This window comes from Melospiza melodia, chromosome 12 (assembly GCF_035770615.1).
Source record: "Melospiza melodia melodia isolate bMelMel2 chromosome 12, bMelMel2.pri, whole genome shotgun sequence".
In the NCBI taxonomy this organism is placed as follows: domain Eukaryota; kingdom Metazoa; phylum Chordata; class Aves; order Passeriformes; family Passerellidae; genus Melospiza; species Melospiza melodia.
In genome coordinates this window covers 1,274,471-1,345,543 of record NC_086205.1, presented here as the reverse complement: position 1 = coordinate 1,345,543, position 71,073 = coordinate 1,274,471, and the positions used below count along the sequence as shown (strand labels likewise).

At 49.7% G+C, this 71,073-nt stretch overlaps 2 protein-coding genes across 3 annotated transcripts; one reads left to right on the top strand and one right to left on the bottom strand.

Annotated features, from left to right (window-relative positions):
• Positions 1 to 19,183: 19,183 nt before the first annotated feature.
• On the top strand, positions 19,184 to 20,682 carry LOC134423493 (zinc finger protein 572-like). The gene is made up of 2 exons (XM_063166461.1): positions 19,184 to 19,290; positions 19,477 to 20,682. Exon 2 carries the CDS (start codon positions 19,799 to 19,801, stop codon positions 20,489 to 20,491), a length of 693 nt encoding a protein of 230 aa, XP_063022531.1. The 5' UTR covers positions 19,184 to 19,290; positions 19,477 to 19,798; the 3' UTR covers positions 20,492 to 20,682.
• Positions 20,683 to 32,850: 12,168 nt separating this feature from the next.
• On the bottom strand, positions 32,851 to 49,190 carry LOC134423486 (HAUS augmin-like complex subunit 5). 2 transcript variants are annotated; one of them, XM_063166452.1, is made up of 17 exons: positions 49,098 to 49,190; positions 48,142 to 48,204; positions 47,578 to 47,610; positions 47,388 to 47,412; positions 45,484 to 45,604; positions 44,278 to 44,414; positions 43,330 to 43,395; positions 43,139 to 43,200; positions 43,011 to 43,068; positions 42,860 to 42,930; positions 41,188 to 41,251; positions 40,418 to 40,542; positions 38,136 to 38,607; positions 35,239 to 35,319; positions 34,096 to 34,272; positions 33,197 to 33,423; positions 32,851 to 33,087 (listed from the first exon to the last, which is right to left on the bottom strand). In XM_063166452.1, exons 1-17 carry the CDS (start codon positions 49,181 to 49,183, stop codon positions 32,913 to 32,915), a joined length of 2,043 nt encoding a protein of 680 aa, XP_063022522.1. In that variant the 5' UTR covers positions 49,184 to 49,190; the 3' UTR covers positions 32,851 to 32,912. The 2 variants fall into 2 exon arrangements, with proteins under 2 accessions (XP_063022522.1, XP_063022523.1); XM_063166453.1 differs by lacking the exons at positions 38,136 to 38,607; positions 40,418 to 40,542.
• Between the last annotated feature and the right edge of the window lie 21,883 nt (positions 49,191 to 71,073).

Below are 71,073 nucleotides of genomic sequence, written 5' to 3'. Positions count from 1 at the left end.
CCCCTGCATGTGCTGAAGCAAAGACTGCCCCTGCGAATGTATCTACAGAAACATGAACATTTTTGAGCCTCCCAAAAGATGGATATTTCGTGACATCAGCTTGCCACAACTGAAGACTTTGCAGCCCCCGCGGATTGATGGCTCCGGTAGAAGAAGGTGGCTGCACAAGCTGACAGTCTGGACAAGCACTAATGATTTCCCTCGCCTGACTCTTTGTGAGACGAAAGGACTTTATTAGCCCTTGTGCATTCTGATGGAAGAACGCATGACTTAATCTTGCCTGCTCAAAAATGTCCAGCAGTGTTTGCGAAATGGGCATCGTCAACCTGTCTGCCCGAGCATTCCCTTCCGCTAAAAATCCCGGAAGTGTTGTGTGCGCTCTAATGTGTGTGATAAAATACTTTCTCTCCCTGCTCTCTAGCAGTATTTTCAAGCTTGTCAGATATGAGTATAAAACCTCATTACTGACTTCTTTCAAGAGCGAACCTTCCAATCTCTTGACCACACCCGCAACATATGCGGAGTCTGTCACCAGATTGAGAGGTTGTTCGAACAACTGAAATGCTCGGACAACGGCTGCCAACTCCACAATTTGTGGAGAGCCCTGAACCATCCTCACGTCAGATTCCCAATCCCCTGTCGTTGAGTCTCTCCACGTGATCACTGACTTGTGTGTCTTCTCTGAGCCATCCGTGAACACTGTGATCCCGTCCAAAGGTTCTTCGCTTATTCTTGGTTTCGCTCTATAGTATATTTGCGATTGCAGTATTCTATGTCTCGGAAAGTGGACTGTGCAAGTTCCTGGGAATGCCAACAACGCGATTAGCAGGTCTTTCGATTGTTGCATTGCCCAATCGAAATAGTCTCGCTTCAAAGGTAATCTGATGACTGAGAATTCTCTTCCTGCCATTGTCAGCAACCTTGTTCTCGCCTTTTTGATGATTTGTGCTGCCATCTCTAAATCTGTAAGAATTGTTTTTGCGGGCCTGTGTGGTAGGAAAATCCACTCTATGATTATCAAAGAGTCCTTCTGCCATTCGTCCCATTGGAAGATCAGACCATGGAACTGTGTTTTCTTCCCCAGCACTGCCAACTGAAAAGGCAACGTTGGAACAAATCGATGTGCCTGCCTTTTCTGTATCGTGTCTGCGACTTTCTCCAACTCCTTTTTTGCTTCAGGCGTGAGCGTCCTGGGAGACCGAATGTCTGTGTCTCCTCTCAAAAGATCGAGCAATGCTGGGATGTCGCTGTTCATGATTCCCAAAACTGGCCTCATCCAGTTGATTTCTCCTAAAAGCTGTTGCAGATCATGTAAATTGCTGACCTTGGTGCTGATCTCCATTTTTCGAGGTTTTATTGTTCTTTCTGAAATTTTCCACCCTAGATATTTCCAAGATGCAACCTCTTGAATCTTCGAGATGCTGATTTCCAGACCTGCCTTTTGCACCTCTGCAATCACACAGTCACGAGCTTCTTGCAGCTCCTGTCGTGTTGATGCTGCAATGAGCAAATCATCCATGTAATGAATGATCTTCACTTTCGGAAATTTCTTCCGCGCTGGTGCCAAAGCTCGTGCCATGTACCATTGACAGATCGTCGGAGAATTTTTCAGTCCTTGTGGAAGAACGACCCAATGGTACCGCTGCAGAGGTGTTTCCCTGTTGATACTTGGAACTGAAAAGGCAAATCTCGGAGCATCATCTGGATGGAGTGGAATACTGAAAAAACAATCCTTGAGGTCAATGACCACAAGCTGCCAATCTCTGGGAATCATTGAGACAGATGGAAGTCCCAACTGAAGCGGTCCCATGTCTTCTATGACTTCGTTGATCTTCCTGAGATCGTGTAACAATCTCCATTTGCCCGACAGTTTTTTCTTGATGACAAACACCGGAGAATTCCAAGGGCTGTCTGTTGGCCTGATGTGTCCCTTCTGCAATTGTTCTTGGACCAGGTCTTTCAAAGCACTCAATTTTTTCCGCTCAAGGGGCCACTGATCCACCCAAACTGGATCATCTGTTTTCCATGTCAGCTTCAGTGTGGCGAGTGCTGCAGTGACCCCTATTAAAAATCCACTTAGATCTTCGCACCCCATTGTGCCAAAAGGTCCCGACCCCAGACTGTGATCGGCTTTTGGATGACAAAAGGACGAATGATCGCCGTCTTGTCTCCTGGTCCCGTGACAACGACAGAATTCTCACTTTGCAGACACAGAGATGCTCCCCCTATGCCTGAGAGAGAACCCATTGGTGCGACCAAGCTCCAACTGCGTGGCCAAAAGATGTACGATATTACCGTTACATCCACCCCTGTGTCGAGCATACCTCTGATCGCTATTGTCCTGTCCCCACATGTCAATTGGCACGTGAGCGTGGGTCGGTCTCGACCTATGTGTTTCACCCATGTTGTATGTACTTCAACATGTTCTTTCATAGGGAAACCTTCTTCGTCGAAGATTGACATGACCTCTCCAACTGCGTGTGGCGGTAACGCGAAAGCTCTCGCAACCACAGTGTTTTCTGGTACAGTCAATGGTGGACGAAGCGCTCTTGCCAAGACTGTTAATTCTGTATTTTTGTCCGCTGAGACGACTGTTGGATATACAATGAGTCCAAGAATACTGCACTTATCTTGTCCGATTATCAGGAAATCTTGCTTCTTATAGGAGTCCCCGCGGATACCCGTTGGTATCTCCGCATGACTATCATCTAGGAAGCATACTAGTCTTGAAGCTGCCAGTGCACACTGTGCCCCTGGTGGGAGAAGGTCTGGGTCACTGTGGAACCGACTAAGGGTTTTGCTGAGGACATCTGCTTGTCGCTTGCTGACGATTGCCCTGTCTGCTCTTGTGACACTGCCAGTACTTGTGTCTGAGCGCGCTGGCTTACGGGCGCGCTCCGCTTCTCATTTCCCGGATGCGGTAGCAGGTTTCCGTCCACGTCTGTCTGGGAATAACATTCTTTCGCTGAATGTCTCCCTCTTCCGCACCACGCACAAACTGGCCTTTCCACCTTCTGTGCTGGCGCTGGCATATGTGCCTGTGGACAATTTCTTTTCATGTGGCCAAACTCCCCACATTTGTGGCACTGTCCTCTTGGGGGGTTGTTCCTTTTCTGCATCGTCGCAAGAACTTTGTTGATGTTCTCGTCCTGCTGTTGCAGTATTTTTTCGAGCATCTTTTCCAGTGTCTTGTTCTCTGTTTGCCTTTCTGAATGTCCCTTTAACTGTTCTTCCCATTCCTCTCTTAATTCACTCTTCACGATTGATGCGACATGCTGAGGTGTCCCCACCTTGCTGCATGCCTCCACCACCTCTGCCAAGGATGGCCGTCCTGGCATGGTGCTAATCACCCGTTGACAATCCGGGTTGGCATTGCCGAAAGCTAAGCTCTCCAAGAGAGGCCCCTTCGCTTCTTCCATCGCCAGCTGTCGATCCACGGCTTGTGTGAGTCGATCGATGAACGACATGAATGGCTCTGTGGGACCTTGCCTGATGCAAGAGAACGGGACTTCTGGAGCTCCTGTTGGTGTGATCTGCAAGATTGCCCTTCGCGCTGCTTCCTTGATGTCACTTAGCACTCTTCGTGGAAGCCGCACTGCTTGTTCCCCTGGGTTATCATCCGGAGGATCTCCTGCTAACTGCCCTTCTGTGAGATTCGCGTTTGGCCCACCTTGATATCTGTTCCGCAATTCAGCAAGATATTTTCTCCATCTTTTCTCCCAGACAAGACTTTGTGTGTCAGTGAGAATCATTGCCACAATACTTCGAATGTCATATGGTGTGAGGTCGTATGTAGTGAAAGTCCCTCTTAACAGTTGTTTGAAGTATTGTGAATTCAGCCCAAAAGTTTGAGCCACCTTCCCCAAGTCTTTGAGTATCTCGTGACCCATCCTTTCCCACCTTGGATTCTGTCCCTGGGCATCATATGTCACTGGCATTGTCAAATCTCCTGATCCTGGAAATAAATGTTTTTCCTTTGCTAATGCTTTTCTAATTTGCTTCCAATCCATCGTCTTCACTGGCTCTTGAAATTCCTCTTCTTGAGGTTCCACTGGGATTTGCATGAATAATGGTGTCGTGGATGTCATTGGTGATTCATCGTGCCTCATTCCTCGCCTTGAGGTTTTTGGCCTCGCTCCTAAATCCGAGAAGGAAACTAGAGGATCCTGTTTCGAGGATTTCTTTTTCGCTGCATCAACTGAATGCAAGAAGCTTTTTGCTGCTTCTGCTGCTGACAGCATCCATGTCGGAGCACCTTCTGATGCTGTGATCCATATGACATCCTCTCCTTGTAGTTGTTCTTCATCTGAGCTTTCATCATCTTCATGAAATCCCGAAGTCGATGGATAGTCCCTTTGTTGCGTTAATATTGTTTTCTTTAAAGTGCTTTACTTTTTATATAATGTTGGAAAATATTGCTGCATTGTTGCAGTCTCGCCACGAGATGGCGCTGTGGCTCCGCCGAACCGGTCCGGCATGTCGTGCATTTCTGTCCTCCTGCCACTAGGTGGTGCTGTCACCGGCCTCCCCAGCTCGGATGACGGAATGAGCTCGACTGCTCTTCCTTTTCCGGTCGGCTGCCGTGTCGGCGATCTCATCTGAGACCATGTTTGCTTGGCTTTTAATTCAGCCGAAGATGGGGCTTGAACACCAGAACGTCTCCCTTGAAGGGAAGGGACTGGAACTCCGAGGGTTTCATCCGATGGTACCAAGTCTGGAGAGGGTGTGGTGCCGGGGGACGTAGAGTCCCGAGCACGGCCCCTCCTCGCCCGAGACGTCACAGGGGATCGGGCCCGCCCCCGCCCGCGCTCTACTCTCTGCGCATGCGTGCTCTCCGAGCCGCTCCCTGTCTCTCCCGAGCTGACGTCACTCTGCCCTCCTTGTTCCACCTCCGAGGTTTCCTCCCCTTGGTCTGTCCCTGATTCTGTCTCCTCCCCCTCTGACGCTGTGTCCACTCCTCCCGCCGGTGTGTGCAGCCCGCCTCTCGCCGGCCCCCGAGCGCATTCCGCGATACGAGCTGACCTCCGCACCAGGTCTGACGTCACAACCGCGCGCCTCCCGCGTCTCACTATGGTGGCCCTTTGGGGCTGCGCAATTTCCCCCTTTTCACCGTCCGTGTTTACCGCCCCCGCGCTGGTATGTGACACCCCCCCCCGGTTCTTGCGAGTTTTGCCCGCCGCGCCCGTGTCCGCTATTCTGCCGGCCGGGGCGGCCGCCACCCCCGGCGCTGCGCTGACAAAAGCCGCACCGGAACACGTGTCTCCCTGTATCTCTTCACCCGCGCTCCCCGCCTGCTCCGCCGCTGCCGCGCCGTGCCCCCTGTGAGGAAGCGCCCCCCCCGATCCCTTCTCTGCCCCCTGCACCCCCCCTTCCGATCCTGACTCCCCTGTACTCTCCGGAGTTTCAGGACGCTTTAGGAGCTTTCTGGGGTTTCTGGGTTTTGGGACTGGGGGTTTTAATATTATTTCCTGCTCTCTTTTCTCGAGAGCCCTTTCCCCCTGGCTTCTTGAGGCCAGAGCTAATTTTTTCCTGGAGCTTTGCTCCCCTCCTCCTTCTGAGGGTGCCGCAACTTTTCGTTGCTCTTCCAGTCTTTTAGACTGTACCGATATGCCTTCCAGCATTACTCTTGCCAGCGAGAGCAGCTTTAACGCTGTCTCGTCTTTTTTTGTCGCTAAGAAATATAAGTGCCTATTGATTTCCTGCCAAAACCCCACTTCGAATAGCAGGCATGTTTCGGCAAGTGGGTAATTAATCCTTGCCCACAACAATAGCTGTTTTAATTCTTTCTTTGGGATCCCTTCTGTGTGTGCTTGAGCCACGCCTTGTAAGGCGGACAAAATTTCCCTTTGCTCTTGGGAGAGTGTAGCCCCCATGTTCTTATTTTTTGACCTTCTCACTGAATCTGTCATCAGAGCGGTCCGAAGGCTCCCGGTCTCTGTCCAGCAGGTCACAGGAGAAAGATCCAGAGGCGCCTTCCGGTTCCGATCCGTGCTGCTCTGCTACGAACTGTCTTCGGTAGAAACTGAGAGATGTAATTCTCAGTGACTGCTGTTTTTTTGCAGACTCTTCTGGCCGTTTTTTTTTTCTCTTCTTTTTTCCTCAGGCTTCTCTCCTCAGGAGCTATCAGTGTTCTCCTGGGAACTCGTCCTTGATTGAGGCTGCCCTCTTGGCTTTTCAGCTCTTGAGCTTCAGCTCTTCAGGGCTGATCCCCCCCCTAAAGGGTTGGTGGGGAGTAGCCCACGCAGCGAACGCCACTTGTCGGTTTCTCGGCTGTTTAGGTGGCCTGGAAAGGCCCAGGGTGGCCTTGGACAGCCCGGCTCTTCAAAGGACAAGGAGAGACTTCTGATCTTTTCTCGGTCTAGGTGTTTATTAATTGTTTATCTAAAAGATTTTCTTTCAGCCCAACAGAGGTCTGCACAGCAAGCCAGCCATGAGCACACTGAGAGCCCCCAGGGCGGTCACTTATCTTTATACCCGAAATTACGTATACAATATTTATAATTTTTCCCCAATACCTTCTACCCTTATTAACCGGTGCTCTTCTAGTAATGACCAATCCCAAAGTGCCACCATCACCACAGAAGATGGAGGCCAAGAAGAAGAAGAAGAAGGACAGGACACGCCCCAATTCCTCCATCTTACTTCTTTAGACCTCCCTGTACAGAAATGCTAAACCCTGTGTTTTACACTCTAATTAACTTATCCCTTCACCATTCACCCCAGTGAAATGCCCCCATCCTCATACAGATGTGGTCTCCTGTGTGGGATCAAAGTCCAGCCACCAGACACTTCTGGCAACATTCCAGGACTCCCGAGCCCCCCAAGGGTGTTCTCGGCCACTCTGCACCTCTGTCCTGAGGTGCTGAGATCCCACATCAGCCCTGGTGTGACCCCACCCAAACATCTTCGGGTCAGAGGGAAAGAGACACCCCCAAACCCCCAGAGGTGCTGAACCTGGGATTTGGTTTGGGGCTGAGGATTTAGGAAGGGGCTGGAACTGAGGCTGTGTTGGAGTTGGGGCTGAGATTTGGATTAGAGCTGAGATTGGGGTTAAGGCTAGACATGGGATTGGCTTTAGGGCTCAGATTGGGATTGTGTCTGGGGCTAGACGAGTCTGGGACAGGGCTGAGAATAAATACAGAACTGTGAGTGTGTCTAAACATGGAGTGAGATTGAGACCAGGATCAGGGTCAGGTTTGGGACTGAGCTCACCCACAGCGGGACAGGGGGGATGTCACGGTGGAATGGTTTGGGGAAAATTCTGGTTTGGGGGAAAAAACGGTGGGAATGCCTTGTGTTGGGGATTCCTCTTGCCCAAATCCATTTCTGAAAGTTACCTGATGTCCAAAAATCAAGAATGAATAAAAAAAAGACACCAGGAATTTCCCACTTCCAGTCTCATCCCTCTCAGGTTCTGGTGGTCCCCCATCTCAGGGCTGGTGGGGATCCCATGGGTCCTGGGTAATGAGCCTTAATTGGTTTTATCCTAGGCAAGCTATTACAGCTCCAGAGCTCAGCTCCAAGGGGACCGAGTGCCAGAGGCCAGCTCACTCAGACCAAGGCCACGGGTCAGCCCTTAGCAAGCAGGGGGATATTCAGCTCTTATAGTGATTAGCCAGCTCTTATGATTTCAGCTTTGCTTGCTAGTTAGCTTGCACTTGGCTTGAGGCTCCAGCAGATGGCAGAGAGAGGAGAAGGAGAAGACGCCGGATGTTCCATGAGTATGGCTTTATTGGAGGGGTTCGTGAAGGGTCTCAGCTCTTCTTCTTCCGAGTTAGTAGGGGTACAGTATGCTACTTTTATACCCTTGGCCCAGTTCCAATCTTGACCAAAGGCAAAAGGTTAGAGGGACCATAAGTGACCAATAGTAGGGTTAATAAGATATTGCCTTACATGGTTATAGGGATAGGTTATAGGGCAGATGTCCCTGGAGTCAGGAAGCTTCTGTACTGCTGTATCACCATTTCTATTATTCAGATTCTCCACGGGGCCCTGGCTAAACTTGTAGGCTTCACTACACTGGGGATCCCCCCCTTCCAGGGTACTGCTTATGGATTCTGGGAGGTTTTGGTGTCCCAGGGTTCCCCTCTCCAGCCTCCCCTCAATCCAGCAGGTTGGGGTTCCCCCTTCTTTCCACTACTCTGCACTGGTTTAGGGCAAATTTGGTTGAAAACCTCCACAAGGAGTTACCTCTAGAAAGCAGATTCCAGTAGCCCAACCCCCAGCCAGTTTGAGAAAATATTTCCTTGGGGAAAAGTTCAAAAACCCTGTTTATTTTACAGGCAAAACATTCACCAGCAAAGCAAATGAACAGTATTAAGCAATTAGACCTCGTGCCACTCCAAAAGAGATGAAAAACTCAGAAAGTCCTTCTGTGGGCGGTAGCTCAGCTCACTCAGTCTCTTATCAGTCTCTTATCATTCCCTCCAGTGCTGGAAATGCCGTGGCCCAGGCTTGGCCATGTGGGCCACAGGTGCAAGGTGCCGGTGGTGTTCTGGGTGTTCAGTCCAGAGCAGATTTAAACAGCTCCAAAGAAAAAGAAAAATCACAGTCCAGGGAACTTCTCTGCCTCAGCAAGCTAAAAACTAACTAAAAGCAAAGGAGAGCTCCATCCCGCTGTCTGTCTGTCCATCCTGTCTGTCCAGGAGCCGAAATGTGGAGGAGTGAGTGCAGTGTATGAAAACAAACTGCAGATTCTTCCTCCTCCCCTTTGCTTTCAGAACCAGCCTTACAGGTGCAGAACTCATTGCTGGGCTAAACAGGCCGATGGAGGTATGACCATCATTAAGTCACCCCAGGACATGCCCCTGCCAGGGTCAGGGGGTCCCGTCCCCGCCTCATCTCCAGGCTGCCGGGGGTCCCCCAGGTCTGTTATCGCCCCTTCCCCTCTCCCCACCCCAGGGGTCCCCTGTTCCACAGCCCCGGCTCTCACGGGGATCCCCAAAACCAATGTCCCGCCCCGTCGGTATGGGGCCATCCCCACGTGGACTCCCGTGGACCCTCTGAGGGGTGATTGCGGCTCCTCTCCCCCCAAAATAGCTCCTCTTAGGGAGCCTGGAGATATCCGGGGCTCGAGTCCGGGATCTGCCGGCTCCGAACACTCCAAAAAATCCTCCCAGAGACCCCTAACTGGAGTTATTTGGGAATGTAGCTACTTGAGCTGAGCTTCTTGCAGGACGTACAGGAGCCTTGTGTTCCTCACCATGGGGTTAATGAACCTTGTCAGTCTCGCTGGTAACATTTGCTCCCTTTCCTCCAGTGATTTTAACAAACTTTTCAAGGAAGGAAAACAAAATATTTTCTCTATACTCTGGACCCACAACAGCCATTTTCCTCATCAGTTCTCCCATGAGTTCCTCAGGAGGAAGGAGGGACTGTATCAAAGTTTCCAAGAATTCTTCCAGAAAGAAACACAAACTTCTCAGTGGAGGGAACCATGAAGCAATCAAAGGCACTTGGAGTTGGAGAACAGTGCCCTGAACTCACTGTGCCAAAATAATGTTGCAATATGGTTAAGAAAATTGTTGGAGAGATGCCTCTGCCCCAATTAAGGTGCAAACGAGACCAAATCCAAAGTGGATTTTATTGAACAATAAATGTGAGGTAGAGAGAAAGATGGAAAGAAAGAGAAAAGGGGGGATAGCAAGGGAGTGACAGGGACAGAGATGTCCCCTGGAGCAGGGTAAGTGTGACATTGTCCCCTGTGTGTGTGGCCTTCCCAGGGTGGGGGTTTTACACCTGAGCCAGTTTGGGTAAGGGGGGTGGTATTCACCCCCTGAGCAGGGATTACCCCACTGTTTCAGGTTGCAATGTAAGATGTAACCAAATGCATGTTTTCAATCCCCATCTTCATCAACTGCTATGAACAGGCAAGGCAGTGTTCTTTATTGCTTCCATGATTCACCCCTGATAATGTTGCCTGATTGATAAATGACACAAAACTTGGATAAGTTTTGTGGGTGCTTTATTAAGGGCCCGGGGAACTGGGGGACTCACGTCCCAAAGTCCGAGCCCCCAAATTCACGTATGCGTGCTTCCCTCTTATACATGAGATTCACAACAAAGTCTCCAAGAAACAGTTTCCCGTTCCCCTTGCCTAGCCTCCAAGAAACAGTCCTCCGTTCCCCTTGCCTGGTCACAGACCCCTTGTGATACATTCCTTGGTTCACAAACAAGATCATTAATCCTCTGCTTATCTTATTCTAAGAGCATTGTATGCTGCCTCCAGACAGGTTAGCATTCTTACTTTCCTGCACTAGTTTAATTATTTATTAAATCCCTAAGACTACCTGCTAGGTAACACACAAAACCCAACACACACTTTCAACGGCTACAAAACTACTTTTTAAGAAACCAGTTCACACACAACTCACTATAATTAAATATTTTGCTAAATTTCATTTCTTTTCCAACATTTCCTCCCTTTTGAGCATCTTTCAGTCCTGCTGCAAGGATGCTCAATCAACAGTATTGACAGTAACATCTTCATAACGAGGTGGGGAGTGTTCTTCATTCTGCTGCCCACGGGTCATCGCCTTCAGCAACCGGAGAGATCGCCTCTTTTCCTTTTCGATCACACATAAGAGGCATCTATATACAATCTATATAGTCACTAAAAATACTAAAAACATTAGTACATACTGTATAGCAGACGTAATTCAGCCAGACAGGTGAAGCCCCAAAGAATCAAATACTGCTCTTATCTAATTATGCTGTGCTTCTCTTTCAATTTCCTTGGGTTTTGTTTCTACTTCTGCCAGTTGAGAAATATCTTTCTCAACGTCAAGTATAACATTTGGAATGTGTACACAGCAATGATCTATTCTCTTACTCAGGTAACCACAAACTCCATGTTCCTTTAACAGTAGCAAATTCAATGCCATTCTGTTTTGTAGGGTCATTCTTGATGTAGCTTGAAATTGCAAATTTAGATCTTTAAATCTTTTCTTAGTAGCTGCTGCCAACCTTTCTGTCTGTCTTAACAAATTGTTGAGCATTTCTCTGTTTCGATATGTTGCTACCGGAGGGAATAATGACTCTAATATCTATCTAAATTGCACTCCTGAGCCAGGTTCATGCCACTGCTCCTCTAGGGATTCTTCTCCCTTTCTGAGTCCTTTCCTTTGGATCAATCTATTCTGTTTCCAGTATGGACACAATGTGGGAACCCTTTGGGTGATTTGTGTTACTGATCCATCTAGAGGTAAATGTGTGGTCTACTGTCTGTGTCCCAACACCCAGACTAGATTTCCAGGGCTATGCACAGTAGTATATCTGCAATCTATAGGTCCATCTATGGACTCTCTGCTAACTGTGTGATCATACCCTCCTACACTCGCATCCCTACTTTAATGCCATTTTCACCGGTACCAATCTAATTCGGTCTTCTGGTGTATCACATGTAAAAAAACTTCAGTACAATTCTAATCTTCTTTCTGTAGTCTGAACTCTCGGGAAGATGTAGACGTGATAAGGGCCCTATAATGTGACTGATTCTTTACTCTTGACTATTGGATGCACTATTGTACTTCTCTAAGGTAAATATAGTGTTCCAAAACACTAGGTCTCCATAATGTCTTCTAACTATTCCAGGTGTCAAAATTCTGTGTGACATTCTGACAACTCATCTCATTTTGTTGGGATTTCGTTCTTATTCGTACTGTATTGCATGGCTCATCTATTGGGGTTGCAATTAAACACTTCCTGGTATTTTGAATCTAACCATAATGATTGGATTTCTTTTCACATTCCTCTCTAGTCATAGCCTGAGTGGTCATACACAAATCCTTCCATACATCTACTGGTTTGGGAACTGACTGGCAGGACCATGAAACATTCTTGAATGTTTCAGGCATTTTGGTTACTGGTATTATTCTCCAGGGAATTGGTTCACTTGCAGCCTGTGGTAACGGCAGGCAAGCTGTTATTTTAGTCACATTCTGCATGATCTCAAAATCTCTGATTAATCTTACCACTAAATTTTCTTGCTCAGTATTTCGTTCTATTGTATCATTAACTTCCCGTCTATTCCTACCGTGTCTCTGTAAGGATAACATCATTCTGTCATGCCTCTACCATGCATTTCTTATTCTAGGATTAGTGACACTCGACCACTCACAACCTTTGCCTTCCTTCTCCCACTAATTGGTCCCGTCCTCTATTCTGTCTCAGCTCAGTTCTCTATTTTGCTTCTACCATTTGACCCAAAGGTTCCTTTGATATCTTGATCTTACTAGGAAGGAACAATTTATTCTGAGAGGTGGCCCACCCCACATGTCCACTGCCATTGATACTGGATTAACCTTTATGTTTTTAGCACGATCTCTTGTCCATGGCAAAACCTTCATACTCACTCTTTTGTAATCAAAACTATCTCGTATTTTGACTGAACATGTATATTCTCCTGTATCGTTTGTGGTTACCTTGGTAAGATTCAGTACCGTGTTTCTTTGTTGTTTATCCTGATCTTAACCGACTCTTATCTTGCCTCGGCTTCTTTCAGCTCCCCGTTGCTATATTGCAATAACTTCACCGGCCTCAACTTTCTGGCTGTCAAAGATAACACAAGTTAATTGAACATCTATCTCTTCCATGACTGTAACTTTTGTTTCTTCAACCTGTACTAGAGTAGACCTTTGAACGGGTAATAGTCTCATGATCACTAGAAGTAATATAATTAAGAAAGCGGCTTTGCGCGGAAGATCATCCGGGTTGGAGACACTATCTGGGTTTCCCATTGGAACGGTGCCTTCTTTACCCTGGTGTAATGGATCCAAGCATCCATCCCCTGGACCTTCACCGCCGTGTAGGTCGTCATCATCACCTGGTGGGGTCCGCTCTATGATTCTCGTAGCGGATCCGTGATCTACTTCTTGACGTACACCTGGTCCCCAGGCTGGATGTCGTGGACAGAATTCTCCAGCGTGAGCGGTCTATTTTACTGTAACGTATTTCTTAAAGAATTCAAGATCTTATTAAGTGACATAACATACTCTGCAATCGCCTGGTCTCCACTCACAGGTACCTCCCCTTTTAATACAGTTGCATGATATGGTTTGCCATATAATATCTCATATGGACTTACGCCTACCTTTTCTCTTGGTTTAATTCGAATCCTGAGTAGGGCCAAAGGCAAAGCTTGAGGCCAGTGCAGTTTAGCTTCCTGGCAAATCTTTTTGATTTGTCCTTTCAGGGTTTGATTCATCCTTTCCACTTGCCCACTAGACTGAGGTCTCCAGGGGGTATGCAAATTCCAGGTTATATCTAACATTCGTGCTAATTCTTGCACTACCCTGGCTATAAAATGCGGACCCCTATCTGATGACAATCCTAAAGGTACTTTAAATCTTGGTATTATTTCTTTTAACAAGGTTTTTACCACCTCCTTAGCCTGATTAGTTCTACATGGAAAAGCTTCCGGCCACCCTGAGAATGTACATACGTACACTAACAAGTATCTGTATCCCTGTGCCCTAGGCAATTCAGAAAAATTAACTTGTCAGTAATCTCCTGGTTGTGGCCCGACTTGCAACTTTCTCATTTGTATTTGTCTCTTAAATACTCGATTATTTTTCAAACATACTGGGCACATTGCATTAACTCTTTTTGCCATTGTTAACATCTGATTAGAGATTATCTCATTCTTCAAAAATTTTACCAATACTTCTGCCCCCCAATGACATTTATTATGTTCTGATTCCAAAATAAATTTCATTATGCGGGTAGGTACCACTATTTGTCCCATTGGTGTAACGTACCACCCAAGTTGATTCCTCTGTGCCCCTAGGAAGTTTATTAGTTTTCCATCTTCTATTGAATATTTGGGCTCCTGATTCAGGTATGGGGTAGCCGGATTTGTTCTTACCGGTACCAATTCCATTTGAGTCCATACTTCTCGTGCCACTTGCCGTGCTGTAACATCAGCAAATCGATTTCTTCTGTAAACGTCTCCTTCTGCAGTCTGATGTCCTCTAACATGCATTACTGCAACTGCTTTGGGACTGTGTACCACATCCAGTAGCTGTAGCACTTCTTCCCGGTGCTTGATGTTGGTTCTCTGTGAATTCAAAAGCTCCCTTTCCTTCTATAATGCTCCATGTACATGAACCACACCAAAGGCATATTTAGAATCTGTCCAGATATTAACCCTTTTGTCCTTGCTCAAATACAGGGCTCTGGTGAGTCCAATCACCTCTGCCTTCTGGGCCGAAGTTCCAGGTAACAAAGCCTTTGCCTCTATTACCTGATCCAATGTTACCACTGCATACCCGGCATAGCGAGTCCCATTCTCGACAAAACTGGATCCATCAGTGTATAGTTCTCATTCAGGTTCTTCCAATGGTTCATCCTTTAGGTCAGGTCTGCTGGCATACACTTGTTCAATTACTTCTACGCAATCGTGCACCAGTCCCCCAGCTTCCTGGTCACTGCGTAAAAACTCTGCTGGATTAACATGATTAGTAGTCCTTATTTCAATATCATCCTGTTCTCTCAGGATGGCTTGGTATTGCAACATTCGACTGGATGATAGCCAGTGACCCCCCTTTTGCTCTAAAACGGCCATGACCATATGGGGAACAAACACTTTCATTTTTGCCCCCAAAGTCAATTTCCGGGCCTCTTGAATAAGAATTATTGTTGCCGCCATGGCTTGTAAACACGAGGGCCACCCGGAACTTACCGAATCCAGTTGTTTAGAGAAGTATCCCACTGGCCTCTTCCAGGATTTCACCTTCTGGGTGAGGACCCCTAATGCCAGTTTTTGCCTCTCATTCACGTACAACTGGAATTCTTTGGTCACGTCAGGGAGTTCTAGGGCTGGGGCCTCCTTTAGTGCCTGCTTCAGTTCCCGGAAGGCTTTCTTTTGCTGTGTCGTCCACTCCAACCGATGCTTCTTCAAGGCCTCATATAGTGGCTTGGCTAGGAGACCGAAATTCATGATCTACAGTCGACACCATCCCACTATTCTTAGAAAAGATCTCAATTCCTGATGGTTACAAGGCAAAGGAATAGCACATATTGCTTCTATTCGGTTTACTCCCAAACATCTCTGCCCTTGTGTGATCTCACAACCGAGGTAAATAACGCTATTTTTGACCAATTGAGCTTTTTCCTTAGAAACCCGATACCCTGCTTGGCCAAGCATGTTGAGTAATTTAGTTGTTAATTCCATGCACATTTCTCTTTCCTTAGTAGCCAGAAAATGTCGTCTACGTACTGCAGGACTACATACAAGGATGGGGATATTGTTACCTGGGTTATCTTCCATTCCTCCAGCTCCTTGGCCAGTTGGTTTCTAAAAATAGTAGGGGAGCATTTAAATCTCTGTGGGAGTCTCATCTACATAAGCTGCTTCTTTCTCCCAAAATCAGGACTCTCCCACTCGAAGGCAAAATATTTCCTACTCTCTACTGCCAGTGGGATGCAGAAGAAGGCATCTTTAAGGTCAATCACTGAGAACCATTTAAACTCCTCTGATACAGATGTTAACAAGGTGTAAGGATTAGCAACAACTGGATGTATGTCTTTCACTATTTCATTAATAGCCCTTAAGTTCTGTACCAAACGGTACTTACCATTAGGTTTCTTTACTGGAAAAATTGGAGTATTATACTCCGATTCACATTCCTGTAATATTCTTTGAGCCAAAAATTGTTTAATTAACGGGGCTACTCCCCTCCTTGCCTCAAGCTTCAAGGGCTATTGCTTTATCCTCACTGGTCGGGCCCCTTCCTTTAGTTCCACCTTTACTGGCTGCGCAGCTTTAGATTTTCTGGGGACCCCTGACTCCCATACCCAGGGTACTACCGCCTGCTCAATTTCTTCTGGAATAGGAGAGGCATCCACTTCTTTGATCACAAAAATGCCTGCTATTTGTTCTTCAGGTATTTCCAATTTCACCCTTCTCCCTTCAAATATTATTTTCATATTAAGTCGGGACAACAGGTCTCTGCCAAGAAGGGGTGTGGGGCAGTTTGGCATATACAAAAATTGGTGATCTAATTCCTTCTCCCCAAACCTAAGACTTAAAGGTTGTAAAAATGGTTGTTCTTCTAGCTTCTCTGTTGCCCCCACCACCTGTACCGTTGTGTCACTCAAAGGTCCCAATCGTCTATTGAGTACAGAATAAGTAGCTCCAGTGTCTACCATAAATTCTTGATCTTTTCCATCTATTTCTAAAAGTACCCTTAAACCCTTTTCTAGTCAGTTTTGATTCTGATAGTTTCCCAAAACTAGTGCTTGAGTGACTTCTGCTGGTCTTCTCGTGAATCTTCTCACAGGGGCATTTCCCATTGGGGCTGTCCTTAGTCCCATGTTTCCCATGCCCATACCTCCTCTAACCGGGTATTCATTTTTCCAGTGTCCCAATTGTCGGCAAAAGGCACACTGGTTTGGATCCAACCTCCCCATGTTAGGTGCAAACCCAAATCCTCCCCGACCTCTTGGCAACCCCCTCTGTCCGCGATTAGTTCCTCCCCGACCTCGACCCCTAATGGGTCTTCCTCCTGCCCCTGCCTGTTGCATTACAGCCAGAATACTAGCTTGTTGTCTTTTTGCAGTTTCTTTTTCCCTGTTGTTGTATACCTTCTACGCTACCTCTAGCATTTTATCTAAACTTCTAGTATCTTCTCCTTCCAGCTTTTGTAACTTTTTCTTAATATCTTCTTGTGATTGCCCCATAAACAACAATGCCAATTGAAGTTTTCTTGATTGATCCTCTACATCTAAATTAGTAAACTTCCGAGCCATGTCTTTTAATCATTCTAAAAAGGCAGACGGAGACTCATTCTTGTCCTGCTTGACCGAATACAACTTAGACCAGTTCATAGTCTTAGGTATTCCTGTCTTAATTCCTTCCACCAACAATTTTTGATATCGTTTTACAGCCCTTATTCCTCCCATAGAGTTTGGGTCCCACTTAGGTTCCTCACTTGGTACCAATTCATCAACTGTCTCATTTAGTTGTCTCAACCAAATTTCCTCACGAGCCTTTTCTCTAGTGGCTCTAATAACCATTTCCTTTTCCGTGGAATCTATTATAGTATCTAATAATACCTGTAAATCATTCTAGTTTGGATTCTGAGTCTTTATTACCATTTTAACCACCCTTGCCACCCTTTCAGGATCCTCCCGATAACTCCCCGCTGATTGCTTCCATATTACCAGATTTCCGGGGGAGAAAGGCACCTTTATAAGTATCCTTTCTCCCTGTGGTCCCACAGCTTCCCTCAACGGCGCAATTAACTGTGGCCCCTTCTGCCTCTTCCTTCCCTTGCGAGTCCACCCTGCTAACGGAGTTCTTTTAACACTCTCATTCTTTTCACCATCACCACCATCACTATCACTCTCACTAGATCCCGTTTTTATAGCTATATCTGCAGGGGGAGCAGGGGGCACATTAGGAGCAACCGGAAGCCTTGGAAGTGCTATACAATAAGACAAATCTTCCTCGATTGAAGGATACAAATTACGCTCCTTTCTTTCTTTACATCCCACACACTCCCTTTCATCATTCACTTTTAAAACAAAAATACCGCATTCCTTTTGCCATTCCTCTTTCCGATATAAAACGAAAAACAAATCCAAATATGGTATTTCATCCCATTTCTCATTCTTCCTTAAAAATTGCATCATAGATTCTATTATCTCCAATTCCAGTGTACCATTCACTGGCCATCCCGCTTCCCCAATCTCATATTCAGGCCACCAATGATTACAATAATCTATCATTTTGCTTTTATCCAGTTCTTGATAATACCCCTCACTTTTCCACCGTTTCAATATACAACCTAATGGTGTATTTCCAGGTATTTTACCATTGGCTTGCACTAAGGTTTTAAAAGTTTTAAAAGACATCATATTACAACCTTTAATTCCACTATTAATCCCAATAAACCAATATACCTTAAACCAATATACCTTCTCGCCGTCCTTCCCTAAAACAAACAGGAGGCGAGTTCCGGTCCTGCGTCCTTAGACGTCTTATGGCCGGAGCCTAGGCTTTTTTTACCAACCACTAAATCCAAATCCAATTATCACCTTTTTTTCCAATATAAAGCACCTTCGGGCTTACCTTAATGCAGTTTGTCCGACAGGTGCGGGGGGTCGGGCACGACTGATGACTCCCAGAGAAGTGCTCGGTGCCGGCTTGGAGTGGATTGGGACGCGAAACGCCCCAGCAGCACTCGGAGTCCTGCCGTGGTCGCCAGAAAACTGTTGCCTGATTGATAAATGACACAAAACTCAGATAAGTTTTGTGGGTGCTTTATTAAGGGCCCGGGGAACTGGGGGACTCACGTCCCAAAGTCTGAGCCCCCAAATTCATGTATGGGTGCTTCCCTCTTATACATGAGATTCACAACAAAGTCTCCAAGAAACAGTTTCCCGTTCCCCTTGCCTAGCCTCCAAGAAACAGTCCTCCGTTCCCCTTGCCTGGTCACAGACCCCTTGTGATACATTCCTTGGTTCACAAACAAGATCATTAATCCTCTGCTTATCTTATTCTAAGAGCATTGTATGCTGCCTCCAGACAGGTTAGCATTCTTACTTTCCTGCACTAGTTTAATTATTTATTAAATCCCTAAGACTACCTGCTAGGTAACACACAAAACCCAACACACACTTTCAACGGCTACAAAACTACTTTTTAAGAAACCAGTTCACACACAACTCACTATAATTAAATATTTTGCTAAATTTCATTTCTTTTCCAACAATAACACCCTCCAGGGGAGATATCTTCTGTGAATGGGCCATTGAGTGTCACTGCAGGACTGATAAAATTCCATCATCCCATTGTGGGATGTCCCGCCCAGGGGGAGGAACCAAGCATTCCTGCCTGGATATAAGCTGAGGCTTTCAACACCAGGAGCACCTTGCCTACTGGATTCCCAGAGGACAAGAGCTCCAGAACCACCACTGGACCTCCAGAGGAAGACCAGACCCTTCTACAGGATCACTGCTCTGACAGAATCATGTTCATCACTCCAAAAGGACTGCAGCCACCATTTAATGTGACTGCTGCCACCACCCTGACCAGCAGGGTGTCAGCTTATGTCCTGACTCTGCCATTTAAGGCAGCGTTTCTGTATCATTGCCTTGATCTTCATTTTCTTTTTAAATTGTAATTCTGGTTTAGACTCTCCCCCAGGTTTGCCTTCAAACCAGTACAAAAGACAATGTACTCACCGCTTGTCTGCTTCCCAAACCAGTATTTCCCATTCCCAGATCTTGATTGGATGGAGGAGGAGGCTATGAAGCAGAGAAAGGAGCCCTGGGATACCCGAGCAGGTGAGGAGGAAGTCAATGCCCCTTTTCCTTTCTCTCCTGCTCCACCTCCTAGCCCAGCACGGCCTTTGGCTGCAGGACAGCCCTGCTGGCAACGTTGTCCTGCCGGAGATGCACTGGGGGGATCTCCTTCCTCTTCCCTCTGGCATGGAGGCAAATCCCATCGTGTCCTTGTCCTTCCTTCCCCAGAAAAGAAGCTAACGATGGAGACAAGGGAGGAAAAATCTCCATGGCAGAATGCCGTGGAAGAGGCCGTTTTGAGCAACCCTAGTGCACAGGAATCCAATGGGGAGGAAAGGTCCCAGAGATCCCACAGGAGGAGGGCTGGCTCTAAACCCAGCCCAGATTGCTCTGAGGAAGAAAGACCCACTCTGAGCCAGGAAAGTTGACAGAGCTTCAGCCAGAGTATGGAACAGGTGGTGCACGAGCAGCTTCATGATGAGGAGAAGCCCTACAAGTGCTTGGAGTGTGGGAAGAGCTAAGACGGAGCACCACCCTGATCAGCCACCAGATGATACACAATGGGGAATGGTGCTACAAGTGTGGGGAGTGTGGGAAGGGCTTCAGCTTTAACTCCCAGCTCATCACCCACCAACACATCGACATTGGGGAGAGGCCCTACGAGTGTCCCAAGTGTCAGAAGAGGTTTCAGACCAGCTCAAATTACCCCTGCCACCAGCAGATTCACACCGAGGAGAGGCCCTTCTGCTGCCCTGAGTATGGGAAGGGCTTTAAGTGCAACTCCCACCTCATCATCCACCAACACATCCACACCGGGGAGAAGCCCTATGAGTGCCCCACCCGTGGGAAGAGGTTCCAGACCAGCACAAATCTCTGCCTGCATGAGCAGAGTCACACCCAGGAGAGGCCCTTCTGCTGCCCCGACTGCTGGAAGGGCTTCAAGAAAAAATCCACCGTCATTACCCACTGGCATATCCACACTAGGGAGAGGCCCTACGAGTTCTCCACATCATGGGAAGAGCTTCTCCATGAGCTTGGACTTGACCAGACACCAGTGGAGTCAGCAGTAAGGGAAGTTCTGCGAGTGCCCCAACTGCAGGAAGAGCTTCATGCCCAGCCCCAGCTTCTTTCGCCATTGGAGGTCCCACATCAGGAAGAGCCCTGGGGATCCATTTTCCCTGTGATCCATGCTGGGAAGATAGCTGTCCCTTTTCCTGCCCCTCCCAATGACATGTGGCATTGAAAAACATGAGGGTCTGGCCATGGACGTGTGATTACATTCATTCCCACCTCAGGTCACTGCCAGGGGCAGGAAAGGGACTCTCTCTCTCTCTCTCTCTCTGTCTCCCTGAGGAGAAGGTTGTCCTTTCCAGGAAGTGGAAATTGTGGCCAGACCCAGTGAGTTGTGTTTTAGTTTTCCCTGTAAAAGTTTTATTTATCCCTTCTGTTATCAATATTGTTTCTGTTCTTGTTTGTTCCTGATCTCATTGCTGTTCCCAATGAATTGTTCTTATCCCAGCCTGGGATCTTTGCCTTTTGTGCTTTCCATGGGAGGTGGGAGGGCAGTGAGGGCAGCGCAGTTTAAGCGGGAGGAGGAAATTGGGGAATCCCATTCCTGAACCCTGCCCCATGGAAACCGAGCATCCCAGCTGGTCCCAGCCCTGGTGGCCATGGCAACAGCCTTGGGAGCGGGTTCCTGGCTGGGGCTGTGGGAACCTCTTCCATCTGGTGCCCAGGGACAGGAGTGGAGGGAACGGCTGCAGCTGAGTCGGGGCAGGCTCAGGTTGGATGTCAGGAAAAGGATTTTGCCCAGAGGCTGCTGGGGCCCTGCCCAGGCTCCCCAGGGAAGGGTCCCAGCTCCAGGGCTCTCTGAGTTCCAGCAGTGTTTGGACAGCGCTGCCAGGCCCAGGCTGGCATTGTTGGGGTGTCTGTGCAGGGCCAGCCGTTGGACTGGAGGATCCTTATGAGTTGCTCCCAGCTCAGCCAATTCTGTGGTTCTGGGATCCCATGAGCCTGGGGATGGGTCTGCCAATGGTTGCCATGGCAACCACCCCTGACATGGGGTATCCATTGAGCTGCACAGGGACTGAGCAGGAGCTGGTGATGGTTGCCATGGAAATGGACCATAGTAACAGGGGGCTCGTGATGGTTGCCTGCTAAGGATCGGATTTGTTACAGGCCCTCAGAGGGGTTCCATGGGGACTTTCCAAGATTCTTCAGGCTGTTCCAGAGCTGGAATTTCACAGGCACAGACAGGGGCTCCATGGACACCTCCCAGGGCTTTCTGGGGATGGTAAAGAGCCCTGTGGTCAGAAGCAGTCACAGCCATGGTGTCATCCCAGGGGACCTTAGGCTGCAAAGGCACTGATCTGTCACAGGCACTCACGGAGGCTCCACAGTGACATCCCAGGAGTCCCCAGGCTGCCAAAGAGCCAGGATGTCCCAGACACTCACAGGGCTTCCTGTCATGGACACAGTGGGAGCTTCAGGCAAAATTTATTAAAGAAGGTCCTGTTGGGTCTCGAGGTGCAGAAAGGATCCCCAACAGCCCCCACAGATGCCCAAACGTCACCGTTGAATCAGAGATGACACAGACTCAGATCAGAAGGCTAAGGTCTGAAAGCCACCTGTTTTTTTAATCCTATTGTTATACCTTGCTTTTCTGTGGGTGGACCTCATTTTTCATTTAGTCAACACATTTCACATGATTGGCAATTAAGACAACACCCTTCAGTAAACAATTTTATGGAAAAAAGCTAACTTATAACAAACATAGTCAGCCAAGTGTTTCCTCAAAAATCCACTCCGATAACATCAGTTATTGATGTTTGGTTTATGTTGCGCCCTTCTGGGGGCTCCCTGGATGGGGGAAACCCTCCACTAGCAGTTCCGTGCCAGGTAAAAGGAGAAGCACAGGACTTTTTTATTCTTCAGATTCTTGTTTATTGTTATCTTATCTAAAGTTTGGATGGTGTGCATACCAGGCTTAGCACGCTGGACAGACACCTCAAAATGGCCCCAAAATGTACAGTTTCAAGCTCTTTTAACATTGTCTCATCCAATTAACTCTTAAAACCTACGTTATTTCTACTTATCGACCAATAATTCATCCCTTGACTGTCCACATAACATCTGCACTGTGCTTTCCTTGACCAATCACCCTCTGCTACCAACAATGTAGAAAATGGAGTAGATGAAGAAGACAGGGACTACACCCCAATTCCTCCCTCTTGCTTCCTATCTACAACATACTAAAAATCCCAAAACCTAAATTTCTCACCCAAGAGACACACTATACTAACCTCTAATCTATTTCACACTTTGGTAAATTCTAATCTATCTCAAAGTCTTGAGAGTCCTCTCCATGTGTGAAGGTGAAAGGCAGTGTTTCTCTGGGGGCCAGGATCCTTCAGAGCAGACAGAGAAATATACCCTGTACCCTGGATTCCCACATATTTAACCTAAAATCCTTTAACTTAAAATCTTTAAAGTTACCCAGAAATGTTCCAGGTAAATAGGATTAGAAAGAGAAGAAATAGAGAACAACAGAAAGACAGAAGATCCATTGAAAGATACACTCAGGGGTACCAACTGCTCGGGTTCCAGCATCGCTAACAGAGGAACTCCAGAAGATGGCAGGATGCAGACCATGGGCTGGCCTCATGCTCTGACTTTTAACCACCTGGGCCTTCATGGGCTGCCCCTGGTGTGGGACTGCCTGTTGCTTGTCCAATCAGACCCAGGGTAGCACCAGCTGCTACTCCGTTGACAGCTGGGCTCATCAGAGCTGGGATAGTACTGCCTGGGTTGTGATTTCTTGACAGCTGGGCAATCAGAGCTATGTTAGCACCACCCCTGCTCTGTGATTGATAACTCTCCAAGACCAGGGCTGGGGGCAGGACTCTGTCCCACCAAAAACCAAGGCCTGACCCGCCCTGGCCCCACACAGGCATTCCAAGCATCCCAAGGTGTCTCGGGACAACGATATCATCCAGCCTCTGACAGCGACCGCAGTGACACTGTGGAACATCATGGAACCATGGGTCATTTCTGACAATGGAGATCCAAGTAAACAATGGTGAGACTGTGGAATCCAGGAATCATGGAATCAAGGAATCAAGGAGACCATTGTGCAAATCATGGGCCCTATAGAAGCAAGGGTCAATGATCAAACGGTGGGGCCCATAGAAACAAGGAGCCATTGTGGCACAGCAGGGCCACATGGAGCCAAGGGACCACTGTGATTTTGTTGGGCCTCATGAAACCAAGAAGCCATTGTGACGTTGCAAGACCCCATGGAATCAAGGAGATCATTGTGACAGTATGGGACTCCATGAGATCAGGGGAACATGGAACAGGTCTGCCTGGTTTGCCTCCTGGGGGCTGTCGGACAGGTCCCACTGAATTTGGTATGTCAACAGCCACTTCCCATCTGACCATGAAGGACTGGAACTCTGTGCTTTTCTTCCTGTGGGAAAGAAGTATCTTTCTTGTCTAGGCTCACATGGCTGAAATGAGGATTCTACCTCTAAATGTGCCTATATCCAAGGGTTACTCCCACATAAAATCTGCTAATACAGTCAAATCTAGCTAGACATGGCCTCTGGAGACTGCCTCCCATCTGCCCCTGCACCACTGGGGCTCGCTTGTTTCCTTCCTATGGAGGCCCTTGTGAAACCGCAGAGCATTGTGGAACCAATGGGCCATGGTGACACTGCAGGCCCTTGTGGAACCTATTACACTGTAGGAACTTGTGGAACCAAGGGGGTCATTGTGACATTGTGGGTACCAAGGATCCATAGGGCCACTGTGGTACTGTGGGGCCTCATAGACCCAAGGACATCTTTGTGGCTCTGTTGGACCACACGGTCCCAAGGGACCAGTGTGAAGCAGCAGGGCTTTGTTGAACCAAGAGGCCGTTGCTGCATTTCAGGGCCTTGTAGAGCCAAAGGGCCATTGTGATCCTGCAGTGCACCGTGGAACCGTGGAGAGCACTGTGACATTGCAAGGCCCCATGGAATCACAGAGAGTATTGTGACACTGTGGCGCCCCACAGAAACAAGGGGCCACTGTGACCCTGCAGGGTCTCATGGAAGGAAGGGGCCATTGTGACACTCGGGGAAGTTGCAGAAACAAGGGCATCATTGTTACATTACTGGGCCCCGATGGAACCAAGGGGCCATGATGACACAGAGAGGGTTGATGGAACCAATAGACCATTATGATGCTGTGAAGCCTTGTGGAACCATGGAGACCACTAAGATCCTTAAGGAGTTGTCGAACCAAGGGGCCATTATGACACCTGAGGACATCATGGAAGCAAGAGAACCATTGTGGCACTGCAGGGCCCTGTGGAAGGAAGGGAACATGAAATAGGTGTGGCTGCCTTGGCCTTCTGGGGGTCATCTGGCAAGTCTGGTTGACCTTGGAATGTAGAAGGCCACTCCCATCTGCCCCTGAAACACCAGGGCTCTGGGCTTTCCTTTGTATGGAAAAGAACTGTCCATCTTTTCCAGGTATCCTTGGCCAAAATTACCATTCCACCTCCAAATTTCTGTGTATCGAAGGATCACTGCCAGAAAAAAGCTGCCAGGACAGACAAGTCTGGCTGGTCTTTGACTCCTGAGGGGCAGCACTCACCTGTTTTCCAAACACTGGAAAGGGCTCTCTGCTTTTATTTTTATGGAAGAAAAATAACCCTCTTCTCCAGGCACAAATGTCTGAAATTAAGACTCCACTTTCATAATTTCAAATATCCAAGGGTTGCTCCAAGCAAACCTGCCAGGACAGACAGGTCAGGCTTGCCTTGGCCTCTGGTAGCTGCTGTTCATCAGCTCCTGAAACATGGGGCCTCCATAGTTTCCTTCCTATGGAGACCGATGTGACATTGGGAGCCTTGTGAAATGAAGGGGCCATTGTGACAGTGCGGAGCACCATGGATCCAAGGGACCAATGTGACACTGTGGGGCCTCATGGAAGCAAGGATATCATTGTGGCTCTGTTGCACCACATGGTCCCAGGGGCCCAGTGCAAATCAGCAATGTGAGAGTTAGCCCAGCTGTAACTCAGAGTCAGCCAGATTTTACCCCGGAAGAACTGGGTGTGAGTTTTAAGTCATAGGAATCATTCATTTAACTTAGGGTGAGCTTGAGAGTTCCCCCATAAGCCTTTCGTGTTGTTATGCTAAGTTGTCCAAGTTCTACTCCCCTTTTGGTTTATTGGTTACTTGTTTCTTATTGTTCTAGTTTTCTAGCCCCAAGTGTCTATGTTGTTGCTTCCCCTTTGTCTCAGGTTTTAGGATCCTGCCCCTCATACTGTGATGGACTTCTCCATGCTTATTGTTTTTCACTCTGTTATTAAAGTTCCCTTTAAACAACACCATTGATCCTGCTCCTTTTCATTTTTGCCACCCTCACCCTGAAGTCAGGAGAACCAGAGAAGTTTGTCGCAGCCACCATCACTGTGACTTTTGGTGCCCAAACAGGGACCATGACACTTAGGGCTCCCTGTGTCAGCTGGGGTTAGCTGATGGATAGGCCAGTGCTCCCGGGATTTTGGATTGTGCCAGGCCCAGCAGATTCATTGTTGCTTCGAGGGACCTTGCCCAGGATCTGCAGGGACAACAATGGTTTCACCTGCATAGGATTACAGGTGGGTTTGGGGAAATGCAAGACATTTAATGCCCATTTTGCCACTGTGTATTTACAATATGCACCCATGTCCCAGAATTGATTTGGGGTGTTCTGGTGGCTCTTCCCCATAAGGCAGAGAAAGAGAAAAATGGGCAGCCAGATGTCCAAAGTAGAAAGGAGCATATATGGATGCTTTAATTCTCACTCATCATTGCATAATATTTTCAAAGAATGAATTAAAATCAATCATGAGGTGGATCATTAAAAATTTTCCAGATTCCTCAGCTGACAAAATCAATACCACCGAATTTTGGGACTCAGTGGGATTAACATTGTACAACCTTTCGATCGAAAGGGATCCCGTTGCACCCTGCATGCTCCCCATCTTCCGCACCATCCTTGAGACCCTTCACCAGCAAGAAGTGTGTTGAAAACTCAATCTGTTGGTCACTCCTAACTTGGGACCTGCCCTCAAACCTGCCTTTCTCAGACCTTCCACAATGGTACAAGATGGCAATAGTCATGCGGTCTTGGAGCAACATGCCCTGGAGACTCAGGATGGAAGGAGCCCTAATGTGGCTTGGGAGCTAGACAATCCTCCCTCCATCTTGGCTCCCCCACTTCTTGCTACCACAACCTTCTCTTCCGCTCTGAACAAACCTCCAGACTCCAACCCCATAATGGCGGGTCATGCCCCCACTGTCAATCATCCTCTCCACTCCAGGCCATGCCTCCAGTTAAGGAAGAAGACTGGCAAATAGTCTCGAAACTCCTCGTTGCGCCCATATGAAAGAAGGGGGCAGAATCCCAGCTATCAGCCATTGGTTTACAAGAAAATCAAGGATATGTGTAGGGCAGCTAAAGACCATAGGAAGGACTTACCTTTTTTTAATGGCCTAATGAGGGCCATGTTTACGGTACATCTTAAGATCTTTAAATCCTAAGATTTAAAATGTATTATGACCATGTTGCTGTCACCTGCAGAATACACCCTGTGGGAAGGTGGATGGAAGTGTACATGTTGGAGGATTTTGTTCAGACATGGCTTGAAGGAAAAAAGGCTATGAACATATACAGCTGGTTGAAAGGTAAAAGGCAGCTGTAAGCAGCAAGTTGTCAGGCTTGTTCCTGTAAGCAGCAAGTTCTCAGGCTTGTTCCTTAACAACAGTAAACACCTTGTCCTTGAGTAGTGATGAGGATGCATGGTGACAAACATGGAGGCCTTGAGAATGATAAATAAGTCAAAAACAGGATGAGAAAAACAAATGTTAGTCTCAACAAGAAACCACAGGTATTGACAACAAAAGGAGGGGTTGGTGTGTAATCTGTAGCCAATAATGAGCTCGGGTATTGCAATATGTATGAACTTAATTAACACTACTATAAAAGTGTGTAAGCTGGATCAATAAATCGGAGTTCGATGCTGATCAATAAGGATGAGGTCAACTCCCTTCGCTTCCTCAAATGGTGACACCCGATCATGATTTTACGACGCACCACGGAGGGGTGAAGACACGGCTCGGGTTCCGAAGCAGCCGGAACGGCAGATAAGTGCAGAGAGAGAAAAAAGCAGATAAAAAAGAGGCTGAGATGCGCCATGCTCTGGGTGTCGTATAGACAAGCCTGGCTGATACGTGCTGCACGGACCTTGAAGAGCTGCAATCAGCACTGACGATTTTGGTATGGAAAGGCAAGCAGCATATGATTTATTTTTTTTTACAAAAAAGGCAGGTTAAGGAGATAGATTTGCAAAAGGATTTACCAGGGCTTTTGACTTACAGCTACGATAGGGGAGTTTTTATTAACCCCCATACGGTTCACGAGTTAACAGAGTGGCATAAATTTGGTGATTTATTGTGGGAGGCTACTTTAGAGGGTGATAAAACTGCCAAGAAGTTAGGTAAATTATGGAGGGTGGTTCACAATGAGATGTTAAAGTTTCAGGCTGAGAAAAAGGCTGCCCAGCAGGCTAACGCCGCTCATGGGCGTAATAAAGATTACGATCAGGACAGGAGATATGATCAGGACAGGGGATTACCATTAGCCCCTGCAATGAGGATGGTCTTATTACCTGCTTCGCCGCCCTCTTCTGCTTCAAGGCAGGCTACGCAGAGCGCTTGTGAGGCTTCCACACCCCCTGAACAACACAAACTATGGCCAAGTTAATCCTGATAATCTCCCAAAAATCAATGAGCCGATCCCTGGGGCGGAAAACAACCTAGCGGGGGCTATTGCAAGGGAGCGGAGGTTGGCTTGGGCTAACCTCTCCAGAGACGCTATGAAAAAGGGGGATAAGGAAGTTATCAGGGCTGCTACTGAGCTGGCTTGTCCTGTTGTATTCCATCCGTAGGAGGGAGGCGGCATGTAGGCTACTATAACAGCCCTTGATTGGAAAGTGCTGTCTCAACTGAGGTCTACTGTTAGTCAGTTTGGAGTGAAAAGTGAGCCAGCCAAACAGATATTAGATTATATTTTTGATACTAGCCTCCTTCTGGTGAATGATTGTCGTGGGATAGCTAAATTGATTTTTACTCAACATCAGCAGTTGTTATTCAATGCTCATTGGCAAGGGCTTGTGAACGAGTGTGTGGCGGTCCAGAGGCAGCCGGGGGACCCTCTCCATGGCATAACTGTTAATGAGCTTATGGGCCTGGGACCTTTTCCTCGTACTGAGGCACAAGCTTTATTGGGGCAAGAGAAATGCCGGGAGGCTGTGAGATTGGTCAGGCTTGCTATAGAGAGGGTAAAAGAGCCAGGAGGGATACCCGTGTATATGGGAATTAAGCAAGGGGCAGAAGAGTCATTTGGGTCATTTATTGATAAGGCTGCTGCTGCAATTGAAAGGGCTGGGGTGCCAGAATATCTTAGGGAGGCTTTACTCAAGGAGTGTGCTCTCCAAAATTGTAATTCTGCTACTAAGAGAGTGCTTAATACTCTGGGTGCCAATTGGACTATAGAGGAGGCATTAGAGACAATGGCTTTGGTGCCAACAGGAGCAGAAGCCTTTGTAGTAGATGCAATCAAACAATTAGGGCTAAGCTTACAAGAACAGGCAAAGACCTCTCAAAATCAGGTGTTAGCTGGTCTTGCACCACTTCAAATGTCAGCAGCACTTCCTCTGACGGCTAATTGGGGCCAAAAATGCCATTCCCACACCCACAATACGAGTGCCTGCAAGAAGAGACCAGGAAGCACGAACCGCAGTGACCATGCACCGGCTCAAGTTGTCGCTGCAGCATCAGCACCCTCTCCTGTCTCCAACCCGCCACCACAGGAAGCCTCGCCTTGGAACTGGCAGCCACCGTAGCAGTTACGCTGATGACCCCGCACCCAGGGAAAATCCTGACAGGGATTCACGGACCTATGTTATGCAGGGTCAAGCTGGGTGCTTTGCTGTTTGGAAGATCATCTGCGTTGGGATTATTTGTTTTGCTTGGTGTCATTGGTGTGGACTATATGGTTGTAGTGCATACCCCTTTCCCACCACTCCAAATTAACAAAGGACTGAGAATTGCTTAGTTGGTGCCACTTGAGCCAAATGACTAAGGGATTACAGACTATGAAAGGACAAGAGAGGGGGGAAGATGGTTTTGAATCCACCGGAGGACTTACCTTACTGACTTTGAACCTTTCTGAGAGACCCAAGAAGGGGTGGAAGTGGAATTTCAAGGACAGAAAGGATCATTTTCAGGCTTGCTCGATACTAGAGCAGATTCCAGCATTATTAGCCCTAGCCGTTCACCTCCTCTCCGGGTTCGCATGAATGAAAAACAGCTAACAGCTTTCTTCTTCAATAGTCCAATTACCAGCTACCGTGCAATGCCTGATAAGGCAGGACATTATGGCTCAGTTGGGGGTGGTTTTAACCCTTTGGGGTGAAAGCCATTGCTTGGACCGTGGCTGGGGAACCTTATAGAGATACTAAGTGTGCTTTTAAATGCTTTTGCTTATTTTACCTTGTATTTTTAATTGTATTCAAGATATGGTTAGTAGAATGATAGAAAAAAACTGGCAGACTAACCTCCTTGTGCAAAAAAGAAAACGGGGAATTTGTTGGAGGATTTTGTTCAGACATGGCTTGAAGGAAAAAAGGCCATGAGCACATACAGCTGGTTGAAAAGTAAAAGGCAGCTGTAAGCAGCAAGTTCTCAGGCTTGTTCCTTAACAGTAAACACCTTGTCCTTGAGTAGTGATGAGAAAGCATGGTGACAAACATGGAGGCCTTGAGAATGATAAACAAGTCAACAACAGGATGAAAAAAACAAGTCTTGGTCTCAATAATGTTATGAACAAAAATTCGGTTAATATTTTTTTTGTGAGAAAAAGTTACCACTACTGCTGGGCTGCTGCCTGTGTTATGGTAATTACGGGTCGTTGTCGTTAATGGTTGTTTTTGTATTAGTAAAAGCCCTGGCTGGGGCGAGTTAATGGCCCTTCTCCTGAGACTGCAACGGGTGGGGACCTCCCCGAACAGTGAGGAGAAGAGACCTGGAGGGGAGGCGTTATGCAAAGTGACTCCCAAGACCAGAATGCTTTGTGGGACCCCCGATTCCAAACTCAGGGAGAAACCCCAAAAACAACGAGCCAAATAAGAGTTGAGAGACTGGAGTGATGTCTGGATGTGAGGAGCGGAGTGCTGGGCCTGCAAGAGATGCTGGAAACCTTCATCGTTCCTCACCCTATCTTGGAGATCCCCCGGGCCAGGTCTGGGAGGGAGAGAGACTCGGACCGAACTAACATCTGACGGGGACATCACGCCGTAAGGGCTCCCACGAGGACTGGATTCCCCCAGCCCTGCCCCTTGTGGACAGAGCTGTGCATATCTTCCTTCTCTGAGTCGCCCTGGGAGACAATGGGAGACTGCAGACCCGTTGGGCCGCTCAATCCTGAGATGATCACTTTTAATAAAGGCATTAAAAAGGAGAAGAAGTCTCCTGGCCCTGTTTATTTCAAATAACAAACCACAGGTATTGACAACAAAGGAGGAGTTGGTGTGTAATCTGTAACTAATTATGAGCTCAGGTTTTGCAATATGTATGAGCTTAATTACCACTACTATAAAAGTGTGTAAGCTGGATCAATAAATCGGAGATCGATGCTCACCAATCAGGATGTGTGCTCGTCTCCCTTCACTTTCCTCAGGTCTGTACTGGGAAGGACTGGGACAGAGCGGCTTTGTACTGGGATATACTGGGAGGGACTGGGGGGAGTCACTGGGATGTACTGGGAGCACTGGGATCAACTGGGAGCACTGGCAGGAACTGGGATGCAGTGGGATGGACTGCAATGGAACTGGGATTGAACTGGGAGCACTGGGATGGACAGGGATTGAACTGGGATGCACTGGGATTGAACTGGGATGCACTGGGATGGACAGGGATTGAACTGGGAGCACTGGGATTGAACTGGGATGCACTGGGATGGACAGGGATTAAACTGGGAGCACTGGGATGCACTGGTTTGAACTAGGATGCACTGGGAGCACCGGGGCACCCCCTACTGGTGTCCCCTGACGTGGATGAGGCGGGGCCACCGTGGGGACACCTCAGGGACACTTTGGGGTGACCGTGGGGCCACCTTGGGGACACCTCAGGAACTCCTGGGGTCATTTCAGGGACACCTCGGGGACACCCTGAGAGCACCCTGGGGACATCGGGGAGTGACCCAGGGGACACCTTGGGGACATCCTGGGGACACCTTGGAGACATCTTGGGGTGACCCTGGGGATATCCCTGAGACACCTCGGGGACAGTTTGGGGACATCCTGGGGACACTTTGGGGACATTGTGGGGTCACTTTGGGGAGACTTGAGGGACACCTTGGGGACATTTTGAGGACACCCTGAGAGCACTTTGGGGACATTTTAGGAACCCCCAGCTCAGGAACACCTTGGGGACACTTTGGGGACACTCTGGGGTCATTTCAGGGACACTTTAGGGACATCCTGGGGACACCCAGAGAGCACTTTGGGGACACTTTGGAGCCACTTCAGGGACACTTTTGGGTGACCCGGGGGACATCCCTGAGACACCTTGGGGACACCTCAGGAACTCCCTGGGGTCATTTCAGGGACACTTTGGAGACATTGTGGGGACATTCTGGGAAACCCAGACCCTGGGGTCACTTTGGGAGCTGTCGTGGGGACACCAAGGGGACACTTCAGGAGGCCCCTGGGGACACTTCGGGGACACCTTAAGGCCACCTTGGGGACACTTCAGAGCCACCACTCTGGGGACACTTTGGGGACACCTTGAGGAGACCTTGGGGACGTTCTGAGAACCCCAGGGGGACACTGTCAGAACGCCCCTGGGGACAGTTTGTGGACACCTCAGGATGCCCCGTGGGGACCTCTGGGGGACACTTCAGGGTCACCATCATGGGGACACCCTGGGGACACTTTGGGGACATTTGAGGGAGATATGGGAGGGACGCTGGGGACACTTTGGGGACATCTCAGGGGCCATCGCAGGGGCACTTTAGGACTCCCAGGGGACACCTTGGGGACACTTTGGGACACCTGAGGGACACCTTGAGGACACCTTGAGGACACTCTGGGGGGACATCTCAAAGCCACCCCATGGACACCTTGGGGACATCTCAGGGTCACTTCAGGGACACTTTGAGGACACCTGAAGAACTCTTGGGGACACTTTGGGGACATCTCAGTGGCCATCGCAGGGACACCTTGGGGACAGCTGAAGGACACTGTGGGGATACCCTGAGAGCATTTTGGGGACATCTTGGGGACATTTTGGGGACCTCAATGGAGCATCATGGGGACACCTTGGGGATACCTCAGGACCCCGCCGGGGACCCTTTGTGGCCATTTAGGGACATTTTGGGGCCATTTGCGGCCATTTTGGGGCGACTTTTGGGCCATTTGGGACATTCTGGGGCGATTTGGGAACATTTGGGGACATTTTGGGTCCCTCCAATGAGCACAGACTCAGGCCACGCCCCTTTCCCCACACCATTTTATTCCCAATACATCAGAACCTCCAGAGTGCTTCAAATGGGCGGAGCCTCCTCTGCTCACTCCTCCCCCTTCCCAACAGTGGGCGGGGCCTCCTCGGGGGTGGGTGGGGCCTCCTCGGGGATGGGCGTGGCCTGCAGGGCGTGGGTGGCAGCTCTCCAGCGCTGCAGCCAATGGGAGAAGGGGGCGCAGCCAGGGGGCGTGGCCAGGACCCACTGAGCCGGCTGGGCCCACCTGGGGAGAGGGGCACGGTTAGGAAAAGGGGGTGGGGCTCTGGGTGGGAGGAGACACGCCCCCATTCCAGGCCTCTCCCCCTCCCTCTAGGCCCCGCCCCCTCCCTCACCATTGGCTGACAAGCTCCTGGAGGCGGGGCCAGTCCCTGATTCGCTGCTCGCAGCCTTCTCTGACCAATCGCAGCCGGGCCAGCAGCTTGGCCTCGTCCATGGTGAGCGGGGGTGGGGCCAGCTGCTCTGGCTCCGCCCCCAGGGCAGGCCCCGCCCCCCGGCGCAGGCGCAGCGCCCCCTGGCGGAGCTGCTGACGCAAGATGGCCGCCTGGGACAGCAGCGAGCCCTGACGGACACAAGGGGATGGGGGCGGGCTTAGCCACGCCCTCCAAACCCCGCAGGACATGCCCACAATTGGCGGCACCCTCCCCCACCTTTTCAGCCCCATTTAAGCCCCACCCCAAATCCCTCCCACTCTCTCCAAGCTCCTCCTCCACTCTTTAAGCTCCTCCCCTTTCCCTCCAGACCCACCCCACATTTCAAGCTCCTCCCCCAATCCTGCTCCCAAGCCCCTCCCCCTAAATTTAAGTCCCTCCTCCATCTTTTGGCTCCTCCCCCATCCCTTGGCTCTCTAAACCCCTCCCTCCTCGAGGCCCCTCCCCCCTCAAGACCCTCCCCCACCCTTTCAGCCCCTCCCCATCTTTAAGCCCCTCCCTCTCTTTAGATGCCATCTGTTTTAGACCCTCCCCCTTTGAGCCCCTCCCCACTCTTAAATCTCCTTCCTCCCCCTCAAGCCACTCCCCCTCTTTAAGTCCCACCCCTCAAGCCTTTGCCCTACCCTTTAGGCCCCTCCCACTTTAAGACTCTCCCCCACTTTACCCAATCCCCTGGTTTAAGCCCCTCCCCCATTTAAGCCCTCTGGGTTAGGCCCCTCTTCCTGGTATAGGCCCCTCCCCCACATTTAAGCCCCTCCCATCCCTCTTTAAGCCCTGCCCCACCCCCTTAGCCCCTCCCCCACCTGTGCCACGCCCATCTCCTGCGCCAGCCCCTGCAGAGGGGGCGTGGTCTGTGCCAGGGGGCGGGGCTCCTCTCCCAGTGCTCCCAGTGCTCCCAGTGCCAGCTGCCGGCGCCGCAGCCTCTCCCCCTCCAGAGGGGGAAGGGCCGAGCCCGGCCCCGCCCGTGCCACGCCCACAACCTGCGGCCAATCAGAGACGTCGGGAACTGGGATCAAACTGGGAGGGACTGGTAGGGAATTGGGAGATACTGGTTTATACTGGGAGGGATTGGGAGAGAACTGGGTTATACTGGGAGGGCACTGGGATCAAACTGGGAGTTACTGGGATCTCAGCTGGAGTCAAACTGGGAGCACTGGGAGGAAGTGGGAGTTACTGGGAGCACTGGGATCAGAGCTGGAGTCAAACTGGGATGAACTGGGAGTGACTGGGAGGGAACTGGGTTGTCCTGGGAGGGACTGGGGGATACTGGGTTATACTGGGAGGGGACTGGGATGGAACTGGGGGGAACTGGGAAGGACTGGGAGGGAACTGGGAGGGAAGTGCAGGATACTGGGATGGACTGGGTTATACTAGGATATACTGGGATGGAACTGGGAGGGTGCTGGGAGGGACTGGGATCAAACTGGGAGTTACTGGGATCAAACTGGGAGTTACTGGGAACACAGTTGGAGTCAAACTGGGAGCACTGGGAGGGACTGGGGGATACTGGGACAGACTGGGAGGGAACTGGGATATACTGGGATCTCAACTGGATTCAAACTGGGGGCATTGGGATGAACTGGGATTGAACTGGGATGGACTGGGAGGGAACTGGGAGTTACTGGGAGCACTGGGAGGGACTGGGAGGGAAATGAGGGATACTGGGATATACTGGGAGGGAACTGGGATCGTACTGGGAGTTACTGGAAGCACTGGGATCAGAGCTGGACTCAAACTGGGAGCACTGGGATGAACTGGGATGGCACTGAGGGACGCTGGATTTTACTGGGAGGGACTGGGATGGACTGGGAGGGAACTGGGATGTACTGGGGAGGAACTGGGGGATACTGGGATGGACAGGAGGATACTGGGATATACTGGGAGGGAACTGGGGGGCTTAGTGGTCTATACTGGTCCATACTGGTCCATACTGGTTTGCTCCCCACCTGCTCCTGCAGCGGTTTCAGCGCCGCTCGGCGCCCCCTGGTGGCGGTGCTCAGGAACCGCAGGCGCTGCTGCAAATGGAGCTGGGGAGGGAAATGGCAAAAATCAACAGAATTCACCCCAAATTCACCCAAAATAACCCCAAAATCAACAAAATGAACCCAAAATTCCCCCGAAACCACCCAAATGTACCAAAAAATCAACAGAATTCACCCAAAAATAAACCCAAAATTCACCCAAAATGAACCTAAAATACATCAAAATGAAACCAAAATTAACCCAAAATTAATCCAAAATCACCTAAATTACCCAAAAATCATCAGAATTCACCCAAAATTCATCCAAAATACCCCGAAACCATCCAAATTAACACAAAAATCAACAAAATTCACCCAAAATTAACAGAACATGCACAAAAATTCACCCCAAAATCCCCCGAAGTCACCCAAATTAACAAAAAAAATCTCCCTGAAATCACCCAAATTAATCCAAAAATCACCAAAATTTACCGAAAAATACCCCTGAAATTATCCAGATTAACACAAAAAATCACCAAACATCACCCCAAAATCAGCCAAATTAACCCTAAAATACACCCAAAATTACTGAAATTAACCCAAAAATCACCAAGATTAACCCAGAAATCCCCAAAAATCCCCAAAATTAACCCAGAATCACCCAAATATCCCCCTGAAATCACCTAAATTTACCCCAAAATCACCAAAATTCATCCAAAAATCCCCCTCAAACCACCCAAATTAACCCCAGAATAACCAAAATTAACTCAAAAAACCACCTGAGATCACCCAAATTAACCCCAAATTAACCCAAAATGCACTAAAATTAACCCCAAAATCCCACAAATCACCCCACAATCACCCAAATTAACCCCAAATCACCAAAATTTGCCTAAAAATACCCCAAATTAACGCACAATTAGCTCACAATTTACCCCAAGTCACAAAAATTAACCCAAAAATCTCCCTGAAATCACCCAAATTGACCCCAAATCAGCCAAAATTAACCCTGAAATCCCACCCAATTAACCCAAAATTAAACCAAAAAGCACCAAAATTAACCAAAAATCACCCAAATTAACCCCAAATACATCAAAGTTCACCCCAAAATCCCCCACAATAAAGGAAATTAACCTCAAATCACCAAAATTTACCTAAAAATACCCAAAATGAACCTAAAATTAACCCAAGAATCCACCAAAGTTAACCCAAAATCAACAAAATTAACCCAAAATCCCCCAAATCACCAAAATTAACCCAAAAAACCAGTCAACCAAAATACCCCAAAAATCTCTCCCAAATCACCCAAAATATCCCAAAATCACCAAAATTACCCAAAATCCTCCATTTCCCCCAAAATTCCCCTTTCTCCCAAACCCCAAAAACCCCTAAATCCACCAAATCCCCCAAAATGCCCAAACCCCAAAACTCCCAAAAACCCCCAAACTCCCCCCAAGCCCTAAACATTCCAAAAACCCCAAAACCTCAAAGTCCCTCAAAACCCTCCAAAATCTCCAAAATTTCCCATTTTACCCCCTCAAAAACCCCAAATCCCAAAACCCCAGAAAACTTCAAAAACCTCAAAATTCCCCTAATCCCCCGAAGTGCCCCAACTCCCAAATCCCCCAATCCCAAAAAAACCCCCAAATCCCAAACTCCCCAATTTCAGCCCAAAATTCCCATTTTACCCCCCCAAAATCCCAAAGCCCCCAAAACTCCAAAATGTCCCCGAATCCCCCCAAACCCCCAAATCCTCCAAGTCCCCTGAAATCCCCAAACCCCAAATCCCCCCAAAAACCTCCAAATCCCCCAAAATTCTCCCCCCAAATCTCCCAAAACCCCAAATCCCAAATACCCCAAAAACCCAAACCCCCAAAACCGCAAATCCCCCAAAATCCCCAAAATTCCCCCAGATATCTCCCAAAATCACAAACCCCAAAATCTCCAAAACCCCCAAATCTTAAATCCCTAAAAATGCCAATAAATCCCCAAAAGCGCCAAAACTCCCCAAAAACCCCCAAAACCCCAAAACGTCCCAAATCCCCCAACCTCCCAAATCCCAAAATCCCCTCAAATACTTCCCCAAAACCTCCAAATTCCCCATTTTATGCCCCCAAAACCCCAAATCCCAAACATCCCAAAATCTCAAATCCCAAAATCCCCAAAAAACCCCCCAAAATCCCAAACCCCAAAATCCCCAAACCCCCAAAACCTCAAACTTCCCCAAATCCCCCAAACTCTAAACCCCCAAACCCCCCAAATCCGAAACCCCAAAAAACCCAAACCCCAAAATCCCCCAAAATGCCCCCAAATCCCCAAACCCCCCCCCCAAAAAACCCAAAATACCGAATCCAAAATGTCCAAAATCTCAAATCCTCAAAATCCCAAATCCCAAAAATCCCCCAAAACTCCCCAAAAAACTCAAAGGCCCAAAACCGCCAAAAAAATCCCAAAACCTCAAACCCCAAATCCCCCAAATTCCCAAACCCCAAATCCCTCAAAATCCCAAATCCCCCCAATCCCCCCACTCCAAATCTCCAACCCCCAAAATCTCAAACACCCAAAATTGCCCCCAATCCCCCAAAATTTCCCATTTTGTCCCCCAAAAACCAAAAAAAACCCCCAAAACACCCCAAAAATCTCAAATCCCAAACTCCAAAATTCCCCATTTTACCCCCAAAAATCCAATAAACCCCAAAAACTCCACAAACCCCAAAAACTCCAAATCCCCAAAACCCAAATCCGAAACTCCAAAAAACTCCAAAACCCCCAAAATTCTCAAATCCCAAACCCCCCAAATTTCCCCATTTTACCCCCCAAAACCCCATAAAAACCCCAAAAACCCCCAAAACCCCATAAAATCCCAAAATTCCCGCACTCACCACTCGGCCCCTCCCCCTCCACAGCTGCTGCCGGAGCTGCTCCAGGGCCGAGTTTGGGGTCAAATCCGTGGAATTTGGGACCAGATTTGGGCATTTAGGATCCAAATTTTGGGATTTTGGGTCCAAATTTAGGGATTTAAGATCCAAATTTTGGGATTTTGGGTCCAAATTTGGGCATTTAGGATCGAAATTTTGGGATTTTGGGTCCAAATTCGGGAATTTAAGATCCAAATTTTGGGGTTTTAGAGCAGATTTTGGAGCTGATTTTGAGGCCAAATGTGAGGATTTTGGGTCCAAATTTTGGGATTTTGGGGCTGAATTTTGTGGATTTTGAGGTTTTGAGGCCGAATTTTGGGGTTTTTGGGGTTCCTGGGGTGGATTTTGGGGATTTTGGAGCTCCTGCTGGAACTGGGTCAGCGCCCGGCCCAGGGAGGCCCGGTAGGCCAAGAGCCCCTCCCGGAGCAGGAACTGCCTGGGGAGGAAATTGGGGTGAGAAATGGGGAAATTGGGAAAATGGGGAAAAATAGGGGGGGGAGGAAATAGGGGGAGAAATGGAGGAAAAAATGGGAATTTTGAGAGAAAAATAGGGGGAGAAATGGGGGAAAATGAGAATAAAATTTGGGATTTTGGGGTCAAATTTGGTGATGTTAGAGCCAATTTTGGATCCCACTTTGGGGACTTCAGAACAGGTTTTGGGACTGAATTTGGGAATTTTGGTGCAGAATTTGGAGATTTAGAGCCAAATTTGGAGTTTTGGGGCTGAACTTTGTGATTTTGGGTCCCAATTTGAGACCGATTTTGGAAATTTTGGGGCTGAATTTTGGGATTTTAGAGCTGAGTTTGGGGCCAAATGGGGGTTTTTGAGGCCAAATTTGGGGATTTTGGGGCCAATTTTGGGAATTTTTGGGCTGAATTTGAGGATTTTTGGGGCTGAGTTTGGGCATTTTAGATCAAATTTTTGGGATTTTATGGACAATTATGGGGCCAAATTTGGGAACTTTGGGGCGAATTTGGAGCGGAATTTTCGTGGTTTCACACAAAATTTGGGGTTTTTTTCTGGGGGTTTGGAGCCAAACTTGGGGATTTGGGGGCTAAATTTGGAGCCAGATTTTGGGGATTTTGGGGCCGGTTGTGGGGATTTTGGAGTCAATTTTGGGGCTGGATTCTGGGATTTTGGGGTGGAATATTGGGAGTTTCGGATGGATTCTGGGGCTGATTTTAGGGCAAATCTGGAGGATTTGGGGCCAAATTTTGGGGCCAAACTTGAGACCAAATCTGGGAATATTGGGGCTGATCTTAGGGCTGGATTGTGGGGATTTTGGGGTCGAATTTGGGTGTTTTAGGGCTGAATTTTGGGATTTTAGACCCAAATTTTGGGGCTGATTTTAGGGCTAAACCCAGAGGATTTGTGGCCAAATTTTGGCGATTTTGGGGCCAAATTTGGGGATTTGAGAGCCAATTTTGGGGTCAAATTTGGGGCCAAACTTGGAGGTTTTGGGGCTGAATTCAGGGAATTTAGAGCCGATTTTGGGACTGATTTTGGGGCCAAATGTTGGGGATTTTTGGGCCGAATTTTGGGGGATTTTGGGGCCCAGGGAGCCCCAGAAGGCCGAGAGCCCCACCCAGAGCAGGAACAGCCTTGGGGGGGAGTGCAGGGAAATCTGGGGTGAGAAATGGGGAAACTGAGAAAATGGGGAAAAAATGGGTGAAAATTGCGGGGGGGGGGGGGGGGAAGGGGGATTTTGGGAGGAAAATAAGAAAAAAATGGGAATAAAAATGGGGATTTGGAGGGAAAAATGGGAATAGAAATGGGGATTTGAGGGGATAAAATTCAGGAAACAGGAGATGAAAAATGGAGATTTTGAGGTGAAAAATGGGGATTTTGGGGAAAAGGCAATAAAAATTGGGAATTCTGGGTACATTAGGACAAATTTGGGATAATTTTGGGTACTTTAGGACAAATTTTAGGGAGTTGGGGGTGGATTTGGGAATTTTTTTGGTACATTTTGGGCTGGATTTCAGACATTTGGGGATAATTTGAAGTATTTTAGGATGGATTTGGGATATTTTAGGATATTTCAGGGGAGTTTGGTCTCACCTGGTGACTCCATCGTTGCCCATCCCCTACTCCAGGTGTGTCCCAGGGGATTTTTGGGACCATTTGGGATTTTTGGGGTATTTTGGACCAGATTCCAGGGATTTTGGAATATTTGAGGGTAATTCAGAATATTTTAGGATAATTGAGGATATTTTAGGGATAATTCAGGACATTTTGGTGTTACCTGATGACTTCTTTGTTGCCCGTCCCCTGCTCCAGGTGCGTCCCCAGCTGCCCCCTCAGGTGGGACAGGTGGGACAGGAGGGGGGGCAGCGCCCCCCACACCTCCCCCACGGCCCCCCAGCACTCCTGGGGACCCCAAAAGCACATCAGGGACCCCAAAATGGCCTAGGGATCCCAAAATCCCAAAAATCCACCCCAAAAATGAGCTCAGAAACCCCCAAAACCCCCAAGTCCACCCCAAAAACGACCCTGGGATCCTGAAAATGGACTCAGAAACCCCAAAACCCCAAAACCACCCCAAAAACCCCAAACTACCCCAAAACCAGCTAAGGAACCCCAAAAATGGACTCGGGGAGCCCAAAAATCCCAAAATCTGCCCCAAAACCCCCCAATACCTCAAAATCCACCCCAAAAATCCCCAATCCACCCCAAAAACACCTCAGGGACACAAAATACGGATTCAGGGACCCCAAAACCCCCAAATCTTGACCCCAAAATTGCCAAAATCCCCCCAAAAATCCCAAATCCCAACCCTAGAAATTCCCAAAATCCCTCAAGTCCCCAAAAAATTCCCCAAAATTCAAATTTCTGACCCAAGAAATCCCCAAATCCCCCAAAAAATCCCCCAAATTCAAAATCTTGGCCCCAAAAAGCCCCAAATCCCCCATCTGAAATTATGACCCCCAAAGAGGCCCAAAATCCTCAATTTTGACCCCAAGAAGCCCCAAAATCCTCAATTTTGACCCCAACCGCGTTCCCCTCCCCCCTCACCTGCAGGAGGCTCTTCAGGGTGGGCGGGGCCTCGGCTGAGGGGGCAGGGCCAGCCAGGAGATCTCTGTGATTGACAGGTGTGAGGCCACGCCCCCAACGGCACCAGAAATCCCCTCAGGGACCCCAAAATGTTCTAAAAACCCCCAAAATTCCCTCCCACCCCATTAAGCCCCACCCACCCACTTAGGCCACACTGATTCCTTTTGGCTGCACCCACTCCTTTAGGCCCCACCCATTCGTTTGGCCATACCCACCCCATTAATCCCCACCTACCCCTTTAAGCCCCGCCCATTTTAGGCCTGCCCAATTCCTTTTAGCCCAACACACCCCTTTAGGCCACACCCACCCCTTTAAGCCTTGCCCATCCCTTTAGGCCCCACCCACTGTTTAAGCCCCACCCACCCCCTGTTTAGGGCCTGCCCGCCCCTTTAACCCCCACCCCTCCCTTTAAGCCTCACCCACTTCTTTAAGCTCCACTCACCCACTTAGGCCCCATCCACCCTTTTAAGCTCCCCCCCATCCCTTTAAGGCCCACCCACCAGTTTAGGCCACACCCACCCCTTTAGGCCACACCCACTCATTCAGGCCACACCCCACCCAACATTTAACCCACCCAATCCCTTCAAGCCCAAACCCACATCTCAAAACCCCGCCCACATCTTTAGGCAACACCCATGCAATTAGGCGCAACCTACCTTTTAAAGTTCCACCCACCTCTTTAAAATCCACCCACTGCATTAAGCCCCACCCACCCCTTTAAGCCCATCGCACCCCTCTAAGCCCCACCCATTTTGGCCACACCCACCTCTTCAGCCCCACACACCCCATTTAAGCCCAGCCTATTCCTTTAAGCCCCACCACTCATTTAAGCCCCAACAATTCCTTTAAGCCCTGCCCACTCCTTTAAGCTCCACCCATGTCTGTAAGCCCCATCTACCTCTTAAGCCCCACCTGCCCATGTTTATGCCCCACCCATCCCTTAAAGCCACACCTACCCATTTAAGTCACACTCCTCTGTGTAAGCACCACCAACATTTAATGCACCTAATCCCTTTAAGCCCCACCTGACTCTTTAAGCCCCACCCAAATCTTTAAGCCACACCCATTCATTCTGGCCCCACCCACCCCTTTAAGCCCCGACTATTCCTTTAAGCCCTATGCATCATTTAAGCCCCACCCACCATTTAGGCCCCACCCACCCCTTTAAGCCCCACCTATTCTCATTAAGCCACACCCATCCCTGTAACCCCCACCCACCTTTTAAAGCCCCCACCCACCTCTTTAGGACTCACCCATTCCTTTAAGCCCCACCCACCACCCTAAGCTCCACCCATTCTTTTAAGCCTCACCAACTCCTTAAAGCCGCACCTATTCCCTTTAAGCCACACCTACCTATTTAAGCCCCACCCATGCTTTTGGCCCCACCCACCCATCCCTTTAATCCCCACCCACCCTTTAAGCTCCACCCACTTATGCCACACCCACCCCTTTAAAGCCCACTCCATCCATTTAAGCTCCACTCACAATTTAAGTCCCACCCACTCATTGAAGCCCCTCCCACCATTAAATCCAGCTAATTTCTTTGAGCCCCACCCACCCTTTTAAGCCCCACCCACCTTTTGAGCCCCCCTACCTCTCTTAGGCCACACCCACTCCTTCAGGCCCCACCCACCTTGTGCTCTGATTGGCCAGGACCTCCAGCGCCCAAAGCACCGCCTCTGGGCTGTGGCCAATCAGTACAGCCTGTAGGGGGCGCCATGTGTCAGAGTAGAGGGCGTGGCCTGAGAAGAGCCACACCCCCTCCCCCAGCCAGCCACGCCCACCTCAGCCTGTTCCGACCAATCTGGAGCCTTCTGAGCCTTCCCGGGGGGACTGGCAGCTCTGGGGTTCATTAATTAATTGATTAATTCACAGGTTAATTAGGAGTTAGGGAGGAAGGGGTGTGGCTCACCTGTGTGGGTGTGGCCTCTGGAGCTCTGCCTCCCTGGCCTTGCACAGGGCCTTGATTGACACCTGCGGAGGGGGAGGGGTTGGGGGAATTTGGGGATTTTTGGGGGGTCCTGGGATGATTTTGGGGGAATTTTGGGGGGTCCTGGGCTGATTTTGGGGTCCATGAATGGTCTCCAGGCCTCGCCCACTCACCAGCACTTCCGGCTCCGCCCCTGCGGCCAAGATGGCCGACAGCTCCTCCCGGGATTGGCCCGGCCTGAGGGGATCCAAAAGTCTTTTAAAATACCCAAAATCTCCTCAAAATCCCCAAAATCCCCCAAATTTACCCATAATCCACTCAGGAACTCCAAAAATCCCATGAAGAACCCCAAAGTCTCTTCAAAATCAACCAAAACCCCTCAAAATTTCTTCAAAATCCCCCCAGATCCCCTTAGGAACACAAAATCCCCCCAAAATCCCTCAAGTCCCCCAAAATCCCTCAGGGACCCCAAAATCTCCCCAAATTCCAAAAAAATCCCCTCACAAACCCCAAAATCCACTCAGGAACCCCAAGAATCCCCCCAGAAAACAAAAATTGCCTCACAATTCCCCGAAATCACCTCAGAGACCCAAAAATCTCATCAAAATTTCTTCATAATCCTCTAAAATCTGAAAATTCCCACCAGGGACCACAAAATCCCCTCAGGAACCACAAAATTCTTCAAAAATCCTCTCATGGACCCCAAAACCTCCTCAAAACCCTTCAAAATTCCCAAAATCCCATTAGGAACACAAAATCCCTCAAAATCCTTCAAATTGTCTCAAAATCCTTCAGGAACCCAAAATCCTCCAAAAACGCTTCAGGGACCCCAAATTCTCCTCAAAATGTCCCAAAATCTTCTCACAATCCCCAAGAGACACAAAAAATCTCTTGAAAACCCTTCAAAATCCTCCCAAGTCCCAGAGAATCCTCCAAAATCCCCTCAAAAATCACCCCAAATCCCCTGAAGGACCCAAAATTCAGTCAGGGACCAAAAAGTCGAAAAATCCCCCAAATTCCCCCATTGCCCATATAAGGAAATTCCCCCATTGCCCATATAAGGAAACACTGCAAGGCCCCGCCCCTTCCACCCTGCCCCTTCAGGCCCCGCCCCTTTTACCTTTACGGATTGCCCGCAGCGCCCCCTCGTGGCCGTCCCGCAGCCCAGCCGGGCCCGGCTCCGCCCCCAGCAGCTGAAGCTCCGCCCCTCGCTGAAGCTCCGCCCACCGCCGGCTCTGCGCCACCTCCAGCGAGGCGTCTGGGGGGAAAGGGGGACCCCAAAGGTTTGGGGTGAGAACCCCCAAATTTGGGGTTTGGGGGGTCTGGGACCCCTAAATTGAGGGAGGGGACCCCGAAATTGGGATTTAGGGGGATCAGGGACCCCAAAATTGAGGAAGGGGACCCCAGAATTGGGGTCTAGGAGGACATGGAACCCCAAAATTGGGGTTTGGCCTCGATCAGAGACCCTAAAAATGGGGAAGGGACCCCAAAATTTAGGTTTTGGGGGTTCAGGGACCCTAAATTTAGGGTTTTGGTGGTCGTGCGAGCTCAAAAAGGGGGAAGGGGACCTCAAATTTCGGGCTTGGAGAAAAATTGAGGTTTGGGGTTTCTGGGACCCCAAAATTGGGGATGGGGACTCGAAAATTGGGGTTTGGGGGGGTCAGGAACCCCAAAATCAGGATTATGGTAGTTCTGGGACACTAGAAATCAGAGGGACCCCAAAATTTGGGGGTAGAGACCTCAAAATACAGTAAGGAGCCAAAAATTGGGGCTGGGGGGGTCCAGGGACTCCAAAATTGGGAAAGGGGACCCCAAAATTTGGGGTGAAGATACCAAACTGGGGCTTTAGTGGCTCAGGGACCCCGAAATTGGGGTCCAGGAGGACATGGGACCACAAAGTTGGGTTTTGGGGGTGCTGGGACCCTAAAATTGGGGAGAGGGACCCCAAATTTGGGGCTGGGGTGTTCAGGGACCCCAAATTTGGGGTTCAGAGGTTCTGGGACCATAAAAATTGGGGGAATCCCAAAATTTAGGGGTGGGGACCCCAAATTTGGTGTCTGGGGTGTTCAGGGACCCCAAAATTGGGGTTTGGGAGCATCAGGGATCCCAAATTTGGGGTTAGGGGCAGGTCAGGGACCACAAAATTGGGGTTTTGAGTGGGCAAGGAATTCCAAATTTGTGGTGAGGACCCCAAAATTGGGACTTAGGGGCATCATGAGACCCCAAAAATGGGGCATACCCCAAAATTGGGGGGTGGGGAGCCCCCGAAATGGAGGTTTTGAGGTTAGGAACATTTGTGCGGCGCCCGCGTTTCCGGCCGGACTCACCGAGGCGCTGCGCTGTTTCCTGTGCGTCCGCAATGGCGTCCCCCAGGTCCCGCACCTCGTTCCGGAGCCGCTCCACGGCCGCGCGCAGCACCCCCTGCTGGTCCGGCAGAGCTGGAGCGGCCTGCGCCAAAATGGCCCAAAAGCGCCAGAATTCAGCCAAAATTCACCCAAATGTACCTGAGAGTGTGCCCAGAGTTCTCATGATACCCAAAACTCTCAAAATATTGAGAAAATCCACAAAAAAAACCCCAAAATTCCACAAAAACGAGGGTTAAAATTGGCCCATATATGCCCGAATTCACCTCAAAACTCACCCCAATATCCCTGAGATTGTGCCCAGCGTCCTCACGATACCCAAAACTCCCAAAAAAACGAGAAAATACCCCCAAACGAGGCTCAAATTGACCCAACTCCGCCCAAATTCACCACAAAAGTCACCCCAATATCCCTGAGATTGTGCCTAGGGTTCTCACAACACTCAAAACTCACAATAAAAACGAGAAAAATCCCACAAAAAATACCCCAAAATCCCACAAAAATGAGTCTCAAAATTGACCTCAAAATTCTCTGAAAAAAGTCCCCGAAAACTCTCCAAAATTACCCCCAAAACTCCCCCCAAAAATCCCCACAAGTTTTATAAAAACAAGGCTCAAAAAAATTTCCAAAATGCCCCCAAAAATCCCAAGATTTTATAAAAATGAGGCTCAAAATGGACCCAAATTCACCTGAATTCAGCCCAAAATGCACCCAAAATTCACCCCAATATCCCTGAGATTGGGCCCACGGTTCTCATGATACCCAAAACTCCCAAAGTTTGGGGAAATCCCACAAAAAAAAAACCAAAATGAGGCTCAAAATCGACCCCCAAATCCACCCCAATTCACCCCAAAATCCCTGAGATTGTGCCCAGCGTCCTCATGATACCCAAAACTCCCAAACAAACAGGAAAACTCCACAAAAGAACCCCAAAATTCCACAAGAATGAGGGTTAACATGGCCCCAAATCCTCCAAAAAATCCCCAAAACTGCCCCCCCCAAAAATCCTTAAAATTCCCCCCAAAAATTCCACCAAAATTCCCCCCAAAAATCCACCAAATTCCCCAAAAACTCCCAAAAACCCTAAAAATGAGGCTCAAAATTGACCCTAAATCCTCCCAAATTCACCCCAAAAATCCCTCAAGTAGCTCTGAGATTGTCAAAAAATCCCAAAATCTTTTTCAAAATTCCCAAAAACCCTGAAAATTCCCAAATATCCAAAAATCCCTAAAATTTCCCCCAAAAATTAAAAAAATCCACAAAATTCCCCTTAAAATCCCAAAAAAACCCCCAAAAATCACTCAAAATTCTCCCCAAAAATTCCCAATACCGCCCAAAATGCCACAAAAATGAGGCTCAAAATGGACCCCAAATCCGCCTGAATTCCCCCCCAAATTCGCCCAGATATCTCTGAGATTGTCAAAAAATCGCAACAACTCCCCAAAGTCTTTTTCAAAATTCCCCAAAAACCCTGAAAATCCCAAAAATCCCGCAAAAAATCCTCAAAATTCCCCAAAAAATCCCCGAAAAATCACTTTTAAATGCCCCAAACCCCCCAAATCCCTCCCAAAATTCCCACAAAACCAAAAAAAAAATTCTCCAAAAATTTTGCACTTCGCCCACAAAAAAAAAATCCCATTTCAAGCTGTAAAACTCCCCTGGACCCCCCAAAATTCCCTCAAATCCCCTCCAAAAATCCCAAAGAATCCCCCAAAATCCAAAAAAACACCTTAAAATTCGTCAAAATTCCCCAAAAATCCCCAAATTTCCCTAGAATGTCCCCAAATCTGAGGGAACACCCCCAAATTTTGAGTTTCCCACCCCAAACCTGTCCCCAATTCTCCCTCAGGTTTTGGGGTCCCGCTCACCTCCAGCTCCTGCAGGTGCCCGTACCTGAACCCCGAGTTAAGGAACAATTTGGGGATCCCCCAAAACTCTCCTCTTCAATATAAGGTTCAACCCCCAAACTTGGGCACCCCCACCCCAAATTTTGTGGTTTCCAGAATTTTCTATCCCAGGAACCCCCAATTTTTGAGGATCCCCCAAAATTTCGGATACCAGCGCAGATTTCCTCGGATCTTCTTCACGTTCCTGTGGGGACACCCCAAAAATTCTGTGAGGGGAGAACCGGGAAAAGGAGCGGGAAAAGCGGCGCGGGGCATGATGGGAGCTGTAGTTCAGGGGGGTGGGCACTGCAATGATCCTCTATGGGCAGAGCGGGGCGTGATGGGAGCTGTAGGCCGGCTATAATGAAACTTAATGGGGCGTGGGGCATGATGGGAGCTGTAGGCTTGGCTATAATAGAACTCAGTGGGGCGCGGGGGATGATGGGAGCTGTAGGCTTGGCTATAATGGAACTCAGTGGGGCGCGGGGGATGATGGGAGCTGTAGGCTCGGCTATAATGGAACTCAGTGGGGCGCGGGGGATGATGGGAGCTGTAGGCTTGGCTATAATGGAACTCAGTGGGGCGCGGGGGATGATGGGAGCTGTAGGCTCGGCTATAAGGGAACTCAGTGGGGCGCGAGGGATGATGGGAGCTGTAGGCCCGGAAAGCATCTCCCTCTCCTTCCCCTTAAATTTTGGGGTTTTTCACCCTCCCCAGTGTTGGGGTCCCCCCTCACCGCTGGTTCCGGACGTGGCGGATGACGTAATCCCAGATGGGGGCTGCGGGGCCGGAGCAGAGCCTGCAGGGGAGGGAATTGGGGCACCCCAACATTTGGGGGTGACCATAAAATTCACCCAGGAGCCCAAAATTCACCTAGGAACCCGAAAATCATCCCCAGGAACCCCCAAATCCACTCAGGATGCTCTAAAAGGGACTCCAAAAGGACTCCTCCGGACCCCCAAAACCACCTTCCAAAGGGACCCCAAAATCCCCACAGGACCCCCCAAAACCTCCCAAGGACCCTTCAAGGGACCCCAAATTCTCCAGGACCTCCTAAAGGACCCCAAAAGCATCCCCAGGACCCTCTAAAGGGACCCCAAAACCCCCCAGAACTCTCCAAAAGATCCCAAAATCTCCTCAGGACCTCCCCAAACATCCCCATTACCCTCCAAGGGGACCCCAAAAGCATCCCCAGGACCCCCAAAACTTCTCAGGACCCTCCAAAGAGACCCCAAAACCACCTCAGGACCCCCCAAACCCACCCAGGACCCTCTAAAGGGACCCCAAAATCCCCCCAGGACCACCCAAAAGGACCCCAAAATCCCCCCAGCACCCCTAAACCCCCTCAGGACCCTCTAAGAGGACCCAAAATTCACTCAGGACCCTTTAAAAGGACCCAAAAACTCTGTCAGGACCCCCCAAAACCCAGCCAGTACCCTCCAAGGGGACCCCAAAACGCCCCAGGATGTTTCAAAGGGACCCCAAAATCCCTTCAGGACCCCCAAAATTCCCCCAGGACCCCCCAAAACCTCTCAGGACCCTCCAAGGGGACCCCAAACCTCCACAGCTCCCACCACATTCCCGCTCTCCCCTCACGGAACCCTCGGGAGTTCCCACGCCCGGCCCCCCGCAACCCCCCGGCCCCTCCCCGCCTCAAGGGGGTCCCCATGGGGGTCCCCGGCTGGTCCCGACCTGCGGAGCGCGGCCGGGGAGGGGATGGCGGAGGGCGGCAGCTCCATCTCCTCTCGGAGCCAGCGCTCCAGCGCCTGCGCCATCATGGGCGGGGGGCGCTGAGGGGACCGAAAAACCGCGGGAAAAGCGCCGCGGGGCAGCACGGGAGTTGTAGTGCGGGAGGGGCGGGGCATGCAATGAGGGGCAATGGGAGGCGCGGGGCTTTACGGGAGTTGTAAGCGAGTAACTGGGGCGCTGTGGTGCGCGAGAGATGATGGGAGTTGTAAGCGTGGCTGTAATGATTCTCTATGGGGCTCGGGGGCTGATGGGAGTTGTATGCGTGTTTGTAATGGGGTTCTATGGGTTATAATAATTCTCTATGGGGCGCGGGGGGTGGTGGGAGTTGTATGCGCGTTTGTAATGGAGCTCTATGGGTGATAATGATTCTCTTTGGGACTCTATGGGTTATAACGATTCTTTATGGAGCGCGGGGAATGATGGGAGTTGTATGCACGCCTGTAATGGGGCTCTATGGGTTATAATGATTCTCTACGGGACTCTATGCGTTATAATGATTCTCTATGGGGCGCAGGGCCTGATGGGAGTTGTATGCGTGTTTGCAATGGAACTCAACGGGCGTCGCGGGGCATGATGGGAGCTGTAGGTCAGGAAGTTACTCGACGGGGAAACTTGGGGGTCTGGGGGCACTTTGGGGTCCTAAGGGCCACTTATGGGTCAGAAGAGCCATTTAAGGGACACTCAAAAGGCACCTGAGGGGAACTTTGGTTCTGAGGGCACTCAGGGTCACTTGGTGAGCTGGATCCTGGCTTTACCTGGCCTCTGTGGGGCGCGGGGGATGATGGGAGTTGTAGGCTCTTGGCAGCATGGGAATTGTAGACGCAGACTGAGGGTCTTTGGGGCAGGGGGAGGTTTAGGGGGGCACCTGGGAGTCCGTGAGGGCAGTCGGAGGTCCTGAGTGGGGGCTGAGAGATCACTTAGGAATCCTGGGAGGCACTTGGGGGTCCGGGGGGGCAACTGAGGAGCAACTTTGTGTTTGGGGGGACATTTGGGGGCGTGTACCGGGCACTCTGTGTGGCTGCGTGGCATGAGGGGAGGTGTAGGCCCGGCTTCCATTAGACTCAACGGGGCCGCGGAGCATGAAGTGAATTGTAAGCCAGCCATCAATACTTATGTGTAGTGCCGCAGGGCACGACGGGAGTTGTAGACCCCGCTTCAATGGCGCTCTAAGAGGCCACGAGGCATGCTGGGAGCTGTAGTCCAGCCTTTAATAGCTCTCTATGCCGCCGCAGGGCATGACGGGAGTTGTAGTCAAAAAACCCAAAACAAAATGGCGCGGCCTTTAGATGCCGCCGTCAAGGCCGCTGATTGGTTGCAAGCTGTGATTGACAAGCAGGTAGACCAGTGGGAGGTGGCGCCGGCAGAAGGCGGGAAGCGGCAGCTCCTGAGGGCGGCGGTGAGGGGGGGGCACGGATTTTGGGGGGGATTTGAGGCGATTTTGGGGAATTTTGGGGGACTTTTGGGATCCTTCACAAGCCTCTCACCCCTGCCAAGCCGCAGGGACGCGTCCGGAGCTGTGATGGCCGTCAAGGCGAAGGTGGAGAAACCAGGTGAACTCGGCCGGGAGCCCCAAAAACCCCAAAATCGCCCAAAAAACCCCAAAATTCCACAAAAATCCTACTCGGGACCCTCCAAAACTTCTCAAATCCCCTCAGAAATCGCCGAAATCCCAAAGGATTTCCCGAATATATCCCAAGACAACACAAATCCTCCCCAAAATTCCCAAAATAGGCTCAAAATTCCACCCAGAATTCCCCAAATTCCTCCCAGATTCCTCCAGAACCCCCAAATTCCCCACAATTCTCAAAATTTTCTGCCCAATTTCTTAAAAACTCCTCACAGGACCCTGAAAATTCACCAAATTCCCAGAGCTGGACCCAAAAATTCCCAAAAATTCCGAATTTTTTCCAGTGCTGAACACCAAAATTCCTTAAAATTCCCCCCACATCCCAATTAAAACCCAAAATACCCTCAAAATTCTCATTTGAATCCCCCAAAATCCCAACGAAAACCCAAAAATTCCATTTAAACCCCAAAAATCCTTTTAAGACCCCAATATTGCCCCCAAAATTCCCCATATCCCCTCAAAATTCCCATCTCAATCCCTCAACATTCATTTTTAACCCTAAAATTTCTTCTTTAAGCCCCCAAATCCCCTCCAGGATCCCCCAAATTTAAAAGAATCCCTCAAAAATCCCAAATTTCCCTGAACTTGTCCCCCAAATTCCCCTCAAATTCCAAAAAAACCCCAAAATTCTCCCAAAAATTCTCTAAAACTTGCCCAAATGCCCTCCAGAATCCCCCAAGTTTAAAAATAATTCTCTAAAATCCTCAAAATTTCTGAATTTCCCAGAACCGGACCCCCCAAATTCTTCCCAAATTCCCAAAAATTCTCCCCAAAATTCCCAGTTATTCCCCAGATTTCCCCAAAACTGCCCCAAATCCATTCCAGGACCCCCAAATTGCCAAAAATTCCCGCAAAATTCCAAAAGTCTCCAATATTCCCAGAACTGGACACCTCAAAGCCCCAAGACTCCACAAAATCCCACAAAACTCCCCCCAAATGCCTTCCAATATTCCTAAAAATTCCCCCAAAAATACCAAATTTCCACCAGTTTCCCCAGTATTCCCCAAAAAATGCCCAATATTCCATTTCACTCCCTCAAAATTCCCATTTTAACCCCAAAATTCCCCAAATCCCCTCCAGGACCCCCAAATATCCCCTCAAATCCCCCAAAATCTCTTCCACCATTCCCAAAACATCAAACAAAATCCCCAAAATTTTCCCATTTCAACCCCAGAAAATCTCCCAGAAACCCCAAAATTCCCAGAAAGTCCCAAAAATTCCCCCAAATTCCCATTTCAACCCCCATAAATCCCCAAAATTCCTGGTGCTGGAGCCCAAATTCCCAAAAATTCCCCCCAAACTCCCCCAAATTCTTTTCCTCATTCCCAAAAATGCTGCAAAATTCCCAAAAATCACCCGAATTCCCCCAAAATTTCTTCTAAAAACCCCCTAAATCCCTTCCAACATTCCCAAAACATCCCCAAAATTCCCATTTCAATCCCAAAATCCCCCTAAAAATTCCCAGAATCCTCCCAAATTCCCCCCAAATTTTTCAAATCTCCCCAAATTCCCCCAATGTACCCAAAAAAATCCCCCAAATTCCCCCCAAAATTTCCATTTCAACCCCAAAAAATTCCCATTTCAACTCCCAACACCCCCATTCCCCCAAAATTCCCAAAAATTCCCCTCAGAATCCCCAAACCCCCTCAGCATTTCCCCAAATCCCCTCCAAGTCCCACAAAATTCCCAAAAATTCCCATTGCAACCCCAAAAATGCCCCAAAAGTTCCTAAAATTTCCCAGAATTTCCCCAAAACTCTTCAGACTTTCCACAAATCTCCCTGAAATGCCTTCCAATATTTAAAAAAATCCCCAAAATTCCCCAAGAAATCCCAAAATTTCCTCAAAAATCCCCTTGTTCCCTGAGCTGGGGCCGCTTGGAGGCCCCAGAATCCCCCAAAACTGTCCCAAAATTCCTTCCAAAATGTCCAAAAAACCCCACAAATTTTTCCCAAAGTCCATTAAGAATTGCAATTTAAACCCCCAAAGTTCCCATTTCAACACCATAAAACCCCCTTAAAATCCCAAAACCTCCCCTAAAACTTCCCCAAATCCCAAAAAATCCCCAAATTTCCCCAAATTTCCTAAAAAAAAATTGAATTTCCCAGAGCTGTGCCCTGGAGCTGCTCAGCACCACCTGGAGCCCCCAAATCTCCTCAAAATTCCTCAAAATTCCCTCAAATCCCACCCAACATTCCCAGAAAATCCCGAAATCCCTAAAAAATGTCTTCCAAAATTAAAAAAAAATCCCAAAACATCCCAAATTTTCCCCCCAAATATCCCATTACAAGCCACAAAATTTTCAAAATCTCCCCAAAATTTCCCCCAAAAATCCCATTTCAAACCCCAAAACTCCCCCTTTAAATCACCCAAACCCCGAAAGTCTCCCAAAACTGTCCAAAATCTCAAACAAAATTCCCAAAAATCCCCCAAAATCCCAGAAATTCCCCAAATTTTCCCCAAAGTTCCCCAAGTTTCCCCAATTTCCTAGAGCTGTCTGCTGGTGCCGCCCGGCGCCGCCTGGAGCCGCCAAATGTCCTAAAAATTCCCCCAATTTTCCCAAAATGCCCCAAATGCCCTCAAAATCCCCCCAAAATTTCTTCCAAAAATTCCCCAGTTCCTTCCAACATTCCCCAAAATTCCCGTTTCAAACCCCAAAATCCTGAAAAACTCGGTGGAGAGTCAGGGCTGTGTGTGCAGCAGGAATGGGGCTGTACGGTCAGTCAGGGATCTGTGTGTGGGGCAGGAATGGGGCTGTACGGTCAGTCAGGACATCTTCCCCCCCTGCAGTCAGACCTTTGCTCCGTACCTGGCCGCACCCAGCCGGATGTGGGCAGAAGGAAATGACACTGCCCAAGCCATAAAAACCCCCGTGACCCCTCAATAAACGGCATTTGCTGTCCGCCATGTTGGAGTCAGGAGCATATTGACCGAGTGACCCTGGGCTTTGGGCCACCATGCCAGACTGAGAACCAGGTCACCACGCCTTGAGAAGGCAACAGTCATGCATGATACACAATGAGAAAAAAAGGCATATATTATCAGAAGAGCATCTCAGTTTTTCAGAGGAGGAGAGATTCATTGATGTCCCAGCAGTCAAACCTGTTCAAATACTTTCCTCAGGGCTTCCTTGAGATGAGAGGTGACCAGCAGAGGCCAAAGCCAGCCAGTGCTCTCTGTCCTGGCAGCTTTTGCCTGGGAGAACCCTTGCAGATAGGGAATTTTTCAGGGGGAGTATCAGTTTTGGCTGTGGGCACATGGAAAGAGGGATGGTTCTTTTCCATAGGAAGGAAAGCACCGAGCCCCAGTTCTCCAGGGGCTGATGAGAAGCAGCCCTCAGCATTCCAAGATCAGCTGGACCTGTCAGGTGGCCCCTGAGAGGCCAAACCAGCCAGACCTGTTCCATGTTCCCTTGGTTCCATGAGGCCCTGCAGTGTCACAATGTTCTCCTTGCTTCTGCAGTGTCACAGTGGCCCCGTGCTTCCACGAGGCCCTGCAGGGTCACAGTGGCCCTTTGGTTCCATGGGGCCCCACAGTGTCACAATGGGCTCCATGATTCCATAGGGCCTTGCAATGCCACAATGCTCTCCATGGATCCATGATGCCCTGCAGGATCACGGCGGCCCTTTGACTCCACGGGCCCCTGAAATGCAGCAATGGCCTCTTGGTTCCACAAAGCCCCGCTGCTTCACACTGGGCCCTAGGGACCGTGTGGCCCAACAGAGCCACAGTGATGGCCTTGGTGCCACGGCGTCCTGCCAGTGTCACAATGATCCCTTCATTTCAGAAGGCCCCACAGGGTCACAATGATCCCCACAGGAAGGAAAGCACGGAGCCCCAGTCTTTCAGGGACTGATGACCTGCAGTCACCAGAGGCCAAGGCCAGACCTGTCTCTCTGTATTGGCAGGTTTGTCTGGGAGCAACTCTTGGATATTGGAAATTTTGAATGTTGGATTTCATTTTCAGCCAATTTTGGCCTGGAGGAGAAGGCTAATTCTTCTCCACGGAAAGGAAAGCACTGAGACCCAGTGTTTGGAAGGCAGGTGAGAGCTGGCCCTCAGGAGGCCAAGGCCAGCCAGACCTGTCTGTAATGGCAGCTTTGTGCAGGAGAAATCATTGGATATAGGACTTTTGGAGGTGGAGTCCCAATTTCAGCCATGAGCGGAGAAGATGGTTACATTCCATAGGAAGGAAGGGGTGCAGCCCCAGGGTTTCAAGGCAGAATAGAGGCAACCCCCAGAGTCCAAGGTCAGCCGGAGCTGTCTGTCCTGGGAGCTTTTGTCTGGGAGGAAAACCCCTTGAACATAAGAATTTTGGAGGAAAAATACCAAATTCAGATATGGCCACCTGGGCAGGAGAGACGGTTCTTTTCCATAGGAAGGAAAGCACTGAGCCCCTGTGTTTGAAGGCAGGTGAGAGACAGCTCTAAAGAAGACAAGGGCAGCCAGGCCTGTCTGTAATGGCAGCTTTTGTCTGGAAGCAATCCCTGGATATTGGGAATTTTGGAGGGGGAATCCCATTTTGGCCATGGATGCTTGAATGAGAAGGGCAGTTCTTTTCCATTTGAAGGAAAGCCCAGAGCCCCAGGGTTTCAAGGGTACATGAGAAGAGACCCTCGACATGCCAAGGGCAGTTGGTTCAGTCAGGCCAAGGCAACCAGACCTGTTCCCTGTTCCCCTGTTTCAATGGGGCCCTGCAGTGTCACAGTGGTGGTGTCATATTGGATCCTTGGTTCCATGAGGCCCAGATGTGTCACACTGGCCTCTGGTTTCCATGGGGCTCCAGACTGTCACAATGGTCCCTGGCTTCCATGAGGCCTGGCAGTGTCACAGGGGTCTCCTTGGTGCCGCAGTGTCACAATGGACCCTTGGTTTCATGGGGACTCACAATGTCAGAAGGGTCTCCTTGGTTCCATGAGGCCCTGCAGAGCCCCTTGATCCAACGAGGCCTCCAAGTGTCATCATGTCCCCCAGGATTCCATGAGGCCCCACAATGTCACAATGGACCTTTGGTTCCATGGGATCCTGCACTGTTCCATGGATCCTTAGTTCCATGGGGCCCAGGAGTGTCACAATGGCCTCCTTGGTTCCATGGTGCCACACTGTGTGACAACTGCCCCTTGGCCTGCCAAGATCCCACAGTGTCCCAGTGCTTCCTTGCTTCCATGGGGCCTCCAAGTGTCCCAACAGTCTCCATGGTCCCATAAGGCCTTGCAGTGTCACAACAGACCATTGGTTTCATGAAGCTCCACAGTGTCACTGTGGTCCCCTTGGCTCCACAAGGCCCTGAAGTGCCACAAAGGCCCTTTGGTTTCACAAGGCCTCAGAGTGTAAAAATGGCCTCCATGGTTCCATGAGGCCCTGCTGGGTCACAATGGACCTTTGGTTCCATGATGCCCCAGAGTGTCACAATGGAATCTTTGGTTCCACAGTGTCAGAATGGACCCTTCATCCGATGGCCACCCACAGTGTTCACTGCAGTCCCCTTGCTTCCACCAGGCCCTGCCATGCTCTAATGGCCCCTTAGTTCCAGTGGGTCCCAAAGGGTCAGAACAGTCTCCATTATCCCATGAGGCCCCACAATGTCACTGTGCTCCCCTTGGTTCCACAGGGCCCCACAGTGGAACAATGGACTCTTGGTTCCATGAGGCTCCTCAGTCCCAATGGTCTCCTTGGATCCACAGTGTCACAGTGGCCCCTTGGCTCTGTGTGGCCATGCTGTGTCACAATGGCTCATGGTTCCATGAGGCCACACAGCTTAACAAGGGACCCATGGTTCCACCAGGCCTTGCTGTGTCACAGTGGCCCCTTGGTTCCAAGAGGTTTCTCAGGGTCACAATGGTCTCCTTGGATCCACACTATCACAATGGACCATTGGTTCAATGTGGCCCCAATGTGCCAAAATAGATTTTGGTTCCATGGGGTTCTGCTGTGCCACCATGGACCCTTTGTTCCATGAGGTTGCACAGTGTCACAGCTGACTCCTTGGTTCTGTGAGGCCCCACTGTCACCAAATCTCTGAAATATCAGAATAAGGCTCCCAAACACTAATCTGCTATTTCAGAGACAATCATTTATTCAGGCTTAAGGTCCAACATGGGATAACTCCTAACCCTTTGTGGACATGGAATTCTACCAGTGTGTTACTTATATACAGTCCCTAAATGTGAATTACAATTTACTCCTTTCCATAAAACCCACCCCAAGTTCCCGGATTCACTCCTTGTTTTCTCTATCCCTGCACCCTTGAGCCAGATGTCTTCTTTTCCTCTTCCAACCATCCTTGCTGGGAAAGCAGCCCCTGCATGCCTTGTTCCTGTGCTGAAAGTTCACAGGCAGGGTAAAAATGGAATGAACCCTTTTGGTATCAGCCCCAGGCTCTGTGTGGGCAGGCAGAGGCAGGCAGGAGGCAGAGCTGTCAGCAAAGGAAGGGCCCAGCCAGGTGGGGCAGCCAGGGGATGCCGACAGCCTGCAGGGACAGAGGGGCAGGGCAGGGACACTGTGGGACAGCCTGGGCTGCACAGGGCACAGGGATGGGCAGCAGCTGCAAGACAGCCCTGCCAGAGCCGACTTGGGCAGCACTTTGGCCATGGCTGCTGGGCCTGGGCCTGAGGCCACGAGGGGACAAGTGACCCTTGCAGGCCTGGGGCCTCATTGCCTCCTTGTCCCTGCTCAGCAGCCTGGCAGGGGCCGCCCCATGCTCCTGTCCCTGGCATTGCACATCCCCACATGCCAGTGCCCATCCCGGGAAGAGCCCTGAGCAAGGAGGGAGGGACAGGATCTGCCTGGCCAGGGGCTGGGGCTCAGGCCTTGGCCCTTGGCATTCCTCAAGCACATCCAGGTGTGCTCAGCACCAGAGACACCTTTGCCTTGTTTGTCCCCAGCTGTCATCACTGCCTCCAGTGTTCTGCTCTGACTGGAACCTGGGGACACTTTCCCAGTGGTGTCCCTCTGTGGGAGTCATTAAAACTTCAGGAAAATTTGGAGTCTAAATTTAACTTTCAGTTCTTGAGAAGTTTTTTCAAGACACTTCAAGGACTGAGTCTGATGTAAACATCATCAAAGCCCTGAGAGGGTCATTAAAGTTTTCCTAGTCCAGTTTTGGAGAAAGATTTCAAAGAGCAGTAATAAAATACACATTCCTATTTTAAAGGGTGTCTTTTATTAAATTTCTCTTTAGAGCAGAGGTGATTGCAGCATTCTGTGATTGATATTGACCCAGGGTCTCTCCTCAGCAGCTCTGGCCTGCTCACAGAAGCTGTGCCTGGAGCTCTGACCCAGTGTGGACAACCTTGCTCCACATTGCTCAGCTCCATCCTGTCTGTCCTCACTGCCCTGGGCCCTGCTGTGCTTGCAGAGCTGGCTGCACCCAGCCTGAGAGGGGTTTTCACTTTTTGTACTTTTTGCAGCAATCTCAAACTGCTGAGTTTCCCCAGTGCAAACAGACACACTGCTCAGGTGTGTGCCAGCCCCAGGTGCCACCAAAGGCACTGCAGAGCTGCCCTGGGCCAGCTGTGAGGGTGGATCATCAGCCCAAGCTGCACTGGGCCCCTGCAAGGGGCTGTGGCCATGGGCACTGCACTGACCCCACTGCTGGGTTTGTCTGCCATGGCCACCGAGAGAAATTAAACTGTCCTTGGAAACACTGGGGAGGACTGGGACATACTGGGAACACTGGGAATGCTGTGGGAGAGACTAGGACATACTGGGAGTGACCCTGGGGGATACTGGGACATACTGGGGACACTGGGGCCATTGCGGAGAAGACTGGGGACACTGGGGCATCCTGTGGATGTCATTGGGCGCCCCTCCAAGTGCCCACCTGGCTCCCCCAAGTGTCCTCCAGACCCTCAAGTTCTCTCTGAATTCCCTCTCCAGACCCAAAACAGGCCCAAATGTGCCCCAGAAATGTCTCCAGGGACCCAAAGTGCCTCCCTTGACCCTTTCTGAGAAAAAGATGATAAAAAAGATGACAAAAAACCTCAAATACTACTAGTTACCATAAAGAGGAATAAATAAATAGCCAATGGAGATCAACTAATGAATGAAGGGAATTGTATTACTTAGACCCAACGACCAATAATTTTTTTGCTTCCTAAAAATGTATTGTTATGAACAAAAATTCTGCTATTTTTTTGTGAGAAAAGGTTACAAAAAAATCAGCCAGAGCACTGTTGCTGCTAGTTCTGCCTGTTTTGTTATTGTAATCGCGCGCATTACTGGGAGGGACTGGGAATAAACTCAGGTGTATTGGGAGGGAGCGGGCTGTACTGGGAGGGACTGGAGGGGCAATGGGGTTGAACTGGGTTCTACTTGGGATAAATTGAGCTGTACTGGGGTTGTATTGGTCTGTACTGGGGATGAACTGGGCTGTACTGGGAGGGACTGGAGAAGTTGAATGGGCTGTTCCCGCCTCCACCGCATTCCATTTGCCGAGACTCCCGCCCATCACCGCCCGAAGCCAATCAGCGCCAGAGATCGGAGACTCGGGGACAGTGCCTACAGTAGCCACAAATCCCATCATGCCCTGCGGCCTCATTGCGCCCCATTGGAGCTGGGACTACAACGCCCGTCATGTCCTGCACTCCACAGAACCCCGGGATCCGCCCCCATTTGTCCCATCAGTGTCCCCAGACCCTCCAGGATCCCTCAGTGCCCCCTCAGCGCTCATTCAGGGCTCCCCAGAAGCATCTCCAGATACCCTGAGTGCTCCCAACCCCATAGATGCCTGGTACAGCCACTTCTGGGAATTCATCTCCTCTCATCCCCCGCGGCCCCAGAGCCCCTCAGAACAGTCCCGCGCCTGAAACTCCTGCCGTGCCCCGCACCCTAAAGAGCCCAGTTGGAGCTCCCCGAGCTCCCCCCAAGCGCTCCCGAACCGTTTATGTTCCCCCGAGGATCTCAATTCATGGCTCGGATGCAGAACTGTCCTCCAAGAGCCTTCCCGGACCCCCAAACAAAACGTTGGAGCCACTTCCAGGACTACAGCTCCCATCATGCTCCGCGGCGCATGTCCAGTGCTGTTCCAGCCGGGACTTCATCTCCCGTCATGCCCCATGACCCACCAAGAGCCATTGCAGCTGCACCTCGAACTCCCGTGATGCTCCGCGGCCTTGTTAAACTGCATTAGACCCGCGCATTTACAACTCCCATCACCCCCCGCGCCCCAGCGAGCCCCGTCAGAGCCCCCCAAGGCCCGTCCGGACCCTGAAGGGCCCCAAATTCCTCTCCCTGACCTCCAAGGACCCCCTGGACCCCCAAGTGCTGCCCTGGACCCCGAACTGTCCCTCGGAATCCCTGAGCGCCCCTCCAAGTGCCCACCTGGCTCCCCCAAGTGTCCTCCAGACCCTCAAGTTCTCTCTGAATTCCCTCTCCAGACCCAAAACAGGCCCAAATGTGCCCCAGAAATGTCTCCAGGGACCCAAAGTGCCTCCCTTGACCCTTTCTGAGAAAAAGATGATAAAAAAGATGACAAAAAACCTCAAATACTACTAGTTACCATAAAGAGGAATAAATAAATAGCCAATGGAGATCAACTAATGAATGAAGGGAATTGTATTACTTAGACCCAACGACCAATAATTTTTTTGCTTCCTAAAAATGTATTGTTATGAACAAAAATTCTGCTATTTTTTTGTGAGAAAAGGTTACAAAAAAATCAGCCAGAGCACTGTTGCTGCTAGTTCTGCCTGTTTTGTTATTGTAATCGCGGGTCGTTGCGGCTAATTGCTCCTTTTGTATTAGCAGATCCTTGCCGGAGGCTAAGTTGTACTTTTCCCCAAAATAGTGAAGAGACCTGGGGGGGGGGGGGGGGGGGACGGGGACGACGACTATGCAAAGTGACTCCAGGACCAGCACGCTGTGGGGGACTACGGCTCCAGACAAACTGAGAAAACCCCAGAAGAACGAGCCAACTAAGAGTTGAGAGGTTGGAGTGATATCTGGACGTGAGGAGCCGAGTGCTGAGCCTGCAGAGATGCGGAACACCTTCGGAGTCCCTCTCGCCCTGACCACGGGAGTTGTCCCCAGCGCCGAGACCGGGCGGACGGGAACGGGAAAATGAACAATGAAGGGATCATTACGCCCTAAAAGGCTTCCGCAAGGACCTGATCTCCAGCTCTGCCGCAGTGGACAAAGCTGTGCATATCCTCGACGGGAGACTGCAGCCCCGCCAAGCTGCCCAATCCTGAGCTGATCACTTTTAATAAAGGCATTAAAAATGAGAAGTCTCCTGGCCCTGTTTATTTCATGTATTGGTTTTTTAATATAAAAAAAAAAATAAATCAGGCAAGAGATCTTTCTCCTTTTTAATGTCTTTATTAAAAATCAGCTCAGGTGGGGTGGTCTGCTGGGTCTCACACCGCTTCTGCCCCCAGGAGTGGCACAGAGGAGGAGAAAGAGTGCAGCTTTGTCCACTGATCTGCAGGCAGAGCTGGGGGTTCCTTCCTCACCAGAGCACCAGGTGATTCCCAGTATTTTGGTTTGACATTCGAGATCCTCTTTCCAGCCAACATGTTTTTAGGTTAGGTTGAGGGGTAAAAAGGGTCTTAGCGGACACTGGATTCTGTTCTTCTGGTCTAGACATCACTTTGATCCCTCAATTCCATGTTGGTTTGTTGTTTTTAGGGGTTTTTGGCTAGATTTGGTGAGGGGCTTCCTCATTTGCATTCCAACCCCGATGTCATTTCTCTGCCAACTTGGTTGTTCCATCCTCTTCATCGTCCCGGGTGCCATCCTCCAGGAAGCAGCAGGGTGCCGCTCGACAAAAAGGGGAATTCCCAACCATCAACAACAGGTAGTTAATGAAAAACTATTAACAACAGGTGAGTACAACAACAAACAGTTAGAACTCCACCCTGGCAGCAACTGGCCCAACCTGTGAACTCTGGAACCTTTTAATAAAATGGGCAACTTCTCTACTCATAACAGTGTGACATCACCGAGAGGGTTTTGTGACATCACTGAGGGAGTTGTGACATCATACAGGTTCTATGGCATCATAGAGTAGGGTGTGAGGCCATAGAGGAGATCCTGCCATCATAGAGGGTGGCTCTGTGGCATGAGAGAATGGGTTGTGACATCACTGGTTGGCTGTGTAACATCATTCAGCAGGCTGTGACATCACATAACATATTCTGACATCACATAACATATTCTGACATCACATTGTGGCTTTCTGACATCACAGAGTCTTTTGTGACATCACAGTACTGCTGCATGACATTCCAGGGTGACATCCTAGAGTTGGTTCTGTGACATCACAAGGGTGCTGTATCACATCCCAGAGTGGGCTGTGACATCACTGCTGTCTATGTGACATTGCAAAAGAGTTGTGTGGCATCATGGGGGGCTGTGTGACATCACAGGAGCTGTGTGTCGACACACGGGCTGTGTGATGTCACTGGGGAGGTCACTCTGCCCCGGCCCCCCTCACTGTTTCCCCCAGAGCAGTCCAACCCTGCTCGTGCACAACGGGGTCCCCTGTCCCCCCGGGTCCCCCCGGCGCTGCAGCCTCCCCCAGAGGATGTTCCATGAGATCGAACCGAGAGCCTGAGACAGAAACAAAGCAACAATAAAACCAAACAAAATCTGGGCAATCGAACCAGAAAGGAACCCAGAACTGTCCCTTTGGCTGGAAAAGAACCGAGGGAGGGGGACAGACTAAAGGACACTAAGGGCAAGGATAAAAGGAATACAACCCAAAATGTTAACAGAGCTCAAACGTAACAGGACTTAACTTATACCTTAACTTTAACTGATACCTTCAACCTCACAATTTAGCAAAAGAACAGCTTTTAACAATACTTAACCTAACCTAAAACCTATGACTTAGCAATATACAGAGGAATAACACTTAACAATATGCAACTTATATAATAATTTAATTTAATTTGACAACTTAGGAAAAGACCAACTCTTAGCAGCATTTAACTTAACATAGACCTTGTGACTTAACTTCACTTACAGGCCTCACTGACTCAACTATCCAACGCACTCCAACCCCTCAGAGAGCAGCATTTCTGCCACATTTCCCCAGCACAGGCACTCCTGTGTGCACACAGACACAAACAGTCAGTGCAGGGCACCTGTGAGCAATTCCCCTGAGGGCAGGAAATGCTCACTATGGATGCTTTGGCATCTCCCCAGCAAACGGCAAAGGGTTGAGCCTGAAGGAGTGGGGGGATCGGCCCAGGCTCCATTGTTTGGGGATCCCCGAGTGCAGCAAACGGGAGAGTTCCCGGCTGGGAGAGGCCCCACTCAGAGGGAGTCGCTGGCCCAGGAGAGCTCCAAGGGCTCCTTTTGGAGCGCTGTTTGCAGGGCCCCAAGAGAGGGGCTGCAGTCCCAACAATGGTTCATCCTGGCCGCACTTGGCATCAACAGCTTTCTTTGGCAGTGTGAGAACAGGGATGTTGTGCCACTGAGGGAACACAAACAGGTCCCAGAGCTGCTCCTAGAGAAAGCAGGAGCTGGTTGGGCAGCAGCAGTGCCTGGAGCAGACAGTGTTTGTGATGAGCTGCAGAGGAGCTGAGCCCAGGGGCTGTTGGCCCAGGCCGAGGCCCAAGGAGCATTTCTTAGCTGGCAGGGCAGGCTGAGAAGGGGAGGGGGGAAGGCAGGGGCCATGGAACCAAGGGACCAGTGTGACACTGTGGGGCCTCATGGAATCATGGAGAGCACTGTGACATTGCTGGACCTCATGGAACCAAGGGGACCATACTAACACTTTGTGATTCCATGGAAGGTAGGGATCATTGTGACACTGAGCGGCCCCATCAAACCAAGAGTCCATTGTGACACCACGGGGCCTCATGGAATTGTGGAGAACATTATGACACTCTGGGGTGTCATGGCACCAATGGGGTCATTGTGACACTGTGAGGTCCCATGGAGCCAAAGGTTCATGGCGGTATTGCAAGGCGTCATGAAACAGTGGAGAGACCATTAAAACACTTCACAGCCTCATGGAACCAAGGGGCCATTGTGACACTAAGGGGACTCATGGAATCATGGAGACCATTGTGACACTATGAGGCCCCATGGAATAAGCAAATCATTGTGACACTGTTGTGAGGCCTCATGGAACCAGTGAAACAATTGTGACCCTGGGGATCCCCACAGAACCAAGAGGATCATTGTGATACTTTGGGGCCTCGTGAAACCAGGAGGCCTTTGTGACACTGCAGGGCTGCATGGAACCAAAGGGCCATTGTGACATAGCAGGGCCTCGTTTCATCAGTGGTCCATTGTGACACTGGGCTATCAAAGGAGACCATTGTGACATGGCAGGGCTCATAGAACAGAGGAGTCATGTGACATTGTGGAGCCTGGGGATCCACGGAGACCACTGGGACACTGCAAGGGTTTATGGAATTGTTGGGACCATTGTGGCACTGAAGGGCCTTCTGGAACCTCGGGGCCATTGTGACACTGTGGAACCCAATCGAAAGAAGGGTCTATTGTGACACTGCTGGATCCCATAGAATCAAGGCACCATTATGACACGGCAGGGGACCTTCGTCCCATGGTGACACAATGGGGCACCATAAACCCAAAAGAACATGAAACAGGTCTGGCTGGCTTGGCCTCCCAAAGGTCACCTGACCGGTCCAGTTGACCTTGGCATGTTGAGGGTCACTTCTCATCTGCTAAGGAAACGCTGGGGCTCTGTGCTTTCCTTCCTATGGAAAAGAACTCTCCTTCTCAGCCAGGTGCCCATGGCCAAATTTGGGTTCCACCTCCAACACTGCCTATTGTGACAGACTGGAGGAGATTGTTGGCTAGAAACATTTCATGTGTGGGGAGGAAGGGGCAGGTCCAGCCTTGCCCTGCTCAGCAACCCCAGCCCTGCCCTGCCCTGGAACCCCAATCCCCCCAGAGCCTCTATCCCAGCCCAGCAGTGTCTGCCAGTCCCTGGCACAGCACAGGCAATGCTCCACAGCCACCTCTGCAGCCCCAGCCCAGCTCCTGAGGGACCAAATGAGCCCAAGGCCCACCTGGGGGAAGGGTCCAGGGAGACCAAAGGGGTACTGCAGGCTGACCACAAGGCAAGCACATATCTTGACCCTACCTCCTCTTGGAATTTCCATCTGAACACTGCTGGAATCCAGGACTTGGTACCTGTGTATGTGCTTCTCCATATATTTTTTTCTCCTTGTGTCAATTTCTTCTATTTATGTTCTCTTGCAAATTTTGACTAAGTCAAAACTGAACAGGCTTAAAATTTGATATTTTGAATGGGCCAATTTAAAGCTTTGATAAGTGGGTTTTTTTTGTTTGTTTGTTTTTTTTGTTTTTTTTTTTGTTTTTTTTTTTTTTGAATGCCATATTAACCATTTGCCAAGTTTCCCTAATTTTCTCAAATTACCAGTAAAGGCTGTTTTGTTGTTTTGACCTCTTGAGGATCTCTTGTCAGTATTTCTCCAGTACGTCCACTCACAGTACAGAAACAACTATAATCCCTTTTAAATGTCTTCTTGTTTGAGAGAGTTGTTTGTGGATGGAAGTCAGGGCTTGTCTGTCCTGCTGGGCACAGCCCTGGCAGGGCTTTCCCAGCCACATTCCACACTCCATTTCCCAGCTGGAGCCGCTGGTGCCTCTGAGTTGTGCTGCCCCAGCCCCAGGGACGCTCTCCTTGTCTGCCCATTCCCCCACGGTCTCTGGGCAGGGATGGCCTCAGTGGGGGCTGCTGACATCCTCAGCAACTTGGAGGCTGCTGCTGAATTTTCCTGCTGCAGAGGCTTGTTCAGCCTTCAGCTCTTGAGTGCAGGAATTCAGTGTCCCAGGGCTCATTGACATTCAGTGCATCTTAACAAGCCAAGCCTCCGAAAATAATTTAATTTTAATTTTCAAATAATTTGTGGTTAATTAGACAGATCTCAGTAGTATATCCAAACTGAATATATTCTATATAAAAAGACAGTGAGAAAAGAGTTTTTAGTTCCTGTTTAGGTTTCTTTCCTGTTAATTCATTGATATGTGCAATCTCCAATTGACACTGAATCCAAGTACTGCTCCAGAGGCTTGTTCAGCCTTGATGTCTTCAGTGCAGGAATTCACAGGGCTCATTCACATTCAGAACAGCTTAACAACACTAAAATTGATTCAGACAAATGTAGTTCTGAGATAGATATAAACAGGCCATTTTGTCTGGGAGTGGGGACAAAACAGCCTGAACAATTCCTGATTTGCAAAGCTGTCCGTGGTGGATGGAGAAGGGAGGTCAGGCTGCTCTTGGTGTTGTGGAAATGCTGAAATCAGCCTGACTCATTCCATCTCCTCCTGTCCTGGCTGATCTCCCCTCTTTCCCCTTCCACCCATTGGCTTTTGTCTCCCACCAGCCCCCTGTGAAGAGCCTGGCTCTGTGTTTTCCATCAGCTCCTTGCTGGCACTGCCAGGCTGGCATGAGGAGCGCCTCAGCCTTCCCTGCTCTGGGCTGGACGAGCTCAGCTCCCTCAGCCTCTGCTCACAGCCCAAGGGCTCCAGCCGCACCTTGGAGGCCCTTCCCAGACCCTGCTCCAGCTGCCAGACATCTTTTCTGCCCTGGGGAACCCAAACCAGGCCACAATGACCTGGATAATCCCCGTCCTTTATGTCCTGGTCACACAGCCCTGGCCCCTTGTCCCCTGTCAGGCTCTGGGGTGGAACCTGTGGAACACCCTTTGGTGGAGGCTGTGGCTCCAGGTGGGCTGGGGGGATCCCGGGGGACAGGGACCCTGCTGGGCATGAACAGCATTGGAGTTGTTGGGAGAAACTGTGAGGGGGAGCTGGGGCAGAGTGACGAACCCAGTGACCTGACACAGCCCTGCTGGGATGTCACACAGCCCCTCTGGGATGTCACAGCCTGCTCTGGGATGTCAGACCTCTGCCCTGTAATGTCACAGCTGGCTCTGTGATGTCACAGAGGAAGTATATGATGTCATAGTTCTCAATGACCTCACATAGCCCACTCTGTGATGTCATTGCCCACTCTGTGACCTCGTGTTACCAGATGATAAATTGTCTCCACCAGCTGAGCTCACACCTGGAGCTTGTTCTCCACAATCCCAGGCCTGTGGAAACCACACAGTGCCCATTGTGTGAGAAGGGAGCTGGAAGTTCAGCAGCCTCAGTGTCCTGCCAGTTCAGCCAGGCCCACTGGAACATTGGGGTCCACGAGCACCAGGGACCACCAGAGAGACCCCCAGGACAGAAGAACACATGTAAAAGGTTAGAGGAAATATGTTAATGATTTGGGGGAAATTATCATTATATATATGTTTAGTCCAGGACAATAAATGAATAAGTGTACAAAATACAAAATATCAACGGAAACTTTCCTGCACTCAGCATGCACGGCTTTGGAAGGAGCTGTACCCCGTGCATCCAGCTGAAGAAAGAATGCTGCATCCAAATGCTGCATTGGTGTTAAGGAGTTTTCTGGTTTACAGAATTTTGGTAACACTCCCACTGCCAAGGAAAGCTCTGTCTCCTGCTGTTCACAACCAGAGAAGGACTGGTGGCAGGTGTGGGGCTCAGAGGCTGCCTGGGGCACAGTGACCATGAAATAATTAATTTTCAATGTTCTGTGAAAGAAGGAGGGGCAGCAACAAAACATCTACACTGGAATTAGGAAGGGCAGACTTTGGCCTGTTTAGGATGCTGATTTGGGCAGTACTAAATCAGGTACTGATTTTTTTAACGGAAACATCCCTAAAAACAAAGGGATCCAGGAAGGATGGACACATTTCAAGAAAGTAACCTTAAGAGGGAAGGAGCAGCCTGTCCCAGTATGGCAAAAGATGAGCAGGTGAGGAAAATTACTGGCCTGGCAGGGCATGGAGCCTTTGTGGGAACTCAGGGAGAAAAAGGACCAGCAGCTCAGGAAGTGTTTCAGGATGTTGTTAGGTTATACAGAAAGAAGATTAGAGAGGTTAAAGCTCCATTGGAATTCAATCTAGTGGCTTCTGTGAAGAAAAAAAAAGAGTTTTTATTTAAAAATTATAGCAAAAGAATGGAGAAGAAGAACCTCTACTCTTTATTGGATGCAGTGGAGAATATAGTAACTGAAGATAAGGAAAAGGCTGAGCTACTTAACACCTTGTTTGTCTCAATTTTCAATATGAGGATAGGTTTACCTCAGGACAAGTGTTCTCCTGAGCTTGTAGATGGGCACAGGGAGCAGAACAGCCCCTGTAATCCAGGGGGAAGCAGTTGGTGACCTGCTGAGCCACTCAGATACTCACAGTTGTATAGGATCAGATGGGATCCATCCTAGGGGGATGAGGGAGCTGTGGATGAGCTCCCCAAGCTGCTCTCCATCATTTACCGTCACTGCTGGCTCAGCAGGGAGGTCCCAGAGGACTGGAGGTGCCAGTGTGAGCCCATCGCCAAGAAGGGCTGGAGGGAGGAGCTGGGGAACTCCAGGCCTGCCAGCCTGACCTGGGTGCTTGGCAGGGTTATGGAACAGATCACCCAGAGTGCCATCACAGGGCACCCACAGGCTGGCCGAGGGGTCAGAGCCAGCCAGTGTGGATTTAGGGGTGGCAGGTCCTGCTTGACCAACCTGGTCTCCTTTTATGACCAGATGACCCACCTGTGGATGCAGGAAAGGCTGTGGATGTTGTGTACCTGGACTTCAGCAAAGCCTTTGACTCTGTCTCTAACAGCATTCCCTGGAAAAGCTGCAGCCCACGGCTTGGGCAGGTTCTCTCCTCGCTGGGAGATTTAAGAACTGGCTGGAGGCTGGGCCCAGAGAGTGGTGGGGATGGTGCTGCATCCAGCTGGTGTCCAGGCACTGGTGCTTTCCCCCAGGAATCTGTGTTGGGCCCAGTCCTGTTTAATATCTTCACTAATGATCTGGGTGAGGGGATCGAGTCCACCATTCACAAATTGCAGATGGCGCCAAGCTGGGTGTGAGTGTGGATCTGCTGGAGGGCAGGACAGGAAGACACAGCCTTAAGCTGCACCAGGGGAGGTTCAGGCTGGACAATAGGAGGAAGTTCTTCACAGAAAGGGTGAGTGGGAACTGGAATGGGCTGGCCAGGGGGGAGGTGGCAGAGTCACTGTCCCTCTCCAGTGGCACTTAGTGGCATGGTCTGTGTGACAAGGCAGTATTAGGGCATTGGTTGGGCTTGATGATCCCAAAGGTCTTTTCCAACCTATTTGATTCTGTCATTCTCTGATGATTGGGACACTCTGGGGCTATTGTGACACTGCAGGGCCTCATGGAACCAAGGGGACATTTGACACTGCAGGACCTTGTGTAACCAAGGGGTTTCACCATTTTGCCACTGCAAAACCAAGGAGACCATTGCGAGACTCCAGGGCCCAGTGGATCCAAGGGGGCGTTCTGACACTGTGAGGCCTCACAGAACCAAGGGAACATTGTGACACTGCAGGATCCTGTGGAACCGAGAGGCCACTGTGACACCATGGGGCCTCAAGGAATCTGAAAGAATGTTGTGACACTGTGTGGCCTTGGGGAAACAAGGAGTCCAGTGTGAAACTGAGGGGACTTGTGGAAACACAGGGACCATTGTGACAGTGTGAGACCTCGTTTGACCATGGGGCCATTGTGACACTCTGAGGCCTCATGGAACCAAGGGGCCACTTTGAAACTGCAGCACCAATGAGAACATTGTGACACTGTGAAGTCCCATGGAACCAAGGAGTCCATTGTCACATTTTGGGGCCGATGGAATGAAGGAGACCAGTGTGACATTGCAGGGCCTGGTGTAACCAAGAGGCCATTGTGACACTGAGGGCCCCCTTGGAACCAAGGATATATTTGCAGATGACACCACAGTGGGTATGAGTGTTGATCTGCTGGAGGGCAGGAGGGCTCTGCAGAGGGCCGTGGACAACCTGAATCCTGGGGATGAATCCAAGGAGGTGAGGTTTGACAAGTCCAAATGCTGGGTCCTGCACTTTGGCCACAACAACCCCTGCAGTGCTTCTGGCTGGGGACAGAGTGTCTGGACAGCAGCCAGGCAGAAAGGGACCTGAAGGGACTGATGGACAGCAGGCTGGACATGAGGCAGCCAGTGTGCCCAGGTGGCCAAGAAGGCCAATGGCTCTTGGCCTGGATCAGGAATGGTGTGGCCAGCAGGACCAAAGCTGATGTACTCAGCACTGATCTGCCCCTAGCTCTGCACACAGACATTGCTACTTCAGCTCCAGAAAAAAAACCAAAAGAGGATCACCGCAGAAAACTTCGCTGGGAGATCCTTTAGCTCCTTTAAAGACACCAAGAGCACAGCCCATCATTGACACAGTCTGTGGGCACAGGGAAGGTGTAGAGAAACAAAATGAGAAATGGCACAAACAATGCTTTTACTTTGTGGACAATAATAAAAACTAAAACCCAGGGAAAAAAAGAACAAATCCAAAAGAGCTATCAAAGATTATTTATATTACAGATTACTTATATTACAAATTATTTATATTTCTTGGCCTGTCCCTGCTGCAGCCCTGGCACTGCCACCCCCAGGGCTGTGCCCGGCCGCGAGAGCACTCAGGCCCTGCAGCAACACCAGGGCCACCAGGGCAGCGGGGCAGGGCCATGGCAGCAGCACTGGCAACACCAAGTGCTGCTGCTGCTGGGCACAGCTGCTGGGCCAGCACTGATCTGCCCCCAGCTCTGCACACAGACATTGCTGCTGCAGCTCCAGAGAAGGCAACAAAAGGTCATCTCTGCAGAAAACCTTGCTGGGAGATCCTTTAGTTCCTTTAAAGCCACTGAGAGCACAGCTCCTCATTGACACAGTCTGTGGCCACATGGAAGATGGAGAGAAACAAAATGAGAAATGGCACAAACAAAGACATTTATCTGTGGACAATATGAAAGAAGTAAAACAAAAGAAAAAAAATCCACAAACAAAGAAACAGGAAGTATCAAAGATGACTTTTATTATAAATGATTTGCAGAAATTGGCCAGCAGTTTAATGTTTCCGAAACCATCCAGTCATCAGTGTCCTCACTGCAACCTTAAGCTCCTGGTTCCTCAGGCTGTAGATGAGGGGGTTCAGGGTTGGAGGCACCACTGAGTACAGAAGTGAAAGGGCCAGATCCAGGGATGGGGAGGACATGGAGGGGGGCTTCAAGTAGGAAAATATGCCAGTAATGACCAACAGTGAGAGTACGGCCAGGTGAGGGAGGCAGGTGGAAAAGGCTTTGTGCCGTCCCTGCTCAGAGGGGATCCCCAGCACAGCCCTGAAGATCTGCACATAGGAGAAAACAATGAATACAAAACATCCAAATACTAAACACATACTGACAGCAAGAATTCCAAGTTCCTTGTGGTGGGAATTTAAACAG

Bases quoted from the DNA above. Each gene is read 5' to 3' on its own strand.
- LOC134423493 (XM_063166461.1), top strand. From the start codon at position 19,799: ATGATACACAATGGGGAATGGTGCTACAAGTGTGGGGAGTGTGGGAAG.
- LOC134423486 (XM_063166452.1), bottom strand. From the start codon at position 49,183: ATGATGGCGCAGGCGCTGGAGCGCTGGCTCCGAGAGGAGATGGAGCTG. The intron at 43,201-43,329 runs GTGAGTGGGCGA...CCCCCTCCGCAG, and splicing joins GGGCGGAGCCGGAAGTGCTG to GTGTCAATCAAGGCCCTGTG. The intron at 38,608-40,417 runs GTAACACCAAAA...TTTCCTCCCCAG, and splicing joins GGCAACAAAGAAGTCATCAG to GCAGTTCCTGCTCCGGGAGG.